Source organism: Urtica dioica, chromosome 2 (genome assembly GCF_054948205.1).
Source record: "Urtica dioica subsp. dioica isolate 48M chromosome 2, U.dioica_male_clone48M_v1_H2, whole genome shotgun sequence".
Classification (NCBI taxonomy): domain Eukaryota; kingdom Viridiplantae; phylum Streptophyta; class Magnoliopsida; order Rosales; family Urticaceae; genus Urtica; species Urtica dioica.
This window is the reverse complement of record NC_142757.1, coordinates 4305502-4377590: the sequence shown is the minus strand read 5'-3', so window position 1 is coordinate 4377590 and position 72089 is coordinate 4305502. Positions and strand designations below refer to the sequence as shown.

Genomic DNA, 72089 nt, shown 5'->3' with positions numbered 1-72089 from the left:
GTTTTCTTAGGACCTTGGGAACCCGGTGTCTCTAGCGGAGACTCATCTCCACCTGCTCCTGAACGGCGTAGCGAAGACTCATCTATGTGCATGAAGTCCATGTTATGCTTTAACTCGAAATCTGACCAGTACGGCAACTCGTAAAAGATGCTTTTCTCGGCCCAATTTAGTCGCACTCGGCTCGCTTTCGTTTTCTGCCCACGGAGCCATCATGTTTGCCAGTTGTCGTGCAAAACACACTAGCCAACTGAGCGAGTATGTCTTGCAGAGTCAACTTCTCGGGTTTATTGCGTTTCTCGTGGTGATCCTTGTAGTGATCAGTGCTTTTTCTCAATCGGTGACGCGGACGCAAGAATCGACGATGGTCGTAGGAGACGATCCTGTTTCTGTTTTTCAAAGACTGCGTGTCAACACGTCGGGCAAGCGAGATACCCTTGGCCACTCCATCCTGATAAATAGGATCGAGCCGAAAAATCGTTTATCGTCCAGAGTAGCGCGGCACGCAATCAAAACACTTCATCGTTGGCGCCATCTCGAACGCGGAATCCGGTCTCCCACAGTTCTTTCCGCTCTTCAACAACTGGCTGCAAGAACACGTCCATGTCCTTTCCTGGTGAGTGAGGCCCCGGGATCAAAAGCGTCTGCATCGGGTACTCTTTCTTCATGCACAACCAAGGCGGCAAGTTGTACGCAGTTAGTACCACAGGCCACATGTTGTACGATAGACTCATTTATCCGAACGGATTGAATCCATCTGCAGCTAGTCCAAGCCGCACGTTTCGAGGCTCTGCAGCAAAGCCTGGGTATCTCTCGTCCAGGTTTTTCCACGTCGTACCATCCGCAGGATATCGTAGAACACCATATTCCCTGACGCGATCTCTTTCGTGCCACTGCATCAGAAGCGACGTGTGTCGAGACGCGTACAACCGCTTCAATTGATCTTTCAGGGGAAAATATCGCAATATCTTTTGCGGTAACATTTTCTCAGTTGGCTTCCATATTCTCTCGTTGCATACTGGGCACACGTCGGCTTCCGCGAGATCTTTTCGAAATAGGACGCAGTCGTTAATACACGCATCGATCATCTCGTATCCCATGCCAAAACGCTTCAGCTTCGCCTTTGCCTCGTAATGCTTCTCCGGAATTCGATTACCAGCTGGATGAGACTTCTTCAAGAGCTGCAAGAGTTCTGTGAACGACTTTTTCGTCCAATGGTTCGTGACTTTGAGGTGCATCAACGAAACCAAGAAGGACAAAGAAGAAAACTCTTTGCATCCAGGGTACAATTCCGCTTCCAACTCGGCGAAGAGGTCTTCCATTTGCTCCTCTGCACGCACCTCGCTCTGGGTCGGCTCCGTAGCATCGTCGAAATCCTCGTGATCCCTGATATCCTCCACAGCACCGTGCAATCCTTCTATTCCTCTATGATCTGTTCCTCCGATGGAATCTTCTTCATGAGGAAGGACGACATGCTCGAGCTCGCCGTGATGATACCATTTTGTGTAGCCTGGGGTAAACCCCTTGTTCAGCAAATGATTCCTGACAACCCCGATGTCGTGCCATCTCACGTTGTTGCAAGGTTTGCAAGGAAACCGATATTTGTCATTTTCGTTAGGGAATCTTCTTGCAGCGCGAATAAACTCGTTAACACTGGTTTTGTACTGCAATGTCACCCGATTATTCTCCGTGATCCAATCTCTACTTGGATTGGACATTTCGCTGAATGAGAGCGAAAAATGAAAGTTGTGAAGAGTTATTGATAAAGGATGGAGAACAAAATGAAAGAGAGATTATGAATTGTATGTTATTTTGAAGTCGGATTGAATAAGTTGGGAGTTTTTAGACTAATTGATTCGAAACTCTACCGAAATTTCGGCAGAGTTTCCCCTATTATACTGACAAACTAAAAACCTGCAAAATTATTTAAAAACATTTACAAACCATCCAGAACTATCCTACAAATTAGCTCAGGCATAAACTGAACCTCCGTGGTTCGGTCAGCACATTTTATAAATGAAAAACCGAAATTAACAAAATATCACAAACTATCAAAACATGTCACAAACTATTTTTCTTATTTAAAGTTCAATTACATTTCATGTTAAATCAACCAAACAAAACTAATCACAAATTCATGAACTTAATTTTAATCTAAACTCCATTTTATACTAAACATGTCACAAAACATCAAAACATGTCACAAAACACAATTACAACTTAATTTTAACCTAAACTAATTGAAATATTAAACATGTGAAATTATCAATGCAATTGCTAATCAATTTCAAAGTAGCATATTACAATTACAATTTTAATTTCATTAACTAGACTTTAAACTAAACAACCTATTCATGTAATTATTAGACAAATTACAATTCCTAGTTGATAAATTACAATAAATCAAAACTAATTAAAACAAAACAATTAAATTTAAACAAAACCCTAACCTACATATTTCACATCAACTAACCTAATATTAACTAACCTACATATTAACTAATAACCTAGCATATTAACTTATATAAAACTAACCTAACTAACTAATATATAAGCTAACTAATATATATAACCTAACTAACTAACCTGCAGGTATAAGGACGGCCAGGCCGGGACGGGACGCACGACTTGGTCTTGGGGACTCGGGGACAGCGGCTCGGAGGCTGGGACTCGGAGGACAGGAACTCGGCGGTGGGGCCGGGGCTGAGCGCATGGCGAGGTCCGGAGGCGCAGGACGACGATCGAGGCTGTGAGAGAGGGAGAGAAACACTGAGAGAGGGAGCGAGGCAGAGAGGGAGCGAATTCAGTGAGCGGGAGAGAGAGAAATACCGGTTTGGTGGAGGAGCTGTTGGCGGCAGCGGAGGGGGGCGGAGGTCCCGATCCTTTCCTTGTGGCTGGTGGCGCGCGCGCGGCTTGGTGGAGGTGCTGCTGGCCGAGCGCAAGCAAGAAGGAGAAGAGAAGATGAAGGAGAGGCGATGGTGGCGCGTGCGTGGCTTGGCAGAGGAGCTGCTGGCCGATCGAAAGCTCTGTTTTTTTTCCTCATTTCCTAGTGAGCCAGATGAGGCAGAGAGAGAGAGAAGCGGCGGCGGGGGTGGAAAGGGAGGAGAGCGGCGGCGGGGGTGGAAAGGGCGGAGCGCGGCGGAGGTGGCAAAGAGAGAGAGAAGCGGCGCAGTTGCAGAGAGAGAGAAAGAGGGTTTGTTTTAAATTCGGCGGAGTGATGAAATGAGGAAGACGAAGTTCAGACGATTTTATTTTATAGAAAACCTAACTTATCAGGTGCGACATAATCGCACCCGTAAGTTCTATTCGATGCGACTAGTCGCACCCGATAATATATCAGGTGCGACTCGTCGCACCTGATAATATCTAAAAAAAAATTAACCCAGAATGCCACGTCAATCCTGAATGAAAAAATGAGGGGGAGAATTGGCCCGTTTAAAATTTTAAACTATCTGGTGCGACTTTGTCGCACTGGATTGTTTTTTTGACTATCGGGTGCAACTAGTCGCACTTGATACTCAAAAGCAAAAACAATTTTAGCGAAATTTTTTACACTTCGGGTTGACAATCTGGTGTGACTAGTCGCACCCGAAAGTCATTTAGTTGCGACTTTCAGGTGCGACTAGTCTCACCTGATAGTCATGCGCATCAGAAAACGAAATTTGGCATCTTATACCAACGGTCTTGGAAGTTCTTTTGTTTCAGCAGGATTTCGCCTCAGACGCACCGACCGTTTGAATGGTTTGCGTCCTGTAAGCTTTTCAACTGCGGGTTAGTCATGCCAGGTAGGCACCTTATATGCGCCACATAGGCGTCTTAATTGCGTCGTGTAGGCGTCTTAAGTGCGCCATGAGGCGTCTTTGTTGCTCGCGTCTCGAGGGACGGATTAGTTGCGCCATGTAGGCATCTTAGTTGCGCCATGCAGGTGTCTTAGGTGCGTCCCTAAGGACGGCTTGTGTGCGCCATGTAGGCGTCTTAGGTTCGTCTCGAGGGACAACTTGGTTGCGCCATGTAGGCATCTTACGTGCGCCATGTAGGCGTCTTAGGTGCGTCTCGAGGTACGACTTGGTTGTGCCATGTAGGCGTCTTACGTGCGCCATGTAGGCTTAGTTGCGCCATGTAGGTGTCTTACGTGCACCATGTAGGCGTCTTAGTTGCGCCATGTAGGTGTCTTACGTGCGCCATGTAGGCGTCTTAGTCGCGCCATGTAGGTGTCTTAAGTGCGTCCCTAAGGACGTCTTGTGTGCGCCATGTATGCGTCTTAGGTGCGTCTCGAGGGACGACTTGGTTGCGCCATGTAGGCGTCTTACGTGCGCCATGTAGGCGTCTTAGGTGCGTCTCGAGGGACGACTTGGTTGCGCCATGTAGGCATCTTATGTGCGCCATGTAGGCATCTTAGTTGCGCCGTGAAGGCGCCTTAGGTGCGCCATGTAGGCGTCTTAGGTGCGTCTCGAGGGACGACTTGGTTGCTCCATGTAGGCATCTTACGTGCGCCATGTAGGCATCTTAGGTGCATCTCGAGGGACGACTTGGTTGCACCATGTAGGCGTCTTACGTGCACCATGTAGGCGTCTTAGTTGCGCCATGTAGGCGTCTTACGTGCGCCATGTAGGCGTCTTAGTTGCGCCATGTAGGCGTCTTATGTGTGCCATGTAGGCATCTTAGTCGCGCCATGTAGTCGTCTTAGGTGCGTCTCGAGGGACGACTTGGTTGCGCCATGTAGGCGTCTTACGTGCGCCAAATAGGCGTCTTAGTTTTGCCATGTAGGCGTCTTACGTGCGCCATGTAGGCATCTTAGTTGCGCCATGTAGGCATCTTAGGTGCGCCATGTAGGAGTCTTAGTTGCGCCAGCTAGGCGTCTTAGGTGCGTCTCGAGGGACGACTTGGTTGCGCCATGTAGGCATCTTATGTGCGCCATGTAGGCGTCTTAGTGTCCTCATACTCGTTCGTGTTCTGGTTCAGACTTAAAATTTTTGGTGGAGCGTGTTTTCTTGAGGGTTTCCTTACCGTTGCTAGCCCCCCGAGTTTTGGGGTTATGAGTTTCATTTTTTATAACCGGAAACCATGCATAAAATGAATTTTGAAGGGGAATTTTGAACTTTATTATGATTGCGAAAAGTTTAAAATCCTAAAACTTTGGCTCGTAGGCCTTATTCAAAATGGGAAATAAAGCGATAAAATGTGGGAAACGCTAGCTACTGGTAGTACTGCCTCAAGTGTTCCGCATTCCACGGGTGGCGGATTGGCGTTCCGTCCATGTGTTCGATGTAGTATGTCCCGTCGTGAATGACTTTGCGGACTCTATAGGGGCCTTCCAAGTTTGGGCCTAGGACGCCGGCGCCTTGCACTTGTATATTCTGGAACACCCGTCTGAGTACGAGGTTTCCGACAGAAAAGCTTCGCCTTTTGATCTTGGAGTTGTAATATTTTTCGACCTTGCGTTTCTGTGCAGCGAGGCGGTTGAGCGCTTCTGACCTCTTTTCGTCGATTAAGTCCAACTCTAGGCGCATGGCCACGTCGTTGTTTTCTTCGTTGAATGTATCGACTCAGAATGTGGGGATCTCTGTTTCGATCGGAACCACGGCTTCGATCCCATATGCGAGGGAGAATGGTTTTTCGTCGGTGGCGTTTCGCCCGGTCGTCCGGTAATCCAACAGGACGAATGGCAGCTCTTCGGCCCAAGCGCCTTTTTTGTCTTCGAGCTTCTTTTTAAGATTTCTCTTCATAGTCTTGTTGACTTCTTCGACCTGGCCGTTGGCATAAGGATGACGCGGCGAGGAGAATGTCTTGCTGATGTTTAGTTGATCGCAAATATCTCTTACTCGCACGTTATCGAATTGTGCACCATTGTTGGTCACAATCGAGGCGGGAATACCGTGCCTGCATATGATGCTTTTCCACATGAAGTTCGTTGTGTTCGCTTCAGTTATTTTGGCGAGCGGCTCGGCCTCTACCCACTTAGTGAAGTATTCTATGGCAACTATGGCATACTCGTATTGTCTTGGTGCTCTAGGGAGCTTGCCAATGATGTCCACGCCCCACTTAGCAAAGGGACGCGCGACGACGATGCTGCTGAATGGGGTTGGCGGCTGTCGCGGGATTTCTGAGAAGCGTTGACACTTGTCGCAGCGCCTTGCCCAATCACAAGCATCTCTCTTCATGGTAGGCCAGAAATAGCCTTGCTTTGAGCGCGAGGGAAATTCCGGCGGCGTGGTTCCCACAGATGCCCTCGTGTATTTCGCGGAGGACCTTGGTCGACTCGATACTATTGAGGCATCGGAGCAGCGGCATTGAGTAACCGCGCTTATAGAGTATGTCATCTCGAAGCGTGTACTTGGACGCTAAGACTCTCATCTTATCGACTTCTTTGCGGTCTTCGGGAAGATCCCCTCTTCGCAGAAACTCGACAATTGAGTCCATCCAAGTAGGCTGAGACGCAACCTCTATGGTCCCGATTTGGTCTCGGGAGACGGATGGCCGTGGGAGAAATTCGATGGGTACGGTCCCCAATCCGTCTTCGTCGATGCCAGATCCAAGGCGAGCAAGTGCGTCAGCCTCTGAATTTTGTTCTCTCGGGATTTGGTGAATCTCGAACCAAGAGAAGGCATCGAGTTTGGAGCTTGTCGCAGCCAGATATGCAACAATATTAGGTTCCTTGGCAGTATAATCTCCTTTAACCTGGTTCACGATCAACTGCGACTCGTAGTCTATTCGCAGGTTTTGTGAGCCGAGCTTTTGCGCCAGCTCTATCCCTACAATGAGAGCTTCATATTCGGCCTCATTATTGGAGGCTTGGAAGCCGTAGTGAAGGGCGTATTGCAACTTTTCCTCTTTGGGTTAATCAAGATTATTCCGGCGCCAGCCCCCCGGGCATTAGATGCTCCGTCTACGTACAACTCCCAGATGGGACCCATTGGGTCAACCTTTCTTTTCCGAGTCCTCGTGTTATCGGTTAAATCATTTTACGCTCTTCCCATATCGGGAATATAGGAGAATTCTGCCACAAAGTCAGCTAAGGCCTGACCCTTTATAGCCGCGCTTGGGTGGAACTCAATCCCATACTCGCTCAATTCCTGGGACCAGATTGCCATGCGAGTCGATGTTCCCTTTTGAAGAGCCTTACCGATCGGATGCTCTGTTCGCACCGCGATTGGGTGAGCTTGGAAATACGGACGTATGTTTTTGGCTGCTGTTACGAGAGCCAGAGAAAGTTTCTCTATCTCGGTGTAGCGTGTTTCCGCATCGAGTAAGGCTTTGCTCATGTAGTAGACTGGCCATTGGACCTTGTCTTCTTCGCGGACAAGAACAGCGCTCACGGTTCAGAGACGGCGAGATATACGTATAGCATCTCGCCCTCTTTCGGTTTGGAGAGGAATGGAGGGGACCCGAAGTAAGCCTTCATTTCTTGAAAGGCTTCTTCGCATTCGTTGGACCATTCAAAGCCGTCGGCCTTCTTTAGAGCTTTGAAGAACGGTTGACACTTGTCGGTGGCTTTTGACACGAAGCACGTCAGAGCAGCAATCCGACCGGTCAGACTCTGCACCACTTTAACTCGCCTTGGAGACTTCATTTCAATAAGTGCCTTGATTTTTTCAGGATTCGCCTCTATCCCTCGTCGGCTGACGATGTATCCAAGGAACTTTCCAGATTCAACCCCGAACACACACTTGTTAGGGTTGAATATCATTTTATATCGGCGGAGGATTGTGAACATCTCCCTTAGGTCGCGTAAGTGGTTAGTTGCCAATAGGCTTTAAACGAGCATGTCGTCCACGTACACTTCCATGGTCTTGCCGATTTGATTAGCGAAGATCCGATTAATCAGGTGCTGGTACGTTGCTCCCGCGTTCTTAAGGCCGAAAGGCATGACCTTATAGCAGTAGAGACCTCGATCGGTGACAAAGGTCGTCTTAATTTGATCGGGCTCATGCATTCGAATCTGGTTATAACCCGAATAGGCGTCCATGAAGCTAAGGAGTTCATTACCAGCCGTGGCGTCGACCAGTTGTTCGATGCGCGGGAGTGTGAAGCAATCCTTACTGTAGGCTTTGTTAAGATCTTTGTAATCTATGCAAATACGCCACTTCCCATTAGGCTTTTTCACCATTACCACGTTGGCGACCCACTTGGGGTACTTAGCTTCTCGGATGAAGTTTACGGTGAGAAATTTCTCGACCTCTTCATTTATAGCCAGGTATCGCTCGGGATTGAACGTTCGTCTAGCCTGCACTTTCTCGGCGATCCTTGGGTCGTCGTTTAATCGGTGCACTATTATCTCGTGATCGATTCCAGGCATGTCGTCATGAGTCCATGCGAACACATCCTTGAATTCCCGAAGAAAGGCAACGAGCTGAGTTCTAATGGCGAGTGGTGTTGGAATCGATCTAGGGTTTAAGAAAATAATTAACGCTTCGGTAAGCGGCGGAATTTTAAAATTTTCTTTTACAAGTAAAAACGGTTTTTTACTAACCTAGACAAAGAGCAAGTACATGTAATTAAAAACTATTATGAGTATAGAAGTTTACTAACCTTTCTTGAAGCTTGAACGTTGATGAGCCTTCAGAAGGTTGAAAATGTTCGTCTCCTCGCAGCACGTCTCTCTTGCTTTCCTCGCCAACTCGAGCAACCACGAAAGTTTCTATCACATGAATCACTCGAGAATAAAGGAATTAGTGAGTGGGCACTTTTAAACACGACGACTCGAGAACAAGTCTCAAAGTCGAAGAGCTAAAACCACTAGGTCAAATGAGGTCCTAGGTGCCAAAACAAAAACAAAAATAACTAGAGAGAGAGAGAGGAGAAATCTGCCACAAGGTCTAGAGAGAGAGTCTCTCAATCTCTAACTTATGTGGAATGAATCAAATGAGAGGAATGAGGTGGGGGTATTTATAGGAGGAGGATTACCTTCAAAAGGTAGTTTACTCATACACCTTGCACGTCCAAATGAGCTTCTAGAAGCCTTTGGATTTGTTTCCTCACTTGCTTTCTCTCTTAGTTGGCCGAAAATGCACTTTCCTTCTAAAGGAAATTTGTTTCCTCTTTTTCTTTTGGCAAGTATCTTTATACATCAATGCACAAAATAAACTCTCTTTTTCTCTATGGGGCTGCACGAAATTCGTCTCCCATTCTCTTGGGTTGGACGGCCAAAGGGCTTCCAGAAAGCCTTTCTAGATTTTTCTTTACTTGTTCATGACAACATAAGAAAAGCCCATTGAGAATTTTCAAGTAAAATTCTATGAAATGAAATTAATCCATAAGGCCCAATGAACACATCATGGCCAAGTGATCTAGGCCATCATATGACCATGTCAAAAAAAATTTATTGACATTCATTTCATGCTATGTCCAAAAAGACAAATTTACCCTTTTGACAATTTTCGTAAAACTTGTCTCGTTCTTGTTTTGACTTAGCTTCTAGTTTAACTATTCCTACTCGATATGATTTGTGACAGTGACCTCATGGATCCAAATGAACAAAGCTTGAGCTAAACACTTGGACTCAAAAGTTCACAAACCTTTTCCAAGTTTAGCTTAATGCCAACTGACTCCACTAAAGAGTTGACACTGAAAATCTCTCGGTTCAAATGAATTTATTTTCTACTCAAGAATTCAACCTAATTATGATGAGCGGATCCACTGAATATTATCTATGTTTACCCTTCATGAATGTCATCAGCTAGTCGGGATTTACTAAATTACCATTTTACCCTTCTAGCTGTTATTTCCTCAACTCCTTTGTCGCTTGTGAATAAGTTAGAAACAATGTATTGACGAGGAGCTAACAAGTCACATTGTTTCATCCAAAAGAGTCAGGACTCAATTTGGACACTAGCCAATTCATTTCTTCACACTCCAAGGAACAAAGCATGAGGTGACATACATTGCATTTCAGCAATCTTGTACATGAATTCCATATCTATGAGAACTTCACAAAGTTACTCATGACATTCTCACAACTTAGTACTTCACCAATAGGCCCTGTTCGGAATCACATAGTGAGTCCGAACTCTGACTTTCTCAAATGAGAATACGTAAGCTGTGAAATGGCATGTCTCATTTCAGGATTAAGGTAAGCATGATGCAATTCATACATAGTGACTTCGAGACATAAGAGGTTAAATGGTTTGTTCTTATCTTATCTCTAGAAGTGCACTGGTCAATTTAGTACCTTCGGAAGATACCTAGAAGAACTATAGAGTCTCCAACTCTCAATGCCTCATAACCAGACATCGTAGATTCTTCTAACAATCATACTGAGGTCAATAGTCCTTTGACCCTTAGATTGCGAATATATCGTTTTAAGCAAACTACGAAGAGTTTGTTCATGCAAATCTACATTTGTCTCTTCGTAAGTTGTTAAGTTTGTTTATGGACTAAAAGACTAAGGTTTTATCATAAAGCTTCAGACAAGGAAGATTGAATGAACGTTTCAACTTTTATTAATAAATAAGCAGTTATAAGCAAGAGTCTTCGTAAGACTATATGACATCAAATGTACATAAATACACACTACAACTCTTCTTGTGGGCACCATTGAAAACAAGTGGAAGTCGAGTACCGATCTTCACAATCTGGTCAAGCTTAGATTCGTCTAACACGACCGGGACAAGATCATCAGAGATTTCAACTTTGAGTCTCTCAACTTCGTCCCGAGGGTCAAGTTCTCCGAACTTCCTTGCGTCCCTTAGGTTGCATGGGTAATCGTCTTCCAGTGAGAAGATTGTGTTGACCATTTTTCCCGCGGACTTACCATCAACTCCTTGCACGTAGCATATCCTGGCCTAGGATTGGTCTCCGGCCATGATGCCAATTCCCTCTTTAGTGGGGAATTTCACCAGTAGGTGATACGTGGAAGTAATAGCTCTTAGCCGGTTCAGCGTGGGTCGCCCGATGATTAAGTTGTAGGGTGACTCCTGATCAACCACTAGGAATGGAACCATGTGAACGACCTCAATGCCTCCGGGGGTCCCGAAGGTGACCGGTAGATCGATGATGCCTTCGGTCATGACCCTCTCCCCAGTGAACCCAAACAAGGGCGTTTGGGTCGGAGTCGGGCGTAGCCCCCCGTGCTTCATGTGCTCTAGGGTGGACTTGAAGATTATGTCGGCAGCACTGCCGTTGTCGATGAGAACCCTTTTCACCAAGTTACTGGCCACCTAGGCTTTGAGCACAATCGCGTCATTATGTGGATGCAAAACTCGCTTGGCTTCTTCGTTTGTGAAATACATCGTCTCGTGAGGCATGGACAGAGGTTCTTCATACGTAAAGTTGATGTGCATGGCAGCGTCTTCTTGATCCACGGCCCTAAGGAATTTCTTCCATTGTCGGGCTGAATCCCCATCTTGCGGACCTCCCACTATGGTGGTCACAATGTGGAGTTCCGGATTGGCGTTGGCAGTAGCCGTGGTTCGGTCAGCAAAAGCGGCTGTTCCTCCTCCTTTGCCAAACTGTGGTCTGTTCGTGGTGGGGCCCGCAGCGCTGATCATGCGTAACACGAACTCTTTCAGCTCACCTCGTTGGATCAAAGCCTCGATTTGCCTTTTAAGGTTGTAGCATTCGGAGGTCAAGTGACCGTATTCCTGATGGAACTAACAATATCTAGATCGATCGCGAGTCGTGGGATCTTTATTCATTGGAGCCGGAGGCGTGAACTTGTCACGTACCAAGGCCAGGATCCGTTCTGGCGTCGTTTTCAACGGTGTGAACGACGAATACCCTTTAAAGTCTTCCACAAGTCGCGGCTTCTGGGGTGCAGGGGGCTAGTTATTGGAAACCTGATTTCCTTTATTTCATCTTTTGCGAGGTTCGCCTTGCTCGTGGCTAGGTCCTTCTCGACGACGAGAGCTTTGATTGTTGCTCTTGCGGCCGTCGACGTAATCTTCGACTCCCATGAAGGTCTTAGCTCGAGTCATCAACTCGGCCATGGTCGAAGGGACACGGCCAATGACCGACTTGAGGAAGTTACTTGTGCGCAAGCCTTCAATGATAGCGGCAATTGTGTCACTGTCATCAAAGCGGTCAACCTTGTTTGACTCTTCGGTGAATCCGGCGAGGTATCGCCTAAGAGACTCGCCACTCTCTTCCCTGATTGACCACAGGTACATCAATACCTTCGGAAGATACCTTCGGAAGAACTATAGAGTCTCCAACTCTCAATGTCCCATAACCAGACATCATAGATTCTCCTAACAATCGTACTGAGATCAATAGTCCTTTGATCCTTAGATTGTGAATGTATTGTTTTAAGCAAACCATGAAGAGTTTGTTCATGCAAATCTACATTTGTCTCTTCATGTGTTGTTAGGTTTGTTTATGGACTAAAAACTAAGTTTTTATCATAAAGTTTCAGACAATGAAGAATGAATGAACGCTTCAACTTTTATTAATAAATAAGAAATTACAAGCAAGAGTCTTCGTGAGACTTTATTACATCAAATGTACATAAGTATAGACTACAACTCTTCTTGTGGGCACCATTGACAACACCCTAGACTTTACATTCAAGGCCTCCAACAACGAGGCCGAATATGAAGCAGTGATGACAGGGCTGAAGCTTGCAAAGAAGCTTGGAGTGACCAACATCAGAATACATTGCGACTTGCAATTGATCGTTAAACAAGTCAAGGGTGAATACGCTAAAAATGAGGCTAACATGGAAGCCTACCTGACAAGAGCAAACAAGAAGCTGGAGTCATTTTTTGGTTTGAGATCATGCAAGTCCGAATGAGCAAAAATATTGAGGCCGACACCTTAACATGCCTCGCATTTGGGATCGATGAGGAGAGTTTAGGCAAATTTCCTATAAAAACCCTCCAAAAACCATCAATATCCTACAAGGAAGTGAATGTGATAAACGCGAATCCAATGCCCACCTCGATGGAACTAATCCCAAGATTTCGGAAGCATGGAGAACTTTCGAGTAATATGGAAGAAGAAAAGAGAGTGAAGATGCGTGCCGCAAGGTACGTGATGAGGAGAGATATACTGTACAATCAAGGGTACTGACAACCGCTCTTGCGGTGCTTGGGAGAAAATGACGCAAAGGCTGTCGTTCGAGAGATCCGTGAAGGGATTTCCGAAAATCATTCCGCCAGGCAATCACTTAAGCAAAAAGTCCCCCGGCAAAAAGTCCCATTTTTCCTATGGGCGTAAAAGACCACCGCACAAACAGTACCTGGGAGAGACCCAGTTCTCAATCACATACGGGGTCGAGGTCGTAGTTTCGATAGAGGTCAAGGTTTCGACACCTCCCATGGAGAGACACAATGAGGAGGGAAATAATGAAGCATTGAGGATCAAGATAGACCTCATCGATGAGAAGTGAGCCCGGGAGTTTATACACCACACCGCTCAAAAGCGGATCATCAAGAGGCACTTCTCGTCTTGAAAAGGGTGTTTCAAAACACAAAAGTCCCGGGGGCCGGAGTCTTGGGGTACAACTGGTAGGGATCATATACTATCAGTCACATAATCCACAATGGCACATACAATGCGTTAAAGAAAATACACACGATATGGTTACCCCGTTCGGTGCAATACACCTACGTCTGGGGGCACTCTGCCAGTGGAAAGGATTTCACTATCTTGTAGTCAATAGTACACGCAAGGTTTAAAAAGATTACAATCACCAAATCAATAAAACCTAAAGACTATTACCACCAGTGAATACCTAAACCAGGGACTCCCCCTGGATTTGAGATCCGCCCCAATTCCACTCTTCGAGCAACCGCCTATGCTCAGATGAGTTTCAGTCTTCAAACGATCGTGAGCCTTCAATCATGAGAACACAGAACCCAACTCTCACAGACACTCAATCTTTCTGGAATAGTGTTTGAGAGAATACACCGCTCTTAACAAAACACAAAGCCTCCCAATCCGCCGGTCTTGCACGTCTACGAGCTCTAAGTATTTTCTCAAAAGCGTCAAGGCTGCTAAGGGGGAAGCGCATGGCTTTTATAGCAGCTGTACAGGCCTGGAAGTGTATCTACGGTTTCCTTACCCAGCTTCTCACGAATATCTCACAATAAAGACACCAGCGAGGCAATCTATCAATACAGGAAACTTGCCCGAAATACTGTATGCACATAGAAGGAAGAATGTCTCACCAGAAGAAGGAGCATGAGGACCGACATCTTTCCAAACAACTTGCACTAAAAAATAAAGCCAACAAATGACGTAACAACAATCTCCTCCTTTGGCTATTTTTAGGCAAGCACTTCCAGGAACAGTTCTCATACAAGCGTCATGACCAGTCAAAATAAATGACCTCATGACGCCTCTCCCCCTGATTGCCTCAAAATAATACCAAAGGCAAGGATCAACCAAAACAGAGGGAGGACAAACAAACACAGCCTGTAAAGAGGTGAGAACTGAAGCAAGCAGCAGTACATACATCAACAGTAAACTTGAAAGAGGTTTAACACACCAACCAGGACACAGTCTGAAACAAAAGTTAAACTGAAGATAAAACCCGACAGAAGGATGTCTGAAAAGAAGTTAGAGGATACAAACCAGATCATAAAAAAAACACATCAACTAGAGGGATTTCCAGTAGAAACATCATTGGCTTGACCGTCAGAGCCCTTGGATTCGCTAATGACATCATTCCCGGTATCTTCATCATCTACGTTGTCATCAGGACGTATAGTGTGGATCGGCTGAGAGGAAGTAGCATCATCAGTGGTAGACGAAGAAGTCATAACAATGATAAGACATTCACAAGCAGATTTCCTTCGAGAGGAGATATCAATGATCTCCTTGAGCGCAGCAACTTCTTCAAAGAGGCCTTTGAGAATATCACTCTTAGCATTCTCGGAGAGAGGAGCAACCTTGATGGTATGACCAAGAGCGACAGAAGTTGCGACAGAAGGCATAGCAAGATATCTGGCATGTTTTCCCTCAAATAACATATGACTGAAAGTGAGTTCACTAGGGGGTTTACCTGAAACGTCATCAGCCCTTAGTACATCTTTCTTTTGAGCCACCACCATACCAGAGAGGAGAGAGGGAAAGCCAATATGGAGCTTCACAGCATAGGACATAGCGTGGTTGGCCAGGTGGTTGAACACAAACTCTCCAAAGTCAAAAGACGCACGAGTACCTATCTGATAAATAAGGCACGCCAGGTCGGACTTGATGCTTGAGCCATGCGAGGAGGGAGCCCAATTAGCAACCCCAATTCTGTACAAAACAAAATATTTTGCAGAGAGGTCTGAGGAGGGCAGGGAACCTTTAGAGGGCCAAGTCTTCTTCTCGTCGTTGGTGAGCTCTTTGGCAATCACATCCAGGGAGGGAAGCCGATCGGCAGTGACAATTTTTCCTCGTCCCAGGAAATCATTGATTGCAGTGGAGGAGACATCAAAGCAGTGGCCACGAACGAAGACTTTCCCAAACTCGGAGTGATGAGGCTGGTCAAGTTCAGAAGACAAATTCACAATACACTCTTTCACCAGTTTTGGGTAATAAGGCCCGATCCCATAGATAGTTTTGATGATTTGGGCATCGTATAGGAGTTCCATGATCACGTCAATTTTCGAGGCTTCCTTAGACAGTTCCTTTTCGGCAAAAATAGTTATGTGATAAACATACCTCCACTTTCTGACACGATCTTCCTCATGAAATGAGATATTATCCATAGGAGCGGCGTGAACATCTTTAGGAAGTTTTTGACCCCCAACTCATTTCCTGGAGGCAAGGGTCACGATCTCTGGAAGAGCAGATTCTTCATCTTCCTCCTCCATATCTTTCAGAAAATCAGGACCATTCTTCTCAGTGGATTTAGCCTTCAACTCTTCTTGTTTAACCCCATCTTTACCAGTTTCTTTTTCTTCTTTCTTTTCTCCGGTTCGGGAACAGTAGTCATACTTTCTTCCATCATCTTCCTCTTCATCTTTCTTTTCTCAGACAAAAGAGTAGCAATGCACATGTCATCATCCTGCTGGACCTTTTCCTTTAACGAGGCAAGAACATCTTTTCCAGCATCTTGTCCTCTATCAGTCTCATCCTCATGCATCAGAGGAGAAGATGTCGGAACATCCTTCAACACATCTTTACTCAACCCCAGAATTCCGCCAATTGCATCCACGGGAGGGGGTTGTTGCTCACCAAGAAGTGATTCCAAAACATCACTGTCCCTAGGATTCTCTTCAGAGGGAATGGAAGTTTCAGGATTACTTTGTACCATTTTGTGGGGGCTTTCAAGAGGATACCCGCTGGTGAGGGTTTCTTTCACGGCAGTGACATCAGCCTCTCCTCTTTCTTCAGAAGCACTACTTGAACTGACTTCTCCGGTAATGTCGGTGATGGAGAGGGAGGATTTCTTGATCATGGCATTTCTGACAGCTGAGAGAGAGGGGTTTTCAGGAGGAATAGATGACCCAGCAATTGCACCTCCGGCCTGACCATCGGCGCGCTTACTGGGTCGCAAACCTCCAACCCGGACACCGTGTTTGTTGCTCTCCAGCCCTGGCCCCTTCGTCTTGACATCTTTCGCTCTCATTGTTGTCTTCTCTTTCTTGGATGAGATGGTGGTGTTGATACCGCTTCTTGTTCCTACCATTTTGAAGAGAAATCCAAGAAAACTACCACAAAAATAACCGTCAAGAAGGGTGAATACACAAATTAGAGAAAATTTGGGAAAGAGGGGCAACGAAACACGAAAAATAGCGAAATTTGAACGAGAGGTAACTTCCCAGTCTTTCTTGAAAATGAAACCGTCTGCATGTATGAGAAACTGGCAAGGAAAAACACGACATCGTGACATGGAATGGGCCTTGATCCATCTCAAGCCCAAAATAAGAAAAGGTGGCATTTTAGCCCGGCAACACAGTCGAATGGGCCAACCAGAAAAATGGGCCCATGAGTAAGCTTTCACGAAACACACGAGAACATAAATCAGAGAAATTCCAGCCTTGACAACATAGAGAAAAAAACCAAACCTCTCTCGAAACAATAGTAATTGCTATTGTTCAATCACACACAATCCTAGGGAGGATCTGAGATTTTCAAAACAGTTAGCATCCAAGGCCTTAGTAAAAATATTTGCGAGCTATTTTTCGGTGTGAATATATTCGAGTTTGATCTTTTTATCTTCCACAAGATCTCGAATGAAATGATGTCTGATCTCAATATGCTTAGTCTTACTGTGTTGAACTGGATTCTTTGAGATGTTGATGGCACTGATATTGTCGCAGAATAATGTCATGACATCTTGTCCAACATCATATTCAGCAAGCATCTGTTTCATCCAGAGGAGCTGAGTACAACTGCTCTCGGCTGCAATGTATTCAGCCTCAGCTGTGGACAAGGAGATGCAGTTTTGCTTCTTGCTAAACCAGGAGATGAGATTGTTTCCTAGGTAGAAACATCCACCAGAAGTGCTTCTTCTATCAACCGTGCTACCTGCCCAGTCAGCATCACAGTATCCCACAAGCGTAGAGGAGGTATCATAGGTATATAAAAGACCAAATTCAGCAGTTCCCGAGATGTACCTTACAATTCGCTTGGCTTGAGCCAGGTGGCTAGCTTTGGTATTAGCTTGATACCATGCACACACACCAACAGAGTAGGCTATGTCTGGTCGGCTGGCAGTGAGGTAGAGGAGACTACCAATGATACTCCTATAGAGGCTTTGATCAACAGATTCACCAAGCTCATCCTTAGTGAGTTTAACATGAGTGGCGGCGGGGGTCCGCTTGTGAGAAGATTTTTCCAAGCCAAACTTTTTCACAATGTTTTTAGCGTATTTACTTTGGGAGATAAAAATACCATCACTCATTTGCCTGATCTGAAAGCCCAGAAAATAATTAAGCTCACCAATCATACTCATTTCGAATTCAGACTGTATTTGTCGTACAATAAGATCCACCATCTTGTTCGACATTCATCCAAAGACAATATCGTCATCATAGATTTTAGCTATCATGAGGTTGCCATCCTCCTTCTTTATGAACAAGGTTTTATCAACTCCACCTCTGGTATAACCATTCTGCACAAGGAACTGAGTTAGTCTTTCATACCATGCCCGAGGTGCCTGCTTAAGGCCGTAGAGAGCCTTTCTAAGTTTTGAGTTATATTGCCATGCTCATCAGATTTATTTTTAAAAATCCACTTAGTTCCAATAACATTAACATTGTCAGGTTTATGAACTAACTCCCAGACTTCATTTCTTTCAAACTGAACAAGTTCCTCTTGCATAGCACTAATCCAGTATTCATCATAAATAGCCTCATTCACATTCTTAGGTTCAATCTTAGAGACAAAACAGAGATTACCAATCATCTCTCGATAATTTACAGGAGCTTTCTGGCGAGTGCGCATTCCTTCACCAATCTCACCAATCACCTCATGAGCAGGGTGATTTTTCTGAATTCTTCTAGAATGAACTCTTTGTTCAGGCGCAGGAAAAGACTCTTCATCAGGACCGATGTCATTCACTTTGTCACCAGCATATGTCCTGACATTGGGGCTCTCAGAGGATTTGTCATCCAAAATGTTCTCACAATCTGTCCTGTCATCTATGTTACTAGGAAAAACTTCATCTTCATCATTAGTACTGTTAGAAACAGCATGATCATCATTAACAACCACATTTATGGATTCCATCATAGACTTAGTGCGTTTGTTAAAGACGCGATAGGCCCGACTGTTTCTAGAGTACCCAAGAAAGATACCTTTATCACTTTTAGGATCAAATTTGCGTCGAGGATCCCTGTCAGCAAGGATATAACAAACAGAACCAAAGACATGGAAGTATTTCACATTGGGCTTTCTCCCCCTCCATATTTCATAGTAAGTGATAGCAGTACCTGGGCGAATAGTAACTCTATTTTGAATATGGCAAGTTGTGTTGAGAGCTTCGGCCCAAAAGTGAGGTGGAATGTCTTTGGCCAACATCATCACTCTAGCCATTTCTTGGAGGGTTCGATTTTTCCTTTCCATAATCCCATTTTGTTGTGGTGTGATGGGAGCAGAGAATTCATGGGCTATTCCTTCTGCAATACAGAACTTAGTAAAGCTCATATTCTCAAATTCCCTCCCATGATCACTCCGTATTCTGATCACTTTGCCAATGTTATCACCTTTTTCTCTCTGAACCTTCTTGCATAAAGCTTCAAAAAAAGCAAAAGTGTCAGATTTCTCACGAATAAAATCAACCCAAGTATACCTGGAGTAGTCATCCACACACACAAACACGTATCTCTTCCCTCCAAGACTCTCAACTTGCATTGGTCCCATCAGATCCATGTGAAGAAGTTCCAGAACACGCGATGTGGTAAAATGTTGCACCATCTTGTGTGACTTCTTGACTTGTTTTCCATTCTGGCACTCACCACAGATTCTTCCTTCAACAGTCTTTAGATCGGGGACACCGACAATGGCCTTCTAAGAAACAATTTTCTGCATGCTCCTAAGATTCAAGGGACCAAGCTTCTGATGCCATAGCTTGGTTTCGTCTACCTTGGTCATAAGGCATTTGTTGACCTGAGCGTTAGAGGCGGGAGTCCACATGTAGCAGTTGTCACAAGATCTGGTTCCTTTCATAAGTTCATCCTGTTTCTCATTTATCACTACACACTTATCACGAGTAAAATTGACGCGCAAATTCAAATCACAGAGTTGACTAATACTGATAAGATTAGCAGTAAGCCCTTCCACCAATAAAGCCTCAGTCAAACAAGACATACCAGGATAATTTAGCTGACCTTTACCTATAATCTTGGCTTTCACTCCATCGCCAAAGGTAACGTGACAGTTAGAGTAGGGTTTTACATTGGTCAGAAAGGCATGATCACTTGTCATGTGACGAGAGCAACCACTATCAAAGTACCGGTCGCTACCGGTGGAAGCACTCAGAGATGTGTAAGCGATATTGGCCCGGTAGGATGTGTCTTTTACTCTCCATTCCAACCGTGACAAAGGTTGACGACGAGGAAGAGCATGCCTGTAAGTGGATTGACGCTGATGAAGATTCCTCCCATATAGGCGATAGCAGAAAGGCCGAATATGACCCCTTCGACCACAATGATGGCAGACCCAACGAGGTCTGTTGACAAGAGACCTGGTTGGTCCAGAAGAAGGTTGCTGATGTTGATTTTGAAACTTGTCATCACCAAATGTTTGAGACATGTTTCGCGACATCTGGCTAGCTAGCTTTTGGGGAACAAAAGTAGTTTGAGATGAGGAAGCACCATGAGTATATCCAAGCCCATTAATGTTCTTTGCAGGTTTTCCGATGGTTAGGATTTTGTCAAGGCTGTCGGTGCTAGAGTTCAACATCCTGACTGATTTAGTCACATGGTCTAGCTCTCCATTTAGGCGGCTGACTTCCCGTTTCAGATCAACAATGGTTTCTAGTAGCCTTGCCTTGTCTTCAGTCAAAAAGAGAATAAGAGCACTCTGTTTGTCAAGAACATGGGACTCTTCAACCCATTTAGTGTGTAAAACATTGTACGCATCATTCATAGCGTCATCAGACAATTCCTCATCTATAACAAATTTCTGTGAGGATTCAGCAGATTCATTAATAGATTCAAGGTTATGAGTGGGAATAGAGGTTGTGAAGGCCACAAAGTTACTTATCTAATCGGAGTCGCTATCTTCTTCTTCTTCATCAGACAGAGTGGCGTTGTATCCTTTTTACTGCTTTTTGAGGTAGTTGGGACACTCCTTCTGAATATGTCCAAAACCTTCACATTCATGGCACTGAATGCCTTTGCCTTTTCCAGAGCGTTCACCACTTTTTCCGTTCCTGTGAGAGTTAGCATTCTTTTGGAATCTTTGTTGAAAGTTATCCTTGACGTCTTGGGAGACATTCTTCCCAGTCATCTGATTGAATCTCTTCATGACCCTGCTATAATTCTTGGCTAGAAAAGCTATAGTATCGTCAATATCATTGTCAGAATCCGAGAATACCTGCTCTTTTTGTTCATGAATAGAGCTTTTGAGGACCATTCCTTTGTGTTTCTTCTCCATCTTGGGGAGTGAAAGCTCAAATTTCATGAGGGATCCCATGAGTGTTGTCAATGGTGCCCACAAGAAGAGTAGTAGTGTCTATTTATGTACATTTGATGTCATATAGTCTTACGAAGACTCTTGCTTGTAATTGCCTATCTATTCATTAATAAAGTTGAAACGTTCATTCATTCTTTCTTTGTTTGAAGCTTTATGATAAAACCATAGTCTTTTTGTCCATAAACAAACTAAACAACTTACGAAGAGACAAATGTAGATTTGCATGAACAAACTCTTCGTAGTTTGCTTAAAACGATATATTCGCAATCTAAGGGTCAAAGGACTATTGACCTCAGTATGATTGTTAGAAGAATCTATGATGTCTGGTTATGAGGCATTGAGAGTTTGGGACTCTATAGTTCTTCTAGGTATCTTCCGAAGATACTGAATTGACCAGTGCACTTCTAGAGACAATATAAGAACAAACCATTTAACCTCTTATGTCTCGAAGTCACTATGTATGAATTGCATCATGCTTACCTTAATCCTGAAATGAGACATGTCATTTCACACCTTAGTATTCTCATTTGAGAAAGTCAAATTTCGGACTCACTATGTGATTCCAAACAAGGCCTATTGGTGAGGTACTAAGTTGTGAGTCTGTCATGAGTAACTTTGTGAAGTTCTCATAGATATGGAATTCATGTACAAGATTGCTGAAATGCAATGTATGTCACCTCATGCTTTGTTCCTTGGAGTGTGAATAAATGAACTGGCCAGTGTCCAAATTGAGTCCTGACTCTTTTGGATGAAACAATGTGACTTGTTAGCTCCTCGTCAATACATTGTTTCTAACTTATTCACAAGCGACAAAGGAGTTGAGGAAATAACAGCTAGAAGGGTAAAATGGTAATTTAGTAAATCCCGACTAGCTGATGACATTCATGAAGGGTAGCATAGATAATATTCAGTGGATCCGCTCATTATAATTAGGTCGAATTCTTGAGTAGAAAACAAATTCATTTGAACCGAGAGATTTTCAGTGTCAGCTCTTTAGTGGAGTCAGCTGGCATTAAGCTAAACTTGGAAAAGGTTTGTGAACTTTTGAGTCCAAGTGTTTAGCTAAAGCTTTGTTCATTTGGGTCCATGAGGTCACTGTCACGAATCACATCGATAGGAATAGTTAAACTGGAAGCTAAGTCAAAACAAGAACGAAAATAGTCAAAAGGGTATTTTTGTCTTTTGAGACAAAGGATGAAATGAATGTCAATAAATTTTTTGACAAGTTCATTTGATGACTTAATGTCACTCGGCCATAATATGATTAATTGGGCCTTGTGGATTAATTTCATTTCATAAGAATTTTATTGAAAATTCTTAATGGGCCTTTTTCATGTTGTCATGAACAAAATGGAAAAGCTTCTAGAAGCCCTTTCTAGATGGTGTAGGCGCCCATATTACCCAAGAGGAAAGAGAGTTTATTTTGTGCATAAATGTATTAAGATACTTGCCAAAAGAAAAAGAGGAAACAAATTTCCCCTAAGAGGAAACATGGTGGGCGCCCAAATGTGGTCAAGAGAGAAGCAAACAAAAGAGGAAACAAATCCAAGGACTTACTTGTTTTGTCTTGGACGTGCACCTCTTTGAAGGAAAAGGGAAATTGGCTCATGAATATGTGATATTCTATAGAAGAGGAAACTACCTTATTGAAGGTGAGACCTCTCCTATAAATAGGAGCCTCATTCCACACTTTTCATTCATGCAAAGTTTTAGAGATTGAGAGCTTCTCTCTCTAGACTTGGCCGCCCCTTCCTCTCTCTCTCTCTCTAGTTTATATTTTCGATTATTTCTTGTCTTGGCACCTAGGTCCTCACTCGACCTAGTGTTTAGCTCTGCGACTTCGAGACTCGTTCTCAAGTCGTAGTGTTTAAAAGTGCCCACTCACTGATTCCTTCTTTTCGAGTGATTTAGTGATAGAAACTTTCGTGGTTGCTCGAGGTGCCGAGGAAAGAAAGAGAGACGTGCTGCGAGGGGAGACGAGCGTTGCAACTTTCCAAAAGCTTCTACAAGGTTCAAGCTTCAAGAAAGGTTAGTAACTTTAATAGCTCATATTAGTTTTTATTTACATGCACATGCTCTTGTCTAGGTTAGTAAAAACTAGTTTTACTTAAAAAGAAAATTTTTAAAATTCCGCCGCTTAACGAAGCGTTAAACTTTTTCTCAAACCCTAGATCGATTCCAACAAATGGTATCAGAGCTATGGTCAAAGGAATGCATGTGCATGTTTTTAAATTATGAGCTTGAAAATCGTTTTCGAAAGTTTACTAATTTTGTGACAAGTTAGAATTGTAATCTTAGATTTTTTTTAATTTATTGCTCATGCCTTTAAATTAAAAACCATGTTGATTTTCTATGATTTTGGGATGATGTTAAAACACATTAGAATCAGTTCTAAAAGTTTTTAATTTTTTATATTGAAAAACGTGTATTAAAGGTTTGAGAATTTTCGAGTAAATTTTGTGACTAGTTTTATTTTCTTGCTAGTTTCGTTTATTTACTTGAACCGTTTTATGCATGCTGTTATTTCTTTTATTCTATGTTATTACCCTGCTAATAAAACACAAATAAAAGCTTTAAACAACATCTTAAAACGTTCCGTTACACTCGATTCTTTTTCGCACCTAAAAGGACGAAGCTTTAATTTATTTCTTTTTCTTCGAGCTGGAATGTAAACCCGCATTAAAAGCGGCATAACTCTCTGCTCAGAAATCGAAATTTAATGATTCTTGAATCAAATTAAAGCTCTGTCTGTCCTCTGTCCAATGCCACCAGTTTCGGCTCAAAAGGACATCGGAGCCGCCAGATATGGCGATTTTACTCCGAGGTGCGCGGCTGTCTGAAACTCCAGTTTTTTAGAAATCCGGATTTTCAAACCCCACTACCATGAGTTATAGAACTCTAATGAGAAAATTTTCTTGAGCAAAAATGTTTTTCATATGATTATAAACATGATGTGTAAAGATTAAAAGTTTTGATTTTTGAAAGATTAATTGAAATTGAATTTTTACAAAACTAGTTTGAATTTTGAAAAACCGTTTTCACTTTCAAACTTGAAAATATTTTGTCATCCAAATCAAATAAGTTTTCAAAATGTTTTCAAAACTATATCTATATCACATATGTTCAAAATCTAAATGCTCTTGAAATTTTGAGTGGGAGGTCTCTTTGTAGACAAAGCCGAAAAATAAAAAGATGTGTAATCTCAAACTTTCAAGTGTTCGAGTGAGTTGAAGTTCACACTTCCCTCACGCACTTTCCCGAAATAGAAAATAGGAAAAGATCGAGTATGTCCCTTGTGCCTTTATGCACTAATACTGCTCTGAACATGTCGATCTAGGATTCTCTTCTAGTTGTCCGCTCTGTCGCTCTCTAACTAGGAAATTTGTTTCCGAACTTAAAAGAGTCGATGAACCATCTCCAAAAACTAAGTGGGAGGGTTATACTTGTTGTTTGTAACCCACGATCCCCAACACTAATGAAAAGTGCAAGTGTCGCCGGACTAAGAGTCACCCTCGTGGCCCTCTCTTAAATGAGAGTACTCAAGGGCGCTTTGCTCTGATCATTGCTCAATGAGCTACGTTCGAGAGTGAGACGATGATGACAAGACCTCCCCTCGGCGGATTGTTTTTCAAAGTCAATCTTTTGGACTAAGTGGTTGGTTACACACTTAGACTCAATCCCTAGTAATCCTCCCTCGAGGCCCTGCGAAAGGATGTGAGTGATCAAACCAATTTACAAGGTGGCTAATCAAAATTGATGTATTGACATCTTGGCTATGCATTAATGATGAGTCATTTACTTATGAAAGGAGACTCGTTGCGGCCTTCCCTCGAAGGAGTAAAGTGTCATTTCGTTCATAACACCTTTGGATTTTACAAAAGTCTTAATGAAACTTAAATCCTAAACCAAAGACTAATCATAAACTTGTTTCAACTTATATAGGCAACATGTCTCGCACACATCTCTCTATCTTTCTTTCCTCGAACAAACTCGAAAACGAAAACTACGTAGACTCGAAACGTAACCTCGACATAATACCTACCGTTAACAAGCACAAATGGGTACTCACCACCCCGTGTCCTCCTCTGACGAATGATGATTCAACTCAAGAGGACAATGACGCCTTAGCGGCCTGGCTTCGATCCGATGAGATTGTGAGGTGCTATATCTTAGCATCTATGAACAATCTGCTGAACAAGCAACATCGTGACATCGAGACTGCCGCTGACATGCTCTACAATCTCCTTGAGAGTTTTGGAGAGCAAAGGCGTCAAGCAAGGCAAAAAGCAGTCCGACAGTTTATGAACTGTCATATGAAGGCTAGGACTCCTGTTAGAGACTTTATGATACTGATCATTAGTTTTCTAAATAAAATGGAAATCCTAGGATCTGAGACTGATGGGAAGAATCTCATAGATATGATCTTAGAAACTCTCCCCGCGTCTCTTGATACCTCCAAGATGAACTACTCCATAAACAAGCTAGAGTACACTGCTACCAAGCTTATGGAGGAACTTCACACTGCTGTAGGTTTCACTAAGAGAAAGAGGAATCAAGGAGAGGCACATGCTACTGAGCAAAAAGCCTCCGCCTCTGAAACTGTGAAGAGACCTTACAAGGCCGACAAAAAGAACTGTCCCGCCTATCTCAAAGCAAAGGAACATAGTATTGTACTAGTTACCGAAGCATGCTTAGTAGCTGATAATGTATCAACGTGGATTCTTGACTCCGCTGCTACTAACCATATTTGCTGTTCCTTGAATGGTTTCAAGAAAACCAAAAGCTTAGAGGAAGGCGAGTTCTGTTTCAAATGGGGTGATGGGAGCCTGGTGTCTGCGAAGGCTGTGGGATCCGTGACATTGTCTTTTGAAGACCGCACTATAAACTTGAATAATGTTTATTTTGTTCCTACCTTTGGTAAGAACTTAATATCCGTTGCTTGTCTTCTTGAGCAAGATTATTGTTTAAAGTTCATTAAGAATGGAATTCGTATTTCGTTTCCTGATAATTCTTTTGTCACTGATGCATGTATGAAGAATGCTCTTTTCTACATCTATCCCACTCAACCTTCTCTTTTAGACACCGAAATAGATAATGATCTAATTAGGGAGCCAAAGAGGATCAAACTTTCTGAATCCTCCGATCTAACAAAATCAACACACCTATGGCACTTAAGACTTGGTCATATCAGTCTAGAAAGGATTAAGAGACTTGTGAGGGATGGTCCACTCCAAGCCTCTGCAATAGGTTCACTACCTACTTGTGAATCCTGCATAGAAGGAGAAATGACTAAGCGACCTTTCTCTGATAAAGGTCGAAGAGCCACTGAGTTGCTGGAACTAATACATTCTGATGTATGTGGTCCGCTCAGCCAACAGGCACGTGGAGGATACGAATACTTCGTTACCTTCACTGATGATTACTCACGATATGGGTTTGTCTATTTGCTTAAACACAAATCCGAGACCTTTAACGTATTTAAGGTCTTTAGGGCTTTAGTGGAAAAGCAAACTGGCAAAGTGATCAAAACCCTTCGATCTGATCGAGGTGGTGAGTATATGTCTGGAGAGTTCGATGACTTTCTTAAAGAAGAAGGTATCGCTTCTCAGCTTACCGCACCTGGCACACCTCAACAAAACGGAGTGTCAGAGAGAAGAAACCGAACTCTTATGGAGATGGTTAGATCGATGATGAGTTACTCATCACTCCCGCTTTCCTTTTGGGGATATGCCCTCGAAACAGCCGCTTACATTCTGAACCAAGTTCCGTCTAAAACGGTTCCTGGTACTCCTTATGAAAGATGGACTGGCCGTAAAGTAAGTTTGGGCCACATCCGAATTTGGGGTTGCCCTGCACACGTGCTGAGGCAAAAGACTAGCAAGTTGGCTAGTAGGTCAGAATTGTGCCTGTTTGTAGGATATCCGAAGGAAACCAAAGGTTTTACTTTCTATAGTCCCGAGGACGATAAGACTTTCGTTAGCACGAATGCTCGTTTCCTTGAGGAGGACTTTATGAAGGATGCGAAACCTAGAAGCAAAATTGTGCTTGAAGAAAAGTTGGGTGAGGAAGCTTCTACCTCATCTGTAAGAACTGTTCTTACCCCAACTGAAACACAACCTAACTCATCAGAATCTCGTCAAGTAGTACTTCGACGTAGTGGGAGGGCTACTCAAAAGCCTGACAGGTACATGTCTTATGGAGACTCTCTGGTAGCCATCTCCGACATGGATGACCCTGTTTCCTATAGCCAAGCGATGGCTTGTTCTGAATCAAACCTTTGGCTTGACGCCATGAAAGTTGAAATGCACTCGATGTATGTCAACAATGTCTGGAAACTTGTAGACCTTCCTGAAGGGATTAAACCCGTAGGGTGTAAGTGGATATACAAGAAGAAAAAGGGTCCTGATGGGAACGTTGAGACGTTCAAAGCACGACTTGTGGCGAAGGGTTATACCCAACAAGAAGGGATTGACTATGAAGAAACCTTCTCGCCAGTCGCGATGCTTAAATCCATCCGCATGCTCCTATCCATAGCTGCAGCTCTCGACTATGAGATCTGGCAAATGGATGTCAAGACAGCCTTTCTGAATGGCAATCTTGACGAGCGCATTTACATGGCTCAACCAAACGGTTTCGTGGATAAAGGTCAAGAGACCAAGGTTTGTGAGTTGCTTAAATCCATTTATGGACTAAAGCAAGCATCTAGGTCATGGAATATTAGATTCGATGAAACTGTAAAGAGCTTCGGCTTTGAACAGTCAATAGATGAGCCTTGTGTTTACAAGTTAATACACGAAGGCAAAGTTGTGTTTCTGGTACTATATGTCGATGATATACTACTCATTGGTAATGACGTGGGTAAGTTATCTGAGGTTAAGGTCTGGCTAGCAAAGCAATTTGATATGAAGGATCTAGGAGAAGCCGCGTACATTCTGGGGATCCAAATCTTTCGAGATAGGAAAAACCGGACCCTGTCGCTCTCTCAAGCATCTTATATTGATAAGGTGATGGATCGCTTCTCGATGCAAGACTGCAAGAGGGGTCAAACACCCTTTAGGCATGGAGTTTCACTCTCTAAGGACCAGTCTCCCAAGACTGCACAAGAGATTGAAGACATGAGGAAAATTCCTTACGCCTCTGCCGTAGGAAGCCTTATGTATGCTATGCTTTGCACTAGACCTGACATCTGTTTCGCCGTTGGCGTAGTTAGCCGTTTCCAATCCAACCCTGGACCCGAGCACTGGATTGCTGTTAAGCATGTTCTTAAGTATCTTCGAAGAACTAGGAACTTGATGCTTACATACTCAGGTACTGACCTGACTATGACGGGATATACCGACTCCGATTTTCAAGCGGATAAGGATTCCAGGAAATCCACTTCGGGATCTGTGTTCATCCTTAATGGTGGAGCTGTTGTGTGGAGAAGTATTAAGCAATCTTGCATTGCTGACTCCACAATGGAAGCAGAATATGTGGCTGCTTGTGAAGCATCCAAAGAGGCTGTATGGCTTAGAAAGTTCCTTAAGTATTTGGAAATTGTTCAAAACGTCGACGAGCCCATGACCCTTTATTGTGATAATAGTGGGGCAGTCGCTAACTCAAAGGAACCTAGAAGCCATAAGCGTTCTAAGCATATTGAGAGGAAATACCATTTGATTCGAGAGATCGCGCAACGCGGAGACGTGGAGGTGAAGTAGATCTCTGGCAGATCCATTCACCAAGGCCCTAGTGAACATGGTCTTCGACCAACTTCGAGAGGGATTAGGCATGTAGGACTACTCACATCTTCTTTGAGTCAAGTGGGAGTTTGTTGTCAATGGTGCCCACAAGAAGAGTAGTAGTGTCTATTTATGTACATTTGATGTCATATAGTCTTACGAAGACTCTTGCTTGTAATTGCCTATCTATTCATTAATAAAGTTGAAACGTTCATTCATTCTTTCTTTGTTTGAAGCTTTATGATAAAACCATAGTCTTTTTGTCCATAAACAAACTAAACAACTTACGAAGAGACAAATGTAGATTTGCATGAACAAACTCTTCGTAGTTTGCTTAAAACGATATATTCGCAATCTAAGGGTCAAAGGACTATTGACCTTAGTATGATTGTTAGAAGAATCTATGATGTCTGGTTATGAGGCATTGAGAGTTTGGGACTCTATAGTTCTTCTAGGTATCTTCCGAAGATACTGAATTGACCAGTGCACTTCTAGAGACAATATAAGAACAAACCATTTAACCTCTTATGTCTCGAAGTCACTATGTATGAATTGCATCATGCTTACCTTAATCCTGAGACATGTCATTTCACACCTTAGTATTCTCATTTGAGAAAGTCAAATTTCGGACTCACTATGTGATTCCGAACAAGGCCTATTGGTGAGGTACTAAGTTGTGAGTCTGTCATGAGTAACTTTGTGAAGTTCTCATAGATATGGAATTCATGTACAAGATTGCTGAAATGCAATGTATGTCACCTCATGCTTTGTTCCTTGGAGTGTGAATAAATGAACTGGCCAGTGTCCAAATTGAGTCCTGACTCTTTTGGATGAAACAATGTGACTTGTTAGCTCCTCGTCAATACATTGTTTCTAACTTATTCACAAGCGACAAAGGAGTTGAGGAAATAACAGCTAGAAGGGTAAAATGGTAATTTAGTAAATCCCGACTAGCTGATGACATTCATGAAGGGTAGCATAGATAATATTCAGTGGATCCGCTCATTATAATTAGGTCGAATTCTTGAGTAGAAAACAAATTCATTTGAACCGAGAGATTTTCAGTGTCAGCTCTTTAGTGGAGTCAGCTGGCATTAAGCTAAACTTGGAAAAGGTTTGTGAACTTTTGAGTCCAAGTGTTTAGCTAAAGCTTTGTTCATTTGGGTCCATGAGGTCACTGTCACGAATCACATCGATAGGAATAGTTAAACTGGAAGCTAAGTCAAAACAAGAACGAAAATAGTCAAAAGGGTATTTTTGTCTTTTGAGACAAAGGATGAAATGAATGTCAATAAATTTTTTGACAAGTTCATTTGATGACTTAATGTCACTCGGCCATAATATGATTAATTGGGCCTTGTGGATTAATTTCATTTCATAAGAATTTTATTGAAAATTCTTAATGGGCCTTTTTCATGTTGTCATGAACAAAATGGAAAAGCTTCTAGAAGCCCTTTCTAGATGGTGTAGGCGCCCATATTACCCAAGAGGAAAGAGAGTTTATTTTGTGCATAAATGTATTAAGATACTTGCCAAAAGAAAAAGAGGAAACAAATTTCCCCTAAGAGGAAACATGGTGGGCGCCCAAATGTGGTCAAGAGAGAAGCAAACAAAAGAGGAAACAAATCCAAGGACTTACTTGTTTTGTCTTGGACGTGCACCTCTTTGAAGGAAAAGGGAAATTGGCTCATGAATATGTGATATTCTATAGAAGAGGAAACTACCTTATTGAAGGTGAGACCTCTCCTATAAATAGGAGCCTCATTCCACACTTTTCATTCATGCAAAGTTTTAGAGATTGAGAGCTTCTCTCTCTAGACTTGGCCGCCCCTTCCTCTCTCTCTCTCTCTAGTTTATATTTTCGATTATTTCTTGTCTTGGCACCTAGGTCCTCACTCGACCTAGTGTTTAGCTCTGCGACTTCGAGACTCGTTCTCAAGTCGTAGTGTTTAAAAGTGCCCACTCACTGATTCCTTCTTTTCGAGTGATTTAGTGATAGAAACTTTCGTGGTTGCTCGAGGTGCCGAGGAAAGAAAGAGAGACGTGCTGCGAGGGGAGACGAGCGTTGCAACTTTCCAAAAGCTTCTACAAGGTTCAAGCTTCAAGAAAGGTTAGTAACTTTAATAGCTCATATTAGTTTTTATTTACATGCACATGCTCTTGTCTAGGTTAGTAAAAACTAGTTTTACTTAAAAAGAAAATTTTTAAAATTCCGCCGCTTAACGAAGCGTTAAACTTTTTCTCAAACCCTAGATCGATTCCAACAATGAGTTCATCAAACTTCAGAGTTTTAAGGTCGTGGACTTCTTCTATTGCCGTGATCTTCATTTTGAATCGTTGGCTTAAAGCTCTCAGAGTTTTCCTAACGAGATCTTCATCGGTCATGGGCTTGCCGAGAGAGTAGGATTCGTTGGCAAGGTCTCGAATGCGCACATTGAATTCAGCAACCGATTCATCTTCAAGCATAGTGAGAGCTTCAAAGTTTGTAGTAAGATACTGCAGCTTCTTCTCACGGACTTTAGTGGTTCCCTCATAGGCAACAGCAAGAATTTCTCAAGCGTCTTTGGCACTCGTACATGTGTTTATAAGCCTGAAAACATTTTTATCAACCCCGTTAAAAATGGCATTGAGAGCGCGAGAGTTACCCAGAGCTGCCTCATCTTCAGTGGGACTCCAGTCCTTCTCGGGCTTTGAACCTGTAGATGCCCCTTTATCATCAACAGTAACTAGGGCTTCCCAGCCGTGTATCTGCCTTCCAAGTTCTGATGTCAAGGGATTTCATAAAGGCGCTCATGCGGGCTTTCCAGTAACCATAGTTGGTTCCATCAAGTACTGGAGGACGATTGACCGAACCTCCCTCTCTGGAACTATCCATATCTGGTAATCAGAAAAGAAATACCCATGAAACCACCAAGAGATCTAGGTGCCTGCTCTGATACCAATTGGAATTCTGATTAGGCACAAAGACAAGATGTCGCACACAAAGTATTGATAATGTGTCCGACAACTTGCTTGCACACAGATAATGGATAAACAACAAACAGTGCGTTAAAGAAAATACACACGATATGGTTAACCAGGTCGGTGCAATACACCTATGTCTGGGGGCACTCTGCCAGTGGAAAGGATTTCACTATCTTGTAGTCAATAGTACACGCAAGGTTTAAAAAGATTACAATCACCAAATCAATAAAACCTAGAGACTATTACCACCAGTGAATACCTAAACGAGGGACTCCCCCTGGATTTGAGATCCGCCCCAATTCCACTCTTCGAGCAACCGCCTATGCTCGGATGACTTTTAGTCTTCAAACGATCGTGAACCTTCAATCACGAGAACACAGAACCCAACTCTCACAGACACTCAATCTTTCTGGAATAGTGTTTGAGAGAATACACCGCTCTTAACAAAACACAAAGCCACCCAATCCACCGGTCTTGCACGTCTAGGAGCTCTAAGTATTTTCTCAAAAGCGTCAAGGCTGCTAAGGGGGAAGCGCATGGCTTTTATAGCAGCTGTATAGGCCTGGAAGTGTATCTAGGGTTTCCTTACCCAGCTTCACACGAATATCTCACAATAAAGACACCAGCGAGGCAATCTGTCAATACCGAAAACTTGTCCGAAATACTGTCTTCACATAGAAGGAAGAATGTCTCACCAGAGGAAGGAGCTGTTGTCAATGGTGCCCACAAGAAGAGTTGTAATCTTTATATTGTACATTTGATGTAATAAAGTCTCATGAAGACTCTTGCTTGTAATTGCTTATTCATTAATAAAAAGTTGAAACGTGCATTCATTCTTCCGTGTCTGTTTGAAGCTTTATGATAAAACATTAGTCTTTAGTCCATAAACAAACTAAACAACTTACGAAGAGACAAATGTAGATTTGCATGAACAAACTCTTCGTAGTTTGCTTAAAACGATATATTCGCAATCTAAGGGTCAAAGGACTATTGACCCCAGTATGATTGTTAGAAGAATCTATGATGTCTGGTTATGAGGCATTGAGGGTTGGAGACTCTATAGTTCTTCTAGGTATCTTCCGAAGGTACTGAATTGACCAGTGCACTTCTAGAGACAAGATAAGAACAAACCATTTAACCTCTTATGTCTCGAAGTCACTACGTATGAATTGCATCGTGCTTACCTTAATCCTGAAATGAGACATGTCATTTCACACCTTAGTATTCTCATTTGAGAAAGTCAGAGTTCGGACTCACTATGTGATTCCGAACAAGGCCTATTGGTGAAGTACTAAGTTATGAGAATGTCATGAGTAACTTTGTGAAGATCTCATAGATATGGAATTCATGTACAAGATTGCTGAAATGCAATGTATATCACCTCATGCTTTGTTCCCTGGAGTGTGAATAAATGAACTGGCAAGTGTCCAAATTGAGTCTTGACTCTTTTGGATGAAACAATGTGACTTGTTAGCTCCTCGTCAATACATTGTTTCTAACTTATTCACAAGCGACAAAGGAGTTGAGGAAATAACAACTAGAAGAGTAAAATGGTAATTTTGTAAATCCCGACTAGCTGATGATATTCATGAAGGGTAAAACACTGATAATATTCTGTGGATCCACTCATTACAATTAGGTTGAATTCTTGAGTAGAAAATAAATTCATTTGAACCGAGAGATTTTCAGTGTCAACTCTTTAGTGTAAGCTAAACTTGGAAAAAGTTTGTGAACTTTTGAGTCCAAGTATTTAGCTCAAGCTTTGTTCATTTGGATCCATGAGGTCACTGTCACGAATCACATCGAGTAGGAATAGTTAAATTGGAAGCTAAGTCAAAACAAGAACGAAAATTGTCAAAAGGGTATTTTTGTCTTTTGAGACATAGGATGAAATGAATGTCAATAAATTTTTTTGACATGGTCATTTGATGACATGCATCACTCGGCCAAAATTAGATTTATTGGGCCTTGTCGATTAATTTCATTTCATATGAATTTGATTGAAATTCTTAATGGGCATTTTTCATGTTGTCATGAACAAATGGAAAAGCTTCTAGAAGGCCTTTCTAGCATGTTTTAGGCGCCCACTACCCAAGAGAAAGAGAGAATATTTTGTGCATAAATGTATCAAGATACTTGCCAAAAGAAAAAGAGGAAACAAATTTCCTATGCATGGCATAGAGAATTTCGGCCAAAGAGGGAGAGAATAAATGAGGAAACAAATCCATGTGGCATGAGTAATGCCTTACACGCCCAAAAAGAAAAAGGGAAACAAGGGATTTGTTCATGAATATGTGATATTCAATATAGAAGAGGAAACTACCTTATTGAAGGTGAGACCTCTCCTATAAATAAGAGCCTCATTCCTCTCATTTCATTCATTCCACATAAATTAGAGATTGAGAGCCTCTCTCTCTAGACCTTGTGGCCGCCCCTCCTCTCTCTCTCTAGTCAATTTCTTTTTATTGTTTTGGCACCTAGGTCCTCATTTGACCTAGAGTTTAGCTCTGCGACTTCAAGACTCGTTCTTAAGTCGTAGTGTTTAAAAGTACCCACACACTAATTCCTTTTATTTCGAGTGATTTAGTGATAGAAACTTTCGTGGTTGCTCGAGTTGCCGAGGAAAGAAAGAGAGACGTGCTGCAAGGGAGACGAACGTTTTCAACCTTCCGAAGGCTCATCAACGTCCAAGCTTTTAAAGAGGTTAGTAAATTTATTATGCTCATATTAGTTTTATTTACATGTGCTTGCTCTTTGTCTAGGTTAGTAAAAACTGTTTTACTTGAAAAATAATATTTTTAAAATTCCGCCGCTTAACGAAGCGTTAAACTTTTTCTTAAACCCTAGATCAATTCCAACAGGAGCATGAGGACCGACATCTTTCCAAACAACTTGCACTAAAAAATAAAGCCAACAAATGACGTAACAACAAACGGTACGGTCATAAACCACCCCATCCAATGCCGACCACCTTCGGCAATACTATCAGTTAATTGACACTCGCGTCTTCATATTTTCTTTTACAATCAATGTTATGCGCCTGAGTCTTTATAATCCAAGACAAAGTGTCAGTCATAAAGATGCGTTTTTTTGTCTTTAAAAAAAAATTGATGAGCAATATTTTCTAGTTTTTTTCCTAACGAAAGTGGCACGCTCTCGCTGGATTACCAAAAACATGAAAAATGGTTACTCCACTCCAAAAAACGGAACGCCATTGACATTAACACCAACCGACGGCATGCTATTTAGGATAAAAAAGACCACTAAACTAACTCATAGAGACTACAATGCGACGTGCCCTGCTAGGTGGTGAGGGCTCGCCCTGGGCAGCGAGGTCTTGCCCATAGATGGCAACACCTTGAGGAGGAGTCGAGTGCACTTGGCTGGTGGGGGTCTTGGTATGGCGAAGATTTCACCCATTGCAAGCGGGGCTTGCCCGGGCACGTCCGACCCTGATTTTGGTCGGTGCGATGTTCTTTTTAGCGGTCTCTTGTTTCTCTTTCTGTCTTAATTTGACCGTTGTCAATGTTTTTATTTTGAAGGGCGGCGTGAACTACCAACTACCAAGTAATTTTTCCGTATATTTTCATAAAATAACGTCTTAGTAAAGATAATTATGATAAAAATAAGGGTCTGTAAAGATAATATGATAAAAATAAGGGTATGTAAAAATAATTAATTGTAATAATAAAAAACTTCGCGTAGAGACTTGCTGTCTTAAAAACTAAAGTATACTAGAATTCTTTACAAACAGATAAAAATATAGCCAGCGATTTTACATTACTACATCAACTTAATACGAAATTAAAACAAACTTCAAAAAACGCAAAATAAAAGGGAACGTTGGAACAAAGAGAAAAGATCAGCACTACTACTTCCCTTGCTTACCTACTACAAAAAAGGCAACGAAATAACATCTATTTAAGTCGGTGCTGTTATATTTAGGCAGAAATATGTGATTCATAACTTTTCTTCTTTAAAATTATTTTCTTCTGCTATATTCAGTTTTATTTATTCCTTGTTTGGTTCGATGGACAAAAAGGTCGCTTTTAAGTGGGAATTAATGTGGACTAACAAAATACTAGATCGAAGCCATTCAAAGTAGTTGCTTTGCTTGGAGGCTATAAAAGGAAGGTCTGTTGTTTTTAACTTGATCCTTACTGATCATCGTCACAAACCCAACGTGCTTTGCTCTTTCGCTTTTTTTTTTTTTTTTTTTTTTAAAAAAAATCTTACAATTAATCTCTCTCTCTCTCTCTCTCTCTCGTTGTCACGCACCAAAGAAATATAGAATCGAATCGGAATTGGAATTTTGGAATACCACTCTTTTCTTCTCCGCTCTAGTCTATCTTTCTCTCTCTCTCTCTCTCTCTTCAAAAATCCTTCTACTTTGCTTTCTCGTGAGTGAGGGAATTGAAATCCATGGTTAATAACCAAGACCAAACTAAATCAGGTTATATAAAGTATAAATAAAGAGGCATATAGCCTCCAAAAGGTTCAGAAGGGGTTTCATTGATATAAGAGTTTTTATTTATATATTTCTATTTGGTTCGCCGTCTTTGGGTGTGGCTGCATTAAAAGTTTGACAGAGCTAAGGAGATCCGTAGGTGAAGATTTTACAATTATTTCAACGCATTTAAGTCTCTCTTTCTCTCTCTTACGATCTCTCTCTCTCTCTGAACCTCATTCTTTAAAGTACTTCTATATTTATAAACCCTCTTTCTCTGTGCCTATGCTCTGTTGTAGTTGTAGACTTGTAGTATAAGTACTCAACGTATATACCGGCCTTGTTTTCTCTATCTGGAAACAAGCAAAAATAAAAAATAAAAAATAAAAAAAAAAGCTCTTTGATAAACCAAAATCAAGTAGAGAAAGAAAGATCGTTTTGTTTGGAAGAGGGTAAGAAAAAAGAAAGATTATAAGCTTCAAGAAGAAAGTGACCTTTCGTGGCAACAAGGTAAACGGACCAAAACAACACGTAGAGTAGAGACTGAGAGAGTAACTTGACAAGAAAAGACATGTTTTAGCTTAGTTTTATCCTTTTCCCCTTGGATTTCCTTTGACCGAATTTTTATTTTATATATTTGTTTTTATTTCATTTTTACTTGAAGATCTGGGTACCACTATTGTTCAGTACACAACAATTGGCTTTGTCTCGTTGATTTTCTCAATATGTGTGTGGCAGATCTACGAAGAGAATTGATCTGTGAGGATGTTGGCCCAGAAGCAAGCAGAGGAGTCAATAGTGTCGAACTTCAGCGAGGCCGATGGGAATGAGTTGAAAGAAGAAGGGATTATTAGTGGGAACAGAGAGGAAGAAGAAAATCAATCTATGCTCAGCGTTAAAAGCTTCCTCTGGCACGGTGGTTCCGCTTGGGACGCTTGGTTCAGCTGTGCCTCCAACCAAGTAATTATTGATTAACTTTTTCCCTTTAATCGGAATCATTGCAGTTTTGTTGATATGATTAATTAATTTATCTGTTTGTGGAAATCAGGTGGCTCAAGTGCTGTTGACACTGCCGTACTCGTTCTCACAGCTGGGAATGCTCTCGGGAATCATTCTCCAGATATTCTACGGTCTTCTTGGAAGCTGGACAGCTTATCTCATCAGTGTCCTCTACGTCGAGTACCGTAGCCGAAAGGAGAAAGAAAATGTCAACTTCAAGAACCATGTTATTCAGGTAATATATTGCCATTAACAAGTATAATTTCTTCAAGTACATAACCCATGGTGGTTGATTATTTATTTATTAAGTTTACAGTGGTTTGAGGTGCTTGATGGGTTACTGGGTCCATATTGGAAAGCCGCTGGGCTTGCCTTCAACTGTACTTTCCTTCTCTTCGGATCTGTCATCCAGCTCATAGCTTGTGCAAGGTCAATATTATATTCTATTTATCATTTTTAAAAAAAAATTAATAGAAACGGGTCAGCTAATTTGCGGTCGTTTTTTATTGTGTGAGCAGTAATATTTACTACATAAATGATAACTTGGACAAGAGGACATGGACGTACATATTCGGGGCTTGCTGTGCCACGACGGTGTTCATACCCTCTTTCCACAACTACAGGATTTGGTCCTTCCTTGGCCTTGGAATGACCACTTACACTGCTTGGTACATGGCCATCGCTGCGCTCGCTCACGGCCAGGTAATTTTATCACTTATCACTTTATTTTTTCGGTCTTGCGTAAATATCATTTTTTTTTAGTAAAGTACTTGTTAAAAGATAAGTAGTAATTCCTTTTTTGTTATTGACATTTCTGCCTCTTTAGTACTCAAGTAGTGATACTTTATTATTATTATTATTATTATTATTATTATATGGCGAAAGTTTTCCTTAAAATAGTATTTGGTATTTATTACAAGTATCAGTTTTTGGGGAAATTTTATAGATGTCACTCAAATGTATGTAACTTGTGTAAAATACTCCTGTAAAACAAATGTTAAGAAAAAAAATAATTTATAGTAAAAAAATAACAGTTTATATAAAATTTCTATATTGATTGAGAAAATGGTAATGGAAAAAGAGAGGCTAAAGTGCATTGCTATCTTTTGGGTTCTAAGTATGTGTGAAATGGCAGGCCGAGGGAGTTGTGCATTCTGGTCCGACAAAACTTGTACTTTACTTCACCGGAGCCACCAACATTCTGTACACCTTCGGTGGACATGCTGTTACTGTGTAGGCTTTCTTTTCTTTCTTTTTGTATTTTTTTACATTAGTTTAATTTGAGTTTTTGTTTTTAACTATATAAGTAAAAATATATCAAAAAGAATTTATTTTGCTTCTTTCATTTGTTTCTACTCGCTTCTCTTACCAGCTTTTTGCCGGCCAACGGACAGTATAATAATAATCGATAATAACAACGTCACCTTATCTCCCAGTTTCTCAATTTCTCCTCTTTATGTTACACAGTTGAATTGATCCATTTTTTTTTGTTTTAAATTTAAAAAATGATAACCAAGCAGGGTTGATTTTGTTCTCTTTCGATTACCTTTTCAGCTGACGTTAAATCTAGTCGTTTTTGTCTTTTACCCAAGTGTATAATTTCCTCATCATATGACACTATTATCCAGTCATTTAGCAACCACATTTGACATCAGGGGCACAATCGTCATCTTAACCTCGCCAACCCAATTAGTCAAGTTAAACATGTTACTTAGTCATGACATACTGATTGATGCCCTATTAATTATATTTCCTTTTTTGTTAGTTATTATTTCTATTTTTATTCTTGAAAAATCCTTTGGTTTGATACCCAAATCGGAAACAATTTTCCGTTCCATTTATTTGGTAAATACTAATGACCATTGGTTTAAAAAAACAAGTATGAGAGTTGGATGAGAGATAGTAATGTTGAATAAGAGTAAAGGATAATGTTTGATAGTTTCGTATAAAAAAAATGGTAATACTGGTGTGTGGCAGAGAGATTATGCACGCGATGTGGAAGCCGCAGAAGTTCAAGTACATATATTTGATGGCAACATTATATGTGTTCACACTCACCCTCCCATCGGCAGCCTGTGTGTATTGGGCATTCGGAGACCAGCTCCTCAACCACTCCAACGCCTTTTCCCTCCTCCCCAAGACTAAATTCCGGGATGCCGCAGTCATCCTGATGCTCATCCACCAGGTCAAATTTCATTAATTATATAAAAAAATTTAGGTAACTAGTTAGTTTAGACGTTTAAAATTGTTATATAGTCAACGTTTGATAAATATTTCATAAATAGTCACAAGCACAACGTGACATATTTGATTTGCCATTTCATTGAAATAAAAAAAAATATTATATCTACGAACGTCAATTTAAGCATGTAAATACATAGATGCGGTTATTTAACAAATATTTACCTAACGTTGACTAAATAACAATTTTAAAGTATAAATATGACTATATTTAATGGACTCTTATTATATATATATATATATATATATATAATATATCAAGTACATATATTTTAATTTGATATTTATTTTCATGAACAATGCAGTTCATAACGTTCGGATTCGCATGTACGCCGTTGTACTTCGTATGGGAGAAGGTGATAGGGATGCACGACACGAGAAGCATATGCCTTAGGGCACTTGCTAGGCTTCCCATTGTGATACCCATTTGGTTTCTCGCCATTGTTTTCCCTTTTTTTGGACCCATCAACTCTGCAGTCGGCGCTCTCCTCGTCAGCTTCACCGTCTACATCATCCCCTCCCTCGCCCACATGCTCACCTACAGAACCGCCTCTGCACGCCAGGTAATCTAGCATCATAACATCCGCCGCTGTTTTGAGGTGTCATTATATGATTTAATTAAGGGTATGCATCTTTTCTAAACTTACTCATTGTGCTAGCATGTTTTTTAAATAGCATTGAATTACTAAATAAACTCATTTTTATTTGTGAAAATGACTACAGTGTTATAAGCTCAATAGTTAACGACAATTATTTGCTATAAATTTGACTAATAATGTAGAGATTAAAAATAAAAATAAAATAAAAAAACTCTACAGCGTGTATAGATCTCGAGGAATGACACTTTTTTAATCCACCGTAAAATACGATGGTCAAAACTCTTTAGCTTCGTAAGTGGTCAAAAGTCAACTATTTGGTTGAGTAATGGGCCTCTTGTTATCAGTGGGCCATGTAAGCATTCGGAAATTATCTATTGTCCCTAGGGGTATATTCGGGGATTGTAGAATGAGTGGGCAGCCGGGTTTGGTGGGGATTCCCACACATTCCGTAGTGTAGTGCCCACACGAGTATAGAGAGCAGCAATGTTCAAACAGCAATTACTCCTTTGGATTGTGAAATCTTAGGAAGAGGAATGATATATATGTATATGTGTTGCATATACATATTTTTTTTTTTTTGAAGCATGTTGCATATACATATTATAATACATACATTTTATTCAATAAATATATATATATATATATATATATATTTATTAATACATATATAGGTGGAGAGTCGTTGTCGTTCAGTTATACACTATAGTTACAGTCTGCGACTGTCTCCACTGAGCTGGCTGATTTGACCCGTTTTTCATGCGAACCCCACAACAGTAATATAGTTAATGCGATAAGGTGTTAATATGCCGTCCTATTGTCATAAATTAAATAAAAGTGTCACTCACAAACCCACAAAAAAAAACTCCACTAGTTTATTTGATCTCTCATCATTTTCTTTATTGCATTGCATTGGATATTAATGCCTCCATAGAAAATTAGAGTAAAGTCGAATCACTCCCGTAATTGCTCGAGGAAAGCTATATTTTTTTTTTCCATCAAGTGTGGTACTGTACTAATGAATTATATTTTAATTCGTTTCTGTTTTTTTTTTTTTTGTATTTGATAAATTAGAATGCTGCGGAGAAACCTCCTTTCTTTATGCCTAGCTGGACTGCAATGTATGTGTTGAACGCATTCGTGGTGGTTTGGGTTTTTGTGGTGGGGTTTGGGTTTGGAGGATGGGCAAGCGTCACAAACTTCGTCAGGCAAATTGACACTTTCGGTCTCTTCGCAAAGTGCTACCAATGCAAGTCTCTCACTCCAGTGGGAAACGCCACATCAGCAATACACCCTCATCACTAAAATATATATATACATATATATAATTGGCTTTCATATTTTGTACCATATATGGGGTAATAGTAATATTTTCCCACATACGACGCGTGCTGTTTTTATTTTCTATTTTGTTTTGTTAAATTAGTTGATTAAAAGAATAGTGTGCTAAATTATGATTATGATGATTCCCTTGATATAAAAGCAAAAGCTAAATATTAACATTATGGATATATATATATATATATATATATATATATATATGTTTAGGGTGTTTTCTTGTTCTTTTCTCATCCTTGCTCTTCTTTTAATGTTCTTAATGGTGGGAGATATTATAAAAGATTTCCCTGCTTCTTTCATGTTTCTAGCTATCAACAGCCTGCAGTGCCATCATTGCAAGCATATGCTTCCAAACTAAATTTAGTAAAAGAAAATAGTATGGATGTCTAAGTTATTAGCAGTTATTAAATGGTCAGTGGACAGATAAGTAAAAACATGAAAAGCCCTATTTTGTGGATCTCTTTTGAAAAAAATTAATTTTTTGTTTAGTTTTGTGGGCCAAATTAAAGCCCACATGGGAGCACAAGGGTATGCCTTTCCTCAACTTGTCTAATCATCACATGCCACTCTTTAATCCGTAGGATATTCTTCTAATTCGATCTCACATGCAATCGCGAAGATACAATGAACCCCCTATGTAAACTCAAAGCATAGTAACTCGCGGCAAATGTTTAAACAGATATCATGCCTAGAGACGGAGAGTTTCGAATTATTATTTAAATTTATTAAAAATTGGACCAGCTTCTTTAATAAGATTCAATGCATTTTTCTTTTATTGTTCTTTCAGATTTATCAGAGTTCATGGCATCTTTAGTTGAATTAATTAACTAATAAGGCAATGATTGACAAAAGTTGTTAAGTGTCTTCTTTGTTTGACAACAGTTTGATTGTATACCTAGAATCTATTATTGACGTAATGTCCTAGAAAATTAATGAAAATTCGAAAATAAATTATGATTAATGCATGTCAATAATATATTTTTTTTCGCCATAAAACATTCATGGCAGACTAATGTATCGTTGTGTATCGTGACCGTTAGGCCACTAATTGTAAAGACCTTGAATATAGAGAGAAAGAATTGGGAGATTCTTTATCGACAATATCTCAAATTAGCTCAGTCTAGTAGCCAAGTATTTATACATCAGTACAATAAAGCAAAACTCACTTTACACATCAACCGAGTGTATTGCACGCAGGCAATGCCACATCAGCAAGACTAGTATCACGTGTATAAATGAGTCTCAACCCACCCCACTAAGCTTAGTTTTACTACTCAGAAGAGGCAGTGGAAGTAAGCTTGTCATACAACAACGAAGGTTTACTACTCAGAGGAGTCCGTGAAGGTGAGTTTGTCACAAAATGCACATCAACTTCTACATGTTTTATTCTAGCGTGGAACACTGGATTCGATGAGAAAGACGTTGCACCTATATTATCACACCACATAAGTGCACAATGAGATGATTGTAGTCCAAGTTTTGCAAGCAAGCTGTGAAATTAAGTGATATCTATTGCTTAACAGATCTGTATTTTGCTTAACAACATTAACGCACCACTATTTTTTGCTTGCATGAGCAAAAAGTCACTAGATATCTTCCTAGACCCACATAGAATCCAGTTGTGGATCTTCTATCATCCACTGAGCTTGCCCGATCAGCGTATGAAAGTGTCTAAAAAAATCGAGTGTAACTAGTGACACATGGTTGAGAAAGTAATCGTCTATTTAGCGAGCCAATAAGATACCTCAAAATTCTCTTGCAAGCACGCAATGTTCATGAGTTTGTGACTTCAAAAATTGACTAAGCATATTGACCAGATAAGCTATATCTGGTCGAGTCAATGTCAAGTATTGAAGAGCACGATTAAATAAAGAAATAGGATATTCTCCTTATAAACTCTCATAAATGGTTTCCTTATATTATGGAAAGAAATAAGGAAACATTATACCAAGATACTTATCGGATGGTTGAGAGAGAAAATAGGAATTATGATGAAGATCCAATTCTTAATTAACCATATATACAAGGATTAAATAAAGGAATTAAGGAAACATTATTCTTTCCTTATATATCTTTTTTGTATCACTGTAAATAGTGAAATTCTGTTTTAACGAGAAAAACAAGATGTCGCACACAATGTAGAGACAATGTGCTCGACAACTTGCATAGAGACAAATAATGGATAATAAATAAACAATGCGTAAAAGTAAAGACACATAATATGGTTACCCAGTTCGGTGCAACGTCACCTATGTCTGGGGGCTCACAACTAGTGGAAATGATTTCACTATCAAGTAATCAATAGTACAAACAAGGAATTATTTGAACAATACAAATATCAATGCCCTAGAAACTATTACTACAAGTGATTACCAAATCAAGGACTCCCCCTGAATTTGAGACCTCTCTCAATTCCACTCTTCAAGCACGCCCCGGTTTTTCGTCAGCTTCAATCACTAGTACAAAAAACAGCATTGGGTGCGACTTTTTTCGCACCTGAAAGTCAATTTTCGCACCCAATGATACCTTTAGGTGCGACATTTTCGCACCTCGCACCCGAAAGTTCGCACCTAAAGGTCATGGGTGCGAAAAGTCGCACCCGAAGGTCATAACTTTTAGGTGCGACTTTTAGGTGCAGTTTTTCGCACCTATATTCGCACCCATAAGTCAGAAAAAATGTGCGAAAAATTTGGCGGGTAGGCGTCGCACCCAAAAATTTGGCGGTTAGGCCTTTGGGTGCGACCAGTCGCACCCGTTGGCCTACCCGCCAAATTTTTGGGTGCGACCAGTCGCACCCGTTGGCCTACAATAGTTTTTTTAAATTTTTTTTTATTTATTATGCTTATGAATTCTATAATTGTAATCAAATAATATGTACTAAATAGTTTATTAAATAGAAAATTCATTAATTAATATTCATAATAATAATAAAAACTAACCATTAGTTGTTCGATTACAATAATTATTATAATGTACGACAAATAATTAAAAAAATGTTCATTCTTTTCCCTTTCCTTTTCCTCGGTTTGTAAACCACTCCTTGAACATTTTACTCCCTCTTCCGCCAAATCTTGCTCCAGAACTGCTGCTACCTCCTCGTCCACTGCCGCTCGTACGCTCACTGCCGCTCGTACGCTCTCGCTGGAATTCTGCTGAAGCTGGCGGCGTCGTCTGAGCATCTGCCATTGAAACTGATGGCGGCGTTGTCTGATGCATAGGGTTCATCTGAGGCGACGGGTGCATTTGAGGCGACGGCGTCGTCTGAGGCATCTGTGGCATCATGCCGGGCGACATCTGAGGCATCTGTGGCATCGTGCCGGACGACATATGAGGCAAGGGCGAAAACTGCTGCGTGAACGCGAACATTTATCGCTGCATCTCCTCCATCTGCTGTTGGTTGGCTCGCCTCATCTCTTCCATAGCGAGTTGTTGTGCCGCCACCTGAGCTTGGAGCTCGCCAACCACTAGATCTGGAACGCGGCGCCGCGACGAGCCTGAGCCTGACGACGAGCTTTCGTCCTGACCCTGAGCAATAGCCCAAGTTGATCTCGGGACCGTTGGACCTATTCCAACGTACCAATCTTGACGGTTTCCGAGAATTTCTAGCATTGCGTGCTCCTCTGCATCGTCCTGGTTAAAGACTACGCCTTGCTCTTCTGCTTGTCGCTGAAGATCCGCCAGTAGAGTAACTATCCGCGCCTTTACACATAAAAAAATTATTAAAAATTAATTATTATGTAAGTAACGTAATCTTAATTATCACATATGACTTACATGTGCTCGTCTCGCCCAATCTGTCGTCCATTCACCTTTTCTATTATGGTGTTTTTGCTCCCACGTCGTTAACGCGGAGCCCAAAGTCCCATCATCCTTACTCTGCAATTGTTATGAAAATATAAGTATTGAATTTATTTCAAATTAAATATTTCAAAATTAGAATAACTTACGTTCAAATGACGATGTGCCAAGAAAGAAAGAGATCCTTGAGTCAACCTCGTCTTCTTCTTCTTCGAATTCTCCTTGTTGCGATTAGACTTTTTCTGCAAATAATTAATTTTGTCATTATTCAATCTGATAAAGATATTGTGATTTATTACAATCATACATTACGTACCTTCCAATCGTCAGTTGCGAACTCGTCTACCACCGCCTCCCAATCCTCTTTCTTATATCCCGGTGGTGTTTCCGCCTTAGCGTTTTCTGTGCTCCCACAAAACTCCAACCTGAACTTCTCTGATAGCTTGGACTTCTTGTTGCGTCGCCTGATCTTGGCATTCCGAATGATAGCCTGACCAATCGTATTCTGATAGCAATCCGCAGGCAGATCCTCGCCGGTGTCAAGATCCGTGTACACAAATCTGAACTCGGAATGAAGTGCGCTCAAAATAGCAGCCAACGTCTGGGGCGTCACTTCACTCCAATCACGAGTCGTAGGCGGGATATGTGTTTTCACCAAAGCACCGAGGCGGTTGTTAAATAGTCCAACCTTTTTATTTTCTTTCCTTATCTCTTGATAGAATGTTTGGTTTATTGGGTCCCACTTGACCACCTTCGCACCCGGTACACCCTGTGTTGCTCGCGCCGACGTCGAGCCGGTTGTTGGTCCCCTTGATTTCTTAGGACTTTGGGAATCAGGTTCCCGTGGCGGACCTTGAGAATCCGGTCTCTGTGGCGAATCTCCACCAGAACCCGAAGCGGTCGACATCCTATAAAATGAAAACAACAATTGTAAATTGACATCGTATAAAATAAAACAACATTTGTGAACATACATCACAAAACAAAAGGAAACAACATCATACAAAAACGTGGGTGACACCACGTATATATTTTATTATAAAACCTCACATATGGCGGAGGAAAACCGTGGTTACATAGATAGTTCTCATTCATCATCATCACTACCTATATCAACATCAACATAAACATCAACATCAACATCTTCTCCCTCAAAAACGATGCATTCCTCATGATCATCATCGTCTTCCTCACCATCGTCAACGATATTTACTAGCTCAGCATCTTCGATTTCATGTCGATGATTCAGACGATCGATGTTTGACAATTCTATTGTCAACGGAATCGAGGCTGAGGTGGTGAGGTCGACTTCAGGAACGTCCCAAATCCCTCGATGATTGCATTCCTGAACGATTTCCTAGTTACCACCTAAAACAAGATCTTTGATGTAAAAGACTTGTTTCGCCTGAATTGCGAGTATGTACGGCTCCTCTGTAAACCACTGTTTCGCGGTAAAAGCACTCGTTTCTCCAGTAGTCTTGTCGTTGTGAACTAGTCGCCGAGAATCGTGCTTGTCACCGTACCATATACATTTGAATAATACAACACGACAGTCGTACCTATAATTCAGCACCAAGACGTCTTCCATCCGACCGTAGTAAGTGAAATCATCCACAGGCACACATACACCGCTATTTTGAGTGACTCTTGATTATCGCGACGATGAGTACTGAACTTCACGCCGTTAACAAAGCAGCATGGATATTGATAAGCGACTTGAAGGGAACCGATAGAAAGCGAGTATATCTCGTCAGACACGTCAGAGCCACTAGCTTTCATTTCAAAAATCTGGTTATTACGAAACAAAGTATTGGTTAGCACTTGTGTGTTTATAAAAAAACGGGTTATTGTGTTATTACCTTGTTCGCAAACCAATCTTTGAATCCCTTTCTATGCTCCGCTTCAATATCGTGAACTCCAGATTCGTTCAGGAAATCCAAATGCTCGCTGTTGCATGTTTAAAACATTGATTAAACAAAATACAACAATGAAATAAGTTAGAGAAGCAAGTGGATCGATTACTTACACCAAATACGGATCCACTTCAGGACAATTGGTATACATGTACCACTCCGCTTTTTCTCTTTGCTCATCGTCTAATACTATCGCGTTCATCATCCCATAAGGCACACACATCTCGGATCGAAAAACGGAGAGCTCTCGCACTTTAACTTCTTCAACTACTTTCTTATCTTCAATATACCTTGCAATGAACGTTAGAGCTTCTTCTACAACATAAGCTTCTGCAATAGAGCCTTCTGGTCTAGCTCTATTTTTGACAAAATGTTTTAACGTCCCAAGGTATCTCTCAAAAGGGTACATCCACCGCATATGCACCGGGCCACCGTGCAACGCTTCCTCTGGTAGATGCATCGCCACGTGAACCATGATCGTGAAAAAAGCAGGTGGAAATATCATCTCAAGCTTACATAAGACTTGCATGGACATCGATATTCATAATTATCGTTCGGAAATCTTCTTGCAGCGCGGATAAATTCATTAACTCCGATTTTATACTGCAAGGACAACCGATTGTTCTCGGTGATCCAATCTCTACTTGGATTGGACATTGATTTCGCTAAACGAAAGAGAAAAAGAACAATTATTAAGAGTTGTTGCTAAATGACGAAGACGACTGAAATCGATTACTTATGTTGGCGCTGATGCCCAATAGTACGACTTAAGAGTTATTGCTAATTAAGCGACGAAGAACTATAAAGATGAAATTATGAATTGTATGTTATTTGAAGTCGAATTGAAAAAATTAGGGTTTTGAGAATAATTGGTTGGAAACTCTACCGAAATTTCGGCAGAATTTTCCCTATAATTCTAAGAAACCAAAAACCTGCAAACTCATTTCAAAAGCATATATAAATCATCCAAAACTATCTTCATAATCAACTAAACCCTAAATCGAACCTCCGTGGCTCGATTACAACAAAAATTCAATAATATCAACTAATTTATAAAAAATATGTAAACTAAAACTAAATTATACAATAACTCAACTAAATTCAATTTCATGATTAACAATTGAACAAATAACTTAAATTATATTATATTAACTTAAAAAATTACTAACTAAATTAATTTCAACTACATAAAACATTTTACAAATTTTACTAATTATATCAAATTAATTTCAATTACATGATTAACAATTTTAATAAGGGATTATATCAAATTAATTTCAATTACATTAACAAATTTTACCAATTTTACTAATTATATCAAATTAATTTCAATTACATAATTAACAATTTTTATAATTATATCAAATTAATTTCAATTACATAATTAACAATTTTATCAAACTAACTACATTATTAATACATATATACATATAAAAAAAACTATTTAATTACCTAACTAATTAACAATTAGACTAATTATACTAATTATACTAATTACAATTAATCTAAATTAATTAAAAACACAATTAAAAAGGCTTCGAGAGGCTAACCTGTATGCGGGACTTGAGCACGGCGGGCTGCGAGAGGCACGACGGTGCTACGACGGGGAGTTCGTGGGCGTCGCTGCCTGGGTTTCGCCAAACCAACTTAAACAAAAAGAAAAAAACACACATACACACTGAGTAATTTATTCCGTTTTATATGCAATATCAGCAGCCTTGTCTTTTTCCTAAGTGTCTAGAAACCAAAAGCAGTTGAGAAACGCAATGCAAACAGTGAGAGCACATGATCATGACAATAAGCACATCTATCATTTATATATACACGAAAATTTTAGATAAAATACCCAATAATACTCTGGTTGAGAGACGGACCTATGAAATTTGATCTCTTTGGGCTTGGCTATACACCTGCTGCGATTACATAAGGCCAGAATTAAAAAAAAGTCGGAAATGGAATTCAGATTAAAAAAAAAAAGTTGTTGAGCAAGGATGAGGAAGTGTTACTCGAGCCGAGTCAAACAGATAGAGAGGAGAATCTAGTGTTTGTGCGGCGAGGAAAGGCAGAGGGCGAGGGCGCTGGGTAGGTTGGGGGGTCGTCAAGTTTGTGGGACTGTGAAGCCAAGTAGTCGGCGGGCCCGAGCACAGACAGCCGCCACGCGGTGGTGGTCGCTCGCCGCGGGAGCAGAGGCCGGGCGGAGAGCCGTCGGTGGTGGTCGGAGAGAGCGACGGTGGACTGTGGTGGTAGGAGAGAACCCGGAGAGGAGAGAGGGTCGGATTGATGAGATAGGGTCGGATTGAGAGAGGGTCGGATTGAGAGAGATGGAGTGATTATGAATGAAAATCGCATAGAAAATTTCTTTTATATCCTGACCTAGACTTTCGGTGCGACTTTCTCGCACCCAAAAGTTTCATTGGGTGCGACAAAGTCGCACCCAATGACCTGTGACGGACTATTGGGTGCGACAAAGTCGCACCCAATGACGTGTGTCAGTACTTTTGGGTGCGACTTTGTCGCACCCAATGATATTTGAAAACAGAGGGGGGAAATTTGGCCGCCGAAAAATTTTAGACATGTGGGTGCGACAAAGTCGCACCTAATAGTTAGGATACAGTATTGGGTGCGACTTAGTCGCACCCAAAAGTTTTGACGGACTTTTGGGTGCGACTTGTCGCACCCAACATAATAAAAAATCGCGAAAATTTTCTAGTGCTTGTTTGACTTATGGGTCCGACTTTTCGCACCCGAAAGTCTTTTGGGTGCGACTTTTAGGTGCGAAAAGTCGCACCCAAAAGTCTTCCGCACCGGAAAACTATATTTGTAGTAGTGAATCTCAACGCACGTGAAGACTTCAATCATGCAATCACAAAACCCAATCTGACAGACATTCAGAATTCTTGAATAGTGTTTGGAGAATTACACCGCTCTTATCAAAACAAATAGTCTCCCAGTCTTACACTCGTGCACGTCTAGGAACCCTAAGTGTTTTGATAAAGCGTCGAGAATTGATAAGGGGGTAGCACTCGGCTTTGATAGTAGTCATACAAGTCTGGAAGTCAATCTAGGGTTTCCTAACCCATAAATGTGTGAAGATCATCAAAGAAAGTCTTCAACAATAAGATCTGGCAAAACAGGAAACTTGCTAGAATTACAGTCTGCGCACAAAGAGAAAGATGTCTCTACAAATCTTGAAGCGTGTTGTCCGACATCTTTCCTTAGTAACTTGCAGTAAAAAAATAAGCATACACATAACCTAACAACAATTTCTCCATTTGGCTATTTTTTAGGCAAGCACTTCCAGAGCAGTTCTCAGCCAGATATAGTCTCAATCAAATAAGTCAAAATAAATGACAAAATGATGACCTCTCCCCCTGATTACCTCAAAAACATACCAAAGGCAAGGATAAACCAACACAAGGGAAGGCAAATATCTGAAAAAGCTCACTAGAACTGAAGCAAACAGCAGATAATCACTGCAATCAACATAGTCTGAATGCACATACCGAAGAGGAGAGCAGAGGCTGATCACAAAGGAAAGCCACAGAGTGTATCAACCAGAGCATCAACAACTAAAGGTGACCAAATATTCAGATACTACAGACTAAATAAAGAGACACTCTAGAAAGTAGGAGTCCCGGCAGAACCCTCATCATCGTCATCTTCATCTTCCTCTTCATCACTATCGGCCACATCTTCTTCCTCTTCCTCATCTTCATCTTCATTCTCTTCATCTTCTGGACCAGGCTGAGCAGTCTGTGTCGGTTGTGAGGTAGAAGCACTATCAGTAAAGGAAGAGGCTCATCACCTTAATAAGACCATCACAAACAGCATTCCGGCGAGTAGAAGTCTCAATGATCTCCTTGGGAACAGGGACTTCTTGAATAAGAGCATTGAGAATGTCACTCTGCATAATCTCGGAAAGAACAGCAAACTTCAAAGTGTTGTCAATGGTGCCCACAAGAAGAGTTGTAATCTTTATATTGTACATTTGATGTAATAAAGTCTCATGAAGACTCTTGCTTGTAATTGCTTATTCATTAATAAAAAGTTGAAACGTTCATTCATTCTTCATTGTCTGTTTGAAGCTTTATGATAAAACATTAGTCTTTAGTCCATAAACAAACTAAACAACTTACGAAGAGACAAATGTAGATTTGCATGAATAAACTCTTCGTAGTTTGCTTAAAACGATATATTCGCAATCTAAGGGTCAAAGGGCTATTGACCTCAGTATGATTGTTAGGAGAATCTATGATGTCTGGTTATGGGGCATTGAGAGTTGGAGACTCTATAGTTCTTCTAAGTATCTTCCGAAGGTACTGAATTGACCAGTGCACTTCTAGAGACAAAATAAGAACAAACCATTTAACCTCTTATGTCTCGAAGTCACTACGTATGAATTGCATCGTGCTTACCTTAATCCTGAAATGAGACATGCCATTTCACACCTTACGTATTCTCATTTGAGAAAGTCAGAGTTCGGACTCACTATGTGATTCCGAACAAGGCCTATTGGTGAAGTACTAAGTTGTGAGAATGTCATGAGTAACTTTGTGAAGTTCTCATAGATATGGAATTCATGTACAAGATTGCTGAAATGCAATGTATATCACCTCATGCTTTGTTCCTTGGACGTGAATAAATGAACTGGCCAGTGTCCAAATTGAGTCATGACTCTTTTGGATGAAACAATGTGACTTGTTAGCTCCTCGTCAATACATTGTTTCTGACTTATTCACAAGCGACAAATGAGTTGAGGAAATAACAGCTAGAAGGGTAAAATGGTAATATTGTAAATCCTGACTAGCTGATGATATTCATGAAGGATAAACATAGATAATATTCAGTGGATCCAATCATCATAATTTGGTTGAATTCTTGAGTAGAAAATAAATTTATTTGCACCGAGAGATTTTCAGTGTCAACTCTTTAGTGGAGTCAGTTGACATTAAGCTAAACTTGGAAAAGGTTTGTGAACTTTTGAGTCCAAGTATTTAGCTCAAGCTTTGTTCATTTGGATCCATGAGGTCACTGTCACGAGTCACATCGAGTAGGAATAGTTAAACTGGAAGCTAAGTCAAAACAAGAACGAAAATTGTCAAAATGGTATTTTTGTCTTTTGAGACATAGGATGAAATGAATATCAATAAATTTTTTGACATGGTCATTTGATGACATGCATCACTCGGCCAAAATTAGATTTATTGGGCCTTGTGGATTGATTTCATTTCATAAGAATTTTATTGAAAATTCTTAGTGGGCCTTTCTCTTGTTGTCATGAACAAATGAAGATTTTATTTACATGTACTTGCTCTTTGTCTAGGTTAGTAAAATCGTTTTACTTGTCAAAAGAAAATTTTTAAAATTTCGCCGCTTACCGAAGCGTTAAACTTTTTCTTAAACAGTAGATCAATTCCAACATCTTAGTCTTTTATCGGAGCCACGGTTGTCTTCCTCGATTCGGAGGCGAACAACCAAATCTTCAAGACTCATCTCCTTTCGCTTATGCTTGAGGTAGTTCTTGAACTCCTTCCACCCCGGTGGCAGTTTCTCTATTGCGGAGGCAACTTGGAAAACTCGCTAATGGTCATTCCTTCAGCTTGAATCTCATGGAAAATGAGTTGAAGCTCTTGCACTTGACTCACAACGGTCTTTGTGTCCACCATTTTGTACTCAAGGAAGCGACCCACAATGTACTTCTTAGAGCCCGCATCCTCGGTTTTGTACTTTCGATCCAACGAATCCGAAAGCTCTTTAGAAGAGGCTTTTGAGCTATACACGTTGTATAAAGAGTCGGCGAGACAATTTAACACGTGGTTTCGACATAGGTAGTCGGATTCGTTCCACCCCACATAGGCCCGAAGCACTTGTGGGTTGGCTTCACCCTCTCGAGGAGTGGCCGGAGGATCTTCGGTCAAAAACCGAGCAAGTCCTATGGTCGTCAAGAAGAAGACCATCTTTTGTTGCCAACGTTTGAAGTTTAGCCCGTCAAACTTCTCCGGTCTCTCGGCCGGCATCACCGTGGGAGGCCCTCGAGCCACACCCATGTTTGGAGCATCTAGGCCCAAACCCGCCATCGGTTGAACGAGACCTGCGGGTCCGTTCCCGGCCGTAGCCACCAACGTGCCTTGTCCCAAAGCCACAGGGATTTGGCCAATGTTGATCAAGTTTGGGTTGACCTCCACGCCAGGGGCCAAAGGATTGTTTGGGTCAACGTTCAAGGTGGTGTTGTTATTCTCCATTTCTACAGAAAACAACCAAAAAATTAGTTTTCTTCAATAAATTCAAAAAATAATGAAAAATCAATTATTTTTTTTTGCTTCCTCGCAACCTGTCTTAAAAAGTTAAAAAGCTTCAAGATTGTTAGCAATATTATATTAATATTGACGGAAATACAAGACAATTTGCATGGAAGGAAATTAAACAGAAATAACAAAATACAAATAAAAACCGGTTAAACCTTAGAACCGGAAAAACAAATCGGAGAAGACGGAAAGAAATAGTCGAGGTCCGTTGGATGGTTTCCTTGAAGCTTTTTATCGCCCTCCCACGGATGCTGGAAAACGTGAGCGAAAGCCTCCCAGGATACAACGACTACAGAGGCAAGCTTAGCACCAATAGGCTTGACTCTCAGCGAACTAGGACCTGTGCGAAAGTATCACCACAACAAAAACAAAAGAAAAGAATTTCTAGGGAAGAAGGGAGCTCGGGAATAGTGGGAGATAAATGGATTCCGTTTGTGTATGAAATGAGATGAAGCTCGGCCTTTTATTGGCATACGCTACCCTGAGCAACAACTCTAAATGGGTACATTAAGCTCAATTATGCTCAATAATTCGTGATAAAGGAGAGGTTACAAACCGTCAGCCTTAATGCAGTCCATAACTCGTCAGCCTTTACTCAGCCATAATGCACATATTCAAACCGGCCAGGTGTTAATGCACGGTTACAAGTTTTAATTTCCAAAATAACGCACAAGTTAGTTGAGGAATTAAACTTTCAGAAGTGGAATTTTTAGTAAAAAGAAAGCCCGAGACCGAGACATTCCCGATTCCCGAAACCCGAAACCCGAAACCCGAATCCCGAGCCCGAGCCCGAGCCCGGCCCGGCTCGGCTCGGCGGCGGAGGCGCGCACGTGTGTGTGTGTGTGGGCGTGTGAGGGGTTAAGGGTTAACCCACACACACTCTCCTCTCTTGCACTTGGATATCCACTAATTAAAGAGGATAGTATTTAAACACTACCACAACACACATCCCCAACCAATGTGGGACTCTTGGTATTCACTTCCACAACACAACATAAATATGTTCTTTAGCCTACTTTGAGCATCAATTTCTCATTCATCCTAGGTCCGATTTTGGCAAACAAATATTCAATTTTTTAGCCCCCGATACGAGGAATCCGTATCACTTAGAATTATTCAATTCCGATGAGTGGAACACACTCAAATTGCTGCCACAAATCAGCCATACACATGTAAATAAATACTCTTTATTTATTTCATTTCCAACAATAACACTCAACGCCTTTGTAAGATACGCTTCAATGCTCCAAGAGACTGCTTTTTCCTTCCATGCGGGCATAGTATGGCTTGTTTTGCATGTGGAACCAGGTATTACAATCTGACTTTACGGTTTTCTTTATGGCTCTTTCGTAAATGCATTTCATTATTTTTAGGCAAAATTAATATGTAATAACTGTTGTCGCACGAAAAAGAACAACGTTTAGATACCTCGGGCGGTTCGATCCAAGGTCGGACCAAGTGACCGCGCCCGGGCCAAAAATGGGAGCTCGTAGACCGAGCTGCACCCTCCAGACCCTGAGGTGTGTTTTGGGGGGTGTGACCGTGCAAAAGGTTGGCTGCCTACGTACCCTTTAGTCGGGATCAGGTCAGAACGTAGTTCCATTTGTATGTTGAGGGCTATCTTGGGCTCGGAGGCTTGAGAATCCAAGGCTTTAGAGTAGGACCCGGCTCGTAGCTTCTAGTGAGGACTTTAGAGGGGTCGTTTGCCTCATAGCTCGGAGTTCTAGCTCAATGGCCAAGAAGCTGGAGAGCAGTGTGTACTGCGGAAGCTCGGGTCGCAGAAAAGGAGCGCGCTCCCCCTCGTGGAGGGGGGTCCTTGTCTTTCTGAGCCGAGGGAGGAGGAGTGCGCGCTCTTGGAAATATCACAAGAGTGCAGGAGAGGAGAGAATTCTCAAGTGAAGAGTGTTGTGTGAGAATTGGGATGCTTTTCCCTCCCCCTAGGGGGGGGGGGTATTTATAGTATTGGAGGGGAGGCCTTGGGCCGGCCCCTTGAGGCCCACCGGGTGGCCGGGAGTGGGGTGCGCGAGGCACCACGCCCAGGAGGGTGTAGGGCGCGCAGGGCGTGTCATCTGGATGGGCGCGGGGCGTGCCGGGCGCGGGACTTGACCGGGCGTGGCATGCCCGGCCGAGGCATTGTGATCGCTCGGCCGGGGAAGCAGGGGCACCCGGCCGAGGCGGCATGGACACCCAGCCGAGGTAGCAGGGGCGCTCGGCCGGGGCAGCAGGGGCACTCGGCCGAGGCGGCAGGGGCGCTCGGCCGGGGCAGCAGGGGCGCTCGGCCGGGGCAGCAGGGGCGCTCGGCCGGGGCAGCAGGGGCGCTCGGCCGGGGCAGCAGGGGCACCCGGCCGAGGCAGCAGAGGCGCTCGGCCGGGGCGATGGGGCGTGCGCGGGCCGGGACGCCCGGGGCGAGGGAGCGCGCGCGGGCCGGGACGGCCAGGGCGCAGGGCGTGCGCGGGCCAGGCGCGCTAGGGCGCGCTAAGGCCCATTGGGCCGGGGGCGCGGGTGCGCGTGGCCCCTGGGCCGGGGACGCAGGTGCGGGCGCGCCGGCCCTTCTGGGCCGTGGGTGCGTCAGGGCACTCGGGCCTGGTGGGCCAGGGCCCGTTGGGCTTCCGGCCGGCGAAGCCCGGCCGATCTTGAATTGTTTTTGAATTTCCGGCGTCCCGAAAACGACCGGTAACATTAGCCCCGCAAGTTTACGGCTTACGGGACATAAGTCGTGAACTTTAGTAAAGAAAGGGCGTTGAGGTCATTTTACCTTCGGTCATGCGTGACCGTACGCACACATATCCTTTTTTTTCTTCTTCTTCTTTTTTTTTGGTGGCCGGACCCCTGGGGGGTCGGACCGGGCCGGCTGGGCAGCAAGGCCCGCGCGCGGCCTGGCACTGGAGGATTGGCGCGCGCGCGGCCTGGCACTGGAGGATTGGCGCGCGCGCGAGGCCGGCACGCGGGCCGGGCCTTGTGTCGCGCGCGCAGGGGAGGGGAAGGAGCAGGGTTTGTTCCTTCCTCTCCTATAAATAGGAGAGCCCCCCTCCCTTTCTGTTCACACCTGGCAGCCTGTGGGTAATTGGAAAATTCCTTTGAGTTTGAAATTCCCCCTGGGCAGCCGACTTTTTTCCGTTTTTAATAGGGAGTGAGCTTGTTTCCCACGTTGATGATCCCAAGGTTGACTATTCCTGCCCTCTCCCAGATTTTTAGGGGGCGGCCAAGGGTCCCTTTGAGGAACTCGACGGGATTCCCATCTTTGTCGAGGAAGACTCTGGCGCGGCCGTCAAATGGCTCACGGAGTTAGGGACCGACGCCGCGGCGATAGCCGAGCTGGCGGGGCCCGGGAGTGGCCTACCTACCGGGTGCGGTCCTGAAGGGGAGGACAAAGGGTCCAAGGACCCGCGTTCATCGCGGTTGGTGATCAACCTGGTTTCCCGCGAGGCGTCCTTTGACGCCCCCTTGCTCAAGCAGCGAGGTGAAGTGATGGTGAGTGCCGGGCTCCCCCGGGCGTCTGATTTAGATGCCTCAGGTGCCGGGCTTTCGATAGTGCCATCCGAATCTTTCTTGGACGAGATTTTTTTCGACGACCCCCTAGGGTCGGACTCAGAAGGCCCTGAAGAGGACTTCGAGGCTCCTCCCGCGAGGGTGAAGGAGAAACGTAACGGGAAAGTGTTGGCGACGGCCTGGTCGGCTTTCGAGTCCGCGGAGGCTTCGGGCTACACTTATGCCACGTCACTAGAGAGGACTCGTATGTACGGAGTAGGCGACTTTGTTGCCCCCGTCGGCCTAGACTGCAGGGGGATCGATGCAGTGAGCACGCTCACTTCCCGCGTCTTTAGCACGCTCTAGGAGACGTATAACATCCCTCCCTCGGTGGGGTTGCTTAGACCTGCCCCCGATGACAGGCCCTCTCATCCCAGGGACGGATACGCGGCCGTGACGATCGGGAGCCTTGTCTGCGGGTTCCGCCTCCCGTTCCCAACGATCGTCCAGCAGATTCTGACCCGACTAAGGGTCCATGCATGTCAAATGAGCCCGCCGTTCTATCGCCTGTTGGCTACATGCTATATGGAGTGGCACTGCCAGACGCAGCGTGCCATGACCGTGGACGACTTCCGTAATCTGGTCGCCGTCTTCCCGGCGCCGGGGCAGCCGGGATTTCATATGGCCCGTGCTCGGGGCAACGTGAGGCTAGTCGAGAATAGTGACCCGCCTAGCCGCCGGGCATGGGTGTGGGTCACCTCGGACGCCTTTGGCGAGGCGCCCCTTCGCTTCGGTCGTTTGGCCGACTTTCCAGCGGATAAGGGGGCAGCGGAGCTCCCCTTTGTGAGAGAAATATCGGGGATGTCGGAAGCCCGCAAGGCTGGCGAGCGGTTCTGTTCCCCCGAGCTGATGGCGTTCATCGGGTGGTTCCCGCCCTTTGCTCCGGGCACCGAGGAGGCACGCCGGGCGAGCAGGCCCCCGAGTCCCGAGGCTCAACCAGTCGCTCCTGCTTCTCGAGGTAATTTTTATGGTTTTGTAAAAAAAAAAAATTTGTTTGACAGGAACCTGACCTTCGTTGCTTTGCCTTGTGTAGCTGCAAAGAGGCGAGCTAGGAGGCTGGCTTCCGCTTCTCGGGACCCTGCGTCGATGGCGGAGATCCGCTCTAGGGTCGCTGACCGCAAGGCGAGGGGAGAGCATGTCAAGACTGCTGATGTAGCTGAACCAGAGCCCCGTGCTTCTTTGAAGAGGGCTTCGACATCGGCGCCTCCTAAAGAGCGTTCTGAGCCCAAGAGGGCGAACTCGGCGGTGGAGCTGGAGGCGATAGAGGCTCGAGGGGATTGCTTCCGCCACCTCGAGGGATCCCCACTGTCCTGGTGGAAGGGCGTGGTATCGAAGAACGATATTGCCTTCTTCCAGGCGGGGGTTACCGACGCTCAGAGGGTCAGTATTTCTTTCTATTCTGTCGTAAGCGTAGGTTTTAGTTTTAACCCTCGCTTCTTTGTCATCGCAGGCGTACGCGAGGGCCGTGCGGAGCGACAAGATTTTGCACGACTTCATCCGGCGCTTGGGGTCATCCCAGGAGGAGCTTGCTCGGACGAAGGCTAGGCTGGCTCAGGTCGAGCGAGGTTCGCACCTGGGGGCGGAGACCGAGACGCTTCGAGACCAGCTTCGTGAGGCCAGGGTGGAACTCCAAATCGCACGGGATCAGCGCGACGGAGCCCAAATGTCGGTGGCCAAGATGTCGGGGGAGCTCACCGAAGAACGGCGAGCTTGTGAGGCGGCGACCCGATAAGTGGAGATTTTTCGCACTGAGGTTACCGACCTTCGGAGGCAACTGGATGCTCGATCCGATGCCTTGGAGACGTCGCACCGCCAGCTTACTTTGAGCGAAGCGGCGCGTGTTCGGGCGGAGTGCGAGCGCGACTCTCTGGCGGAGGAGAACGCTCGCCTCTCATCCCAGCTTGTTGAAGCGGAGCGAAGAGCATCCGACTTGCAGGATGACTACGACATAGGGACCGAGGAGGCCCGTCGTGCCGGAGCGGTGGAATGTCGAGATGCGACCGCGACCGAGAACGAGGCCCGGGGGGTCACTTTTGACTTCTTCGACACCTTGTTTCCCCTGCTAGATGAGGGTGCTGCTTGAGCCGTGCGGCTTCTTTTTTAGCGCGTATGTTTAGCGCTTTGCTTTCTTTTCCTTTTCTAGGATTTTATTTATTTTTCACGCACTTTTTATTCAGCACGTGTTTATTGGATTCAGAGCCGTGGCTCTTTTTATTTATGAGATATTTTTGTTGCTTTCATGTTGAACGCTTATCTCATTTTTCGGGCAATTTTACTCGTATATGCCTTCTTTGCGGGCTAACGTGGCCCGAAGGGCTTGTATCCTTACCAATAGTTTTGGCAGGTTTTACGTCCCTAGCTGGGATTTGTCCTCCGCTCACTCTATTGTTACGAATTGTCGTCGTTCAATGTTCGAGGCGAGGGGGCGTTTGTGTCCAGTTAGGTGGTTGTGGCCCAGTGACTTCGCTTCGTGCCTTTCGGCAATCGAAGAGGTCGTACCGGGTAGTTCCCAGGGGCTCTGCGTCCGTGCCATTGGCGACTGGACGTGTATATCGCACCGGGTTGGGCCGGCGTCTTTTGAGTTCGCGCCCTGGAGCAAGAGAACGTAAACTGCACCGGTGTTAGGCCGGCGTCTTCGGAGCTCGTGCTGTTGAGCGACCGAGCGTTTATGGTGTGCCGGCTGAACCTGACTTCTTTTTTGGCGTCTGCGCCCTGGGGCGTCTGAACGTGGATTGCGCCGGGTTAGGCCGACGTCTTTTGGGTTTGTGCACTAGAGCAAGCGAACGCGCTTCGCGTCGGGTTAGGCGGACGTCTTTTGGGTTCGTGCCCTGCAGCAAGCGAACGCGCTTCGCGTCGGGTTAGAGCCGACGTCTTTTGGGTTCGTGCCCTGGAGCAAGCGAACGCGGGTTGCGCCGGGTTAGGCCGGCGTCTTTGGTTTCGTGCCCTGGAGCAAGCGAACGCGCTTTGCGTTGGGTTATGCCAACGTCTTTTTGGGTTCGCTCACCCTGGAGCAAGCGAATGCGGGTTACGCCGGGTTATGCTGGCGTCTTGTGGGCTCGCTTGCCCTTGAGCAAGCGAACGCGGGTGCGTCGGGTTAGGCCGACGTCTTTTGGGCTCGCTTGCCCTGGAGCAAGCGAACGCGGGTGCGTCATGTTAGGCCGACGTCTTTTACTCAAACCTTATTGCGCCGGGTAGGCCGGCGTCTTTGGTGTTCGTGCCCTGAGGCTAGCGAACATTTGTTTGGCTCAAATTTGGCCTTTTTAGGGTTCGAGGCAGCGCCTTTACGCGTCTTACATGCGTCCCGGGAGACGTCTTTCACCTGTGCCTTTACGCGTCTTATGGCACGCCGGGAAGGCCGACGTTTTACCCGAACCTGTATGCACGAAGGGCCGTCAGGGTTCGAGCTTCCTAAGTCTGTATCCCCGTGGGGGACTTAGGCCTGGGTAAAAGTGTTCGTGCTGTTGAGCGACCGAACTTTATGTGTTGCGCCGGGCTGGTCCGGCATCTTTGAGCTCGTGATGTTGAGCGACCGAGCGTATGTGTTGCGCCGGGTTAGGCCGACGTCTTTCCTCGGACCCGTATGCTTGATGAGCCGTCGGGGTTCGAGCTTCTTAAGCCTCTGTATCCCATGAGTGGGGGGCTTAAGGTTTTTTTTTTTGCCGTGAATTCTTGAGCGTATGTCGCAGGATCCATTAGCCCCCCATGTTTTTAGTTTACAGGTCGTGCCGTGATGACTAAAAACTTTTTAATAAAGTGGGCAAAAAAAAAGACCGCGAACTTTATTTTTTATTAATTTTTGCTAACAGGGAACATCCTTGAACAGTGGCACGTAGGCCTTATTGAATAAGGAAAATCAGAGCAATAAATGGGGGCACTTTGTCAGTGGTGGTACTGCCTCAAGTGCTCGGCATTCCACGGGTGCCGGATTGGAGTTCCGTCCGTGTTTTCGATGTAGTAGATTCCGTCATGTATGACTTGTCGAACTCTATATGGTCCTTCCCAATTTGGGCCCAGGACCCCGGTGCCTTGCACTTGGGTGTTCTGGAACACGAGTCTGAGTACAAGGCTGCCGACGGCGAAGATCCGCCTTTTGACTTTGGCGTTGTAGTATCTCTCAACCTTTCGCTTTTGTGCAGCGAGTCTGGTGAGGGCCTCGGATCTTTTCTCGTCGATTAGATCCAGTTCGAGGCGCATGGCTTCATCATTTTCTTTCTCGTCGAAAGTGTCGACCCAGTAGGTGGGGACTTCCGTTTCCACGAGGACCACCGCTTCAATCCCAAAAGCTAGGGAGAAGGGGGTCTCTCCGGTGGCGTTTCGAACGGTCGTTCGATAGGCTCATAGGATAAAAGGCAGTTCCTCAGCCCAGGCGCCTTTTTTGGCTTCGAGCTTTTTCTTGAGGTTGCTTTTAATCGTCTTGTTGACGGCTTCCACTTGGCCATTAGCCTGTGGATGTCGCGGGGATGAGAATGTCTTGCTTATCCCTAGTTGGGTGCAGATCTCTCTAACCCTCGCGTTGTCGAACTGCGCGCCGTTGTCGGTCACGATCGACGCGGGGATGCCGTGGCGGCATATTATGGACTTCCAGATGAAGTTTGTAGTGTTGGCCTCGGTGATCCTGGCCAGAGGCTCGGCTTCGACCCACTTAGTGAAGTAGTCAATAGCGACGATGGCGTACTTGTATTGCCTCAGGGCTTTGGGAAGCTTGCTGATAATGTCTACGCCCCATTTTGCGAAGGGGCGTGGAACAACGATGCTACTCAGGGGAGATGGCGGCTGTCGTGGAACGTTAGAGAAACGTTGACACTTGTCGCACTTTCTTGCCCAGTCGTAGGCGTCTTTTTTCATCGTTGGCCAGAAATAGCCTTGTCGAAGCGCTTTGAGCGCGAGGGACCTCCCAGCGGCGTGGTTTCCGCAGAGGCCTTCGTGAATTTCGCGGAGGACCTTAGTCGACTCGACGCTGTTGAGGCATCGGAGCAGCGGGGTTGAGTACCCGCGCTTGTATAGAGCTTCGCCTCTCAACACGTATTTGGATGCGAGGGCTTTCAGCCTTTCGGCTTCTCTGCGGTCTTCGGTAAGTGCCCCTCTTCGCAAGAAGTCCGTAAGCGGGGTCATCCAAGTTGGATGAGCGGTGCTCTCAATCGTTCCAACCTCATCACTGTTGCGAATTTTCTCGCACACGCAAGTGCACGTGGTCGCAATAGTAATAAATCGTAAGAACGAGTCGATCCCACGAGGACTAGCTAAATTGAAGATTCAAGATTCACAAGCTAATATATAACTAAATATAGTTGATGGAATCGTTGTCACAAAAATTCACTAACATGTCACAAAATTAAATAACTAGATGCACACAAAATTCTAATGGCTAAAGGGAAGGACTATGGTTCATGGGTTCACAAAACAACTTAGATTCGCTGAATTAGGAAAAGAAACAAGCTATTGAGATTCATACTTTTCACTACTCATACTCACTTTAATAGAATTGATAGATCTCTCTCAAGCATCTAACAACCTAAACCGATACCGGAATATCATCTCTCGATCTCAACTCCTAACAAGCACGGCTAGCATAAAAACAAGAGTATTCTCACGAGTCTAGAACAACCTAGCTATATCTAGCCTAGGAATGAATTCTAGTAATCCACACAAAAACACAACAACGTAATCTTTCTCAAGCATTAGAGTTGAACATAAAACAAGCATGAGTTCATGACATTCATACAAGCATTAAGCATAGTTGTGCATTAAGTAAAAGTGATGAGAAAAACAACAACCTAACAATTCTAATACCATGAATCCTACATCGTAATGAACCCGCTACACCATAGCCCTACATGAGACTAATTCATATTAATAACCATGACAATAAAAATACTTAAAGATGAACACAAGAACAACACATCAAGAAACATCATAAACATATGGAGAACTTGAATTAAAAAAAAATAAGAGTTTAGAGAATAGAACACTTTTATTAGGATTGTAGCAATGGTAGAACTCTGCAGCTCTCTCCTTCTCTTCAAATTGGAGCCACAAAGTATGAACAAGTCTGGAAAATTTAGGAAAAATAATGAAAAAACTAAGAAAATGAAAAGATGTTCTTGATAGATTCTACAAAATCCCTTCCATGCATGACTTCTTCTGAAAGCATTGGTCTTTTTAAGGTTGAATGGACTTGTTTTCGGAGCAATCTAGGCCTTCCAATCGCATCCAATGGCCAAAATCCGCTCAGAAACGCAACATTGGAAAAAGCTGATTTTTGGACCGCGCGGTGCGCCCTTTTGTCTGCGCGGCGCGCACTTTTGATTTTCGGCTTCGTGCGGTCCGCGCGTACGACTCTAGAGGCAAAAACGGCGAAATTTTTGTCCTCGCGGCGCGCGCTTTTTTCTGCGCGCCGCGCTTCCGGTTCGCTGCACACCGTTTTTTAAACGGTCGTAACTCCTAGCTCCGACGTCCGATTTCTGCAAATAAATATGAATTGGAAAGCTAAGAGGGAGTTCTATCCAATCATGGAAGTGGATCATCCAAAATAATCATCTAAAAATCCAAAAATCCTGCTGAAGAGGACGTCGTTCCTTGTTTCGCTCCAAGTTGTCCAAATGTGTATGAATCTCCTTGAAATGGTTCGGAATCGTCACATGAGGCACGAATAACCTCCTCAAGACCCAATTGACCTCTTAAACGTGAAAATCACTCATAAACACACAAAAACTATCAAAAACACTTGAAGACTCGTTAGTTTTTAGTCCGAGAAATAGGAGTTTTACGCGTAATAAACGCACCTATCAATCACGTGAGACGGATGGTCGCGAGAGAGACTCGATCGGGATAGTTCCCAAACCGTCTTCGGTGATACCGGATCCGAGGCGAGCTAGGGCGTCAGCCTCGGAGTTCTCTTCTCGTGGGATCTGGATGATCTCGAACCAGGAGAAGGCATCTAGCTTGGCATTTGTCTTTGCCAAGTAGGCGATCATGTTAGGTTCTTTGGCGACGTAGTCGCCTTTAACCTGATTTACGATTAACTGCGAGTCACAGTGTATTCGTAAATTCTGTACGTTGAGCTTTTGAGCGAGCTCTAGCCCTACGATGATGGCTTCGTACTCGGCCTCATTGTTGGAGGCCTGGAATCCGTAGTGGAGGGCGTAGCGTAACTTTTCCCGGTCGGGATCTGTTAGAATCATGCCGGTGCCTGCTCCCTGGGCATTAGATGCTCCGTCTACGTGTAGTTCCCAGATGGGACCCGTAGGGTCGACCTTTCTCTTTCGAGCCGACAAGTCGTCGGTCGAGTCATCTTCTGCTCTTCCCACATCGGGAGTGTTGGAGAATTCTGCTACGAAATCAGCTAAGGCTTGAGTCTTTATTGGTGGTCTCGGGTGAAACTCAATCCCGTACTCGCTCAATTCTTGGGACCAGATCGCCATGCGAGTCGATGTTCCCTTTTGATGAGCTTTACTGATGGGGTGCCCTGTTCGGACAACAATTGGGTGAGCCTGGAAGTAGGGGCGTAGCTTTTTGGCGGCTACGAGGAGAGCGAGATAGAGTTTCTCTATCTCTGTGTAACGTGTTTCGGCGTCAAGTAGGGCTTTGCTTACGTAGAAGATAGGCCATTGAGCCTTATCTTCTTCACGGATCAGCATAGCGCTCACAGCTCGTTCGGAGACGGCGAGGTAGATGTAGAGCGTCTCGCCTTCTTTTGGCTTGGAGAGGAACGGAGGTGACCCGAAGTAGGCCTTCATTTCTTGAAAGGCCTTTTCGCACTCGTCTGTCCATTCAAAGCCGTCCGTCTTCTTAATTGCTTTGAAGAACGGTTGACACTTGTCGGTTGCTTTGGCCACAAAACGTGAGAGGGCGGCAATCTGACCGGTCAGACTTTGGACTTCCTTGACACGTCGCAGAGACTTCATGTCAAGGAGTGCCTTGATTTTCTCGGGGTTCGCTTCGATACCTCGACGGCTAACTATGTAGCCTAGGAACTTCCCGGATTCGACCCCGAACACACATTTGTTGGGGTTGAACTTCATTTTGTACCGGCGGAGGATTAAGAACATCTCCTTCAGGTTGTCTACGTGATTGGTAGCCAGTAGGCTTTTAACGAGCATGTCGTCCACGTATACTTTCATGGTCTTGCCGATTAGGTCGGCGAAGATCCGGTTTACCAATCGTTGGTAAGTAGCTCCTGCATTTTTAAGGCCGAAAGGCATGACCTTGTAGCAGTAGAGGCCGTGATCAGTGACGAAGGTCGTCTTGATCTGATCGGGCTCGTGCATTCGTATCTGGTTATAGCCCGAGTAGGCGTCCATGAAACTTAGCAGTTCATGTCCCACCATGGCGTCGACCAGTTGTTCGATACGTGGGAGTGGAAAGCAATCTTTTGGGCAGGCTTTGTTAAGATCTTTGTAATCTACACAAATGCGCCACTTCCCATTAGGCTTTTTGACCATGACCACATTGGCCACCCACTTGGGGTACTTGGCTTCTCGGATGAAACCAGCGGAGAGAAGCTTTTCGACTTCCTCGTTTATCGCTAAGTATCGTTCGGGGTTGAACGCACGTCTAGCTTGTACCTTTTCAGTGATAGTTTTATCGTCATTCAATCCGTGCACAATCACATCGGGGTCTATACCGGGCATGTCTGCATGTGTCCACGCAAAGACATCCTTAAACTCCCGAAGGAAGGACGCGAGTTGAGTTTTGATGGTGAGAGGGAGTTGTGCACCGATCTTCACTACCTGGTCAGGCTTCGCTTTGTCGAGAACGATCGAAGTGAGATCATCGGGGGTGTCAACTTTCAACCTCTCGATATTGTCACGGGGGTCTAGCTCCCCGAACTGCCGTGCATCTTTTTGATCACACGGGTAGTCATCTTCTAGCTGGTAGATCGTGTTAACCCTTTTTTCAGCGGGCTTGCCGTCCACGCCTTGGACATAGCATATCCTCGCTTGGGTTTGATCACCAGCCATGACGCCAATCCCCTCCTCGGTGGGGAATTTCACCAGTAGGTGATACGTGGATGTGATGGCCCTTAGTCTGTTCAACGTGGGTCGCCCAATGATAACATTGTAGGGCGACTCCTGGTCAACCACAAGAAAGGGGACCATGTGAACGACTTCGATACCTCTGGTAGTCCCAAAGGTGACTGGCAAATCAATGATTCCTTCGGTCATGACCTTTTCTCCCGTGAACACAAACAGAGGTGTCTGAGTTGGGACAGGGCGGAGTCCCCCGAGCTTCATGCGCTCTAGGGTGGTCTTAAAGATTATATCGGCTGTGCTGCCATTATCAATAAGAACTCTTTTTACCAAGTTGTTGGCCACCTGGGCCTTAAGGACTATTGCGTCATTGTGCGGGTGCACAACTCGCTTAGCCTCTTCATTGGTGAATTGTATCGTCTCGTGAGGTACGGATAGAGGTTCCTCATAGGTGAGGTTAACCTGCCCGGCAAGGCCTTCTTGAGAGGCAGCTCTGAGGAGCTTTTTCCTTTGCCGGGCCGAGTCCCCGTCTTGCAGGCCACCTAGAATGGTGGTGACGACGTGGAGTTGCGCATCAGCCGTAGCCGCGACCGCTGTACGGTCGGTGTTAGCGTTGGCCCCTCCACCTTTCTCAGGCTGGGTCCTGTTGTTGGCGGGGGCTGCCGCTCCTACCACGCGAAGGACAAACTCTTTGAGCTCTCCATTCTGGATTAATGTCTCAATTTGCTTCCAAAGATGGAAGCATTGAGCGGTCGTGTGACCGTAATCCCGGTGGAACTCACAATAACGGGACCGGTCGCGAGATGTGGGGCCGCCTTTCATTGGAGCCGGAGCGGTGAACTTGTCACGCGCCACAGCGTAGATTTGCTCTACCGGGGCGGTCAAGGGAGTGTAACTCGAGTAGTCTCTAAAATTGCTCGCAAGGCGTGGCTTTTGAGACATAGGGGGTCGGCTATCGGTAGCTTGACCACCCTTGTTCACTCTTTTCGGGGGTTGCCCGGCTCGCTGCCGGACTACTCTCGATGGCGGGAGCTTTGGTTACTGCTCCTGCGGTCGTCGAGGTAATCTTCTACCCCCATAAAGGTTTTGGCTCGGTTCATTAATTCGGCCATCGTAGAAGGGACTCTGCCGACGATGAACTTTAAGAAGTCTCCGGTGCGCAAGCCCTCGATGATGGCTGTAATTGCGTCACTGTCGTCAAAGCGGTCGACCTTATTTGATTCTGCGGTGAATCGGGTGAGATGCTGTCTCAAGGACTCGTTATTCTCTTGCCTGATTGACCATAGGTACATCTTGGTCTTCTTTTGGACCATCGATGTAGCAAATCGTGCCAGGAACATGTCCTTCAGGTCTTTGAATGATTGGACGCTTCCTGGTCTTAAATTCTTAAACCACTCGAAACCGGGTCCGGTGAGGGTAAGACTAAAAGCTTGGCATAGAGCCCTAGGTGAAACGCCTTGCATCGTCATCCAAGTTTCGTAATGTTGGACGTGATACGTGGGATCAGTTTTCCCATTGTAGAGAGGGAGATTCGGTAGTTTGAAGTTTCCCGTGCTCACCTCAGCAAGGATTTGGGCGGTGAAGGGAGAGGAATGTTCTTCTACGACCCCGTATGTATCACCGGCCAAGCCCCCTTCACGCAGGTCACGCACCTCATTACGAAGATTGTGAATCATGGTGACGATGTCGAGGCCAGTGTTGGGGGTCACTCCTTGTTCAGGATGAGTCACATGTCGCCTTTCATTCGACCCTTGAGCCGTGCGAGGGTCCCCATTGATTGGGGCCGCAGGGTTGTGACCCTTGTGAGCACTTAGCCTCTCCCGGAGGTCTTCGCCACGGTCGTTCCGTTGGGCGGTAAGTCGATCTCTAAGATCCGGCCCGGCGGTATGGGGGCGTGAGCTTCGAGCCACACGCCTTACTCGCCGAGTTGTTGGACCTTCCCTGACATTGCCTCTTTGACCGAGTCGGTCATGGGCTGAACGTCGGGAGGTCTCTTCTTGAGAGGAGATCGGTATTGCCTTTGTTTTCGACGGACCGGCTTCGATCTCAACAGGGAGTTCCCCGTCTTTGGTGAGAGAAGTCTCGACGTCCGCTGAAATTTCCAAGCCTTCATAGTCGGGGTCATAGTCATGTACCTCGTCCATGAGGTCCTCGGATTCCCCGTGGGGGATGCCTTGTGCAGGCGGCTTGCCCGCCAATTGGCGGTGGTACCTTGCGTTAGCTATTTTTAGCTGGCGGATTTTCTCCTCCATTTCAAGGATGCGGTCGTCCCGACTGTCCTGAAGTGGAGGGGGCGAGGGAGTGTGACTCTCGTCGTTGAGAGACTCCTCGTTGCCTTGCGCTTGGGAGCGCAAGAAGTATTTCTTCACCGCGGTTGCGTTTTTGGGGTTATTCACGCCCTCATAATGAACGGGTGGTTGACCACTCATGTCTTTGTCAAGTCGAGAAGAAAGGGGTCGAGCTGTAGAAGGGATTTCGGGCTGTGAAAGTCGGGAAGTCCCCTCCTTCTAGCGCCAAAATGTTGTCGCACGAAAAAGAACAACGATTAGATACCTCGGGCGGTTCGATCCAAGGCCGGACCAAGTGACCGCGCCCGGGCCAAAAATGGGAGCTCGTAGACCGAGCTGCACCCTCCAGACCCTGAGGTATGTTTTGGGGGGTGTGACCGTGCAAAAGGTTGGCTGCCTACGTACCCTTTAGTCGGGATTAGGTCAGAACGTAGTTCAATTTGTATGTTGAGGGCTATCTTGGGCTCGGAGGCTTGAGAATCCAAGGCTTTAGAGTAGGACCCGGCTCGTAACTTCTAGTGAAGACTTTAGAGGGGTCGCTTGCCTCATAGCTCGAAGTTCTAGCTCAATGGCCAAGAAGCTGGAGAGCAGTGTGTACTGCGGAAGCTCGGGTCGCAGAAAAGGAGCGCGCTCCCTCTCGTGGAGTGGGGTACTTGTATTTCTGAGCCGAGGGAGGAGGAGTGCGCGCTCTTGGAAATATCACAAGAGTGCAGGAGAGGAGAGAATACTCGAGTGAGGAGTGTTGTGTGAGAATTGGGATTCTTTTCCCTCCCCCTAGGGGGGGGGTATTTATAGTATTGGAGGGGAGGCCTTGGGCCGGCCCCTTGAGGCCCACCGGGTGGCCGGGAGCGGGGCACGCGAGGCACCACGTCCAGGAGGGCGCAGGGCGTGTCGTCTGGATGGGCGCTGGGCGTGCCGGGCGCGGGACTTGGCCGGGCGTGGCGTGCCCGGCAGCAGGCGTGCCCGGCCGAGGCGTTGTGATCGCTCGGCCGGGGCAGCATGGGTGCTCGGCCGGGGAAGCAGGGGCACCCGGCCGAGGCGGCAGGGACACCCGGCTGAGGAAGCATGGGTGCTCGGCCGGGGTAGCAGGGGCGCTCGGCCGGGGCGGCAGGGACACGCGGCCGAGGCAGCAGGGGCGCTCGGCCGGGGCAGCAGGGGCACCCGGCCGAGGCGGCAGGGGCGCTCGGCTGGGGCAGTAGGGGCACCCGCCCGAGGCAGCATGGGCGCTCGGGCGGGCCGATGGGGCATGCGCGGGCCGGGACGCCCGGGGGCGCGGGAGCGCGCGCGGGCCGGGGCACGAGAGCGCGCGCGGGCCGGGGCACGGGAGCGCGCGCGGGCCGGGACGCCCAGGGACGCGGGAGCGCGCGCGGGCCGGGACGGCCGGGGCGGGGGAGCACTCGTGGGCCGGGACGGCCGGGGCGCAGGGCGCGCGCGGGCCAGGCGCGCTAGGGCGCGCTAAGGCCCATTGGGCCGGGGGCGCAGGTGCGGGCGCGCCGTCCATGCTGGGCCGTGGGTGCATCAGGGCACTCGGGCCTAATGGGCCGGGGCCCGTTGGGCTTCCGGCCGGCGAAGCCCGGCCGGTCTTGAATTGTTTTTGAATTTCCGGCGTCCCGAAAACGACCGGTAACAATAACGAACAAGAAAGTCCTTAGTCCATGAGTATTTGTGTAGATGAGTTTGTGCGTAATACTCGTTAAAGCTCTTATCTAATTTCTGTAATGGAGAATATTCCTAAAACCTATCTCTTTAATTTTAGATCATAAGCATTTTATCAATTTACTAGCAATTGTGGATGCTCTAACTTGTAATAATTATTAGAATAATAAGGGTATTTTGGTCTTAGTCTCTTTTGCCTATACTATTTATTTAGTTTTCTTGTAATATTTCATATACTTTTGCACATATGAAAACCTAGCCTCTTTTTGTCTCTCACCCTCTCCCAAATTCCTCTTCCTCTTCTGTTTGCAAATTCTACATGGTATCAAAGCGCAAGTCTTTCCATCTTTGAATTAGTTGCGCATTGATTAGAACTTTCGGGATTTTTAGGAATTTGGTTTGTGTTTCACTTCGATTTTGGGGGTTTCGCATCGTTTTTGGGGACTTCACACCAATTTGATCCTCGTCGTGGTATGTACTCTAGTTCGCTCTATTTAGTGTCTTTTATCGATTCTAGATTGGGGATTTGTTTATTGATTCTTCAATATGGCTGGTGTTAAGGATGATTCGCTTCAGGCGATTAATGTGTAGGTAACCGGGCAGAACTATTCGTATTGGAGCTACGTTATGCGAAATTTCTTGAAAGGGAAGCGCATGTGGGGTTATGTCTCTGGAACCTACATGAAATAGAAGAACGAGAAAGATGAGGGTTTTGCTGAACAGTTGGATATTTGGGATGCTTCTAATTCCAAAATCATAACTTCGGTCAACAACTCGGTCCAGCAAGCGATTGTTGTTCAATTGGCAAAATACAAGACGACTAAGGATGTTTTGGAGCACTTGGAAAGGATGTACACACTATCTAACTTTGCAAAGCAATATCAATTGGAAATAGACATCCGTGGTCTTCAACAAAACAGTTTGAGTATTCAAGAGTTTTACTCTGCTATGTCTAGCCTTTGGGACCTACTTGCTTTGACCAAATTAGTTGCATTGCGAGCATTTCAAGCCTACATTGATCGATCGGAGGAGTAACATCTTGTTTAGTTTCGAATGGCTCTTCGGGATAAGTTTGAAGGTCTTCGTGGCACTATTCTGCATCGCACTCCTCTACCCTCAATTGATTCTGTGGTTAATGAGTTGCTGGCTGAAGAGATGCGCTTGAAGTCCCGTGTTGACAGGGGAGGCATCAACAAAGGAGCTATGCCTTCTTAGATCCCTTTGTTCTTGCAGTCTCTCACCGACCCTACAATCAACACAATAGTCAAGCCACACCTAGTTACGACGAATGTAGCTTTTGCAAGAAAAAAAGGGACATTGGGAGGCACAGTGTCTGAAGCTTTTGAACAGGCCGCAAACACATTCGCAGTGGAAATCTAGCAATCACACTCCGCGGCCCACTCATGCTACATCTCCGAACATGGCAGCTGTTGTTCCACCTGCGGACTCCGGAAGCTTTTCTTGTATCTCGATTGCTACGCTCACAGAGCAGTTTCAGAAGTTCCTTGCCTCCCAGCCACATGCCATGTCAGCCCCCTCCCACATAGGTTTTCCCCCTAGTAATGCATAAGGTACATCTTCTTCCGTATGGGTTCTTGACTCTGGACCCTCACATCACATGTCACCCAACTCAAAATCCTTTTCGTTCGGACAACCTGCTCGCTCTATATCTATCATGACTGCTGATGTTACTCTATGCCATTAATAGGGATTGGTTCCATTTGCACCTCTATGATTTCTATTTCCGATGTTTACAAAATTCCAAAACTTACATTGAATCTTGCATCAGTTCGTCAATTGTGTGATTCTGGCTTCTTAGTTTCATTTTCTCATCCAGGTTGTTATGTGCAAGATCCTCATTTCGAGAAGCTGACTTTACATCTTAGATGAGCTGAGAGTTCCGGATGTTGCAACTTCTAGTGTTGACTTGTCCTCTTTTCGTTTGAGTCCTTCATCTTCTAGTTCTTATAGATGGCATTCTTGTCTTGGACATGTTTCTGGTTCTCGTTTAAAGTACTTAGCATCCACTGGAGCATTATGAAATTTGCAGACTCATGATATTTCGGATTGTTGTGGTTGTAAGTTAACCAAGTTTTCTACTTTACCCTTTCCTAAAAATGTCTTTGTTTCTCCCGCACCTTTTGATTTAGTACATTCTGATGTTCGGGGACACTCGCCTGTTCCTACAAAGGGTGGGTCTCAGTACTATGTCTCTTTTATTGATAACTCTACTCGTTTTTGTTGGGTTTATCTTATGGATTTTCGTTATGATATTCATGGCATTTATCATATGTTTTGTGCATTTGTTAAAACTCAACGT

The 72089-nt window shown here is 44.1% G+C and overlaps 2 protein-coding genes and 1 pseudogene across 2 annotated transcripts; 2 read left to right on the top strand and 1 right to left on the bottom strand.

Moving 5' to 3' along the window:
- Positions 1 to 14528: 14528 nt before the first annotated feature.
- LOC149404016 (uncharacterized) lies at positions 14529 to 15632 on the bottom strand. Its single transcript, XM_089603947.1, has one exon. It carries the CDS (start codon positions 15630 to 15632, stop codon positions 14529 to 14531), a length of 1104 nt encoding a protein of 367 aa, XP_089460073.1.
- A 20204-nt stretch (positions 15633 to 35836) lies between these two features.
- LOC149404015 (auxin transporter-like protein 2) lies at positions 35837 to 41354 on the top strand. Its single transcript, XM_089607190.1, has 9 exons — positions 35837 to 36298; positions 36877 to 37098; positions 37187 to 37372; positions 37454 to 37566; positions 37656 to 37839; positions 38273 to 38370; positions 39115 to 39322; positions 39684 to 39941; positions 41049 to 41354. Exons 2-9 carry the CDS (start codon positions 36904 to 36906, stop codon positions 41277 to 41279), a joined length of 1473 nt encoding a protein of 490 aa, XP_089463316.1. The 5' UTR covers positions 35837 to 36298; positions 36877 to 36903; the 3' UTR covers positions 41280 to 41354.
- A 28961-nt stretch (positions 41355 to 70315) lies between these two features.
- LOC149404014 (uncharacterized) lies at positions 70316 to 71659 on the top strand (annotated as a pseudogene).
- The last annotated feature ends 430 nt before the right edge of the window (positions 71660 to 72089 follow it).

Excerpts from the sequence above, each read along its gene's own strand:
- LOC149404016 (XM_089603947.1), bottom strand. The coding sequence starts at position 15,632 with ATGGATAATATCTCATTTCATGAGGAAGATCGTGTCAGAAAGTGGAGG.
- LOC149404015 (XM_089607190.1), top strand. The coding sequence starts at position 36,904 with ATGTTGGCCCAGAAGCAAGCAGAGGAGTCAATAGTGTCGAACTTCAGC. Across the intron at positions 38,371-39,114 it reads GGTGGACATGCTGTTACTGT|AGAGATTATGCACGCGATGT; the intron begins GTAGGCTTTCTT and ends GGTGTGTGGCAG. Across the intron at positions 39,323-39,683 it reads TCCTGATGCTCATCCACCAG|TTCATAACGTTCGGATTCGC; the intron begins GTCAAATTTCAT and ends TGAACAATGCAG.